The 72089-nt window shown below is 41.9% G+C and overlaps 4 protein-coding genes across 18 annotated transcripts in view; 2 read left to right on the forward strand and 2 right to left on the reverse strand.

The window, feature by feature from the left end:
• The first annotated feature begins 7265 nt into the window (after nt 1-7265).
• Nucleotides 7266-8956, forward strand: LOC148031735 (uncharacterized). 2 transcript variants are annotated; one of them, XM_087685372.1, is made up of 3 exons: nt 7267-7571; nt 8236-8310; nt 8449-8956. In XM_087685372.1, the coding sequence occupies exons 2-3, from the start codon at nt 8307-8309 to the stop codon at nt 8820-8822; spliced, it is 378 nt and encodes a 125-aa protein (XP_087541498.1). In that variant the 5' UTR covers nt 7267-7571; nt 8236-8306; the 3' UTR covers nt 8823-8956. The 2 variants fall into 2 exon arrangements, with proteins under 2 accessions (XP_087541499.1, XP_087541498.1); XM_087685373.1 differs by having other exon boundaries at nt 7266-8310.
• Nucleotides 8957-10196: 1240 nt separating this feature from the next.
• On the forward strand, nt 10197-41599 carry LOC148031736 (VAN3-binding protein-like). The gene is made up of 3 exons (XM_087685375.1): nt 10197-10207; nt 12666-12723; nt 40991-41599. Exon 3 carries the CDS (start codon nt 41005-41007, stop codon nt 41191-41193), a length of 189 nt encoding a protein of 62 aa, XP_087541501.1. The 5' UTR covers nt 10197-10207; nt 12666-12723; nt 40991-41004; the 3' UTR covers nt 41194-41599.
• Nucleotides 18775-19413, reverse strand: LOC148031737 (uncharacterized). The gene is made up of 2 exons (XM_087685800.1): nt 19228-19413; nt 18775-19140 (listed from the first exon to the last, which is right to left on the reverse strand). Exons 1-2 carry the CDS (start codon nt 19411-19413, stop codon nt 18775-18777), a joined length of 552 nt encoding a protein of 183 aa, XP_087541926.1.
• Nucleotides 41600-62720: 21121 nt separating the features above from the next.
• LOC148031738 (uncharacterized) overlaps nt 62721-72089 on the reverse strand; it is a 12748-nt gene continuing 3379 nt past the window's right edge. For 6 of the 14 annotated variants that reach the window (XM_087685362.1, XM_087685363.1, XM_087685359.1 and 3 more), the window contains one exon: nt 71109-71903. In XM_087685362.1, coding sequence (XP_087541488.1) covers nt 71271-71903 — 633 coding nt within the window. In that variant the 3' untranslated portion in view covers nt 71109-71270. Of the gene's footprint in view, nt 64078-71108; nt 71904-72089 lie in introns of those variants that run through there. The other 8 variants (XM_087685370.1, XM_087685369.1, XM_087685357.1 and 5 more) reach the window with 5 other exon arrangements.

The raw sequence follows: 72089 nt of genomic DNA on the forward strand, positions 1-72089 counted from the left end.
CCGGCCTAGCAGTTTCTTCCAGTCCTTGACTCTATTTGGAGGAAGTTGACCTACTGGAGTACTGCTTGCCTTTCCTTAGGGGGCTGAGCCCTGGTGGTCAACCACGTCCTCCTAGTGATGGCTTGGTACATCGCCTCATGTTGGTGCTTCTCCTCATCTTGAGTAGATCAGCTTTGCCGCCTAGTGCGGAATTTCCGCTGGGCCGGGTCGGATGGTTCCAAGGACTCTTGGGCCAAGGTGGCATGGGTGGCCATCATCCAACATTGGTTAGAGTGAGGGCTTGGGATCATTGAACCAAAGCATTAGAGTATGGCCCTTTTGGGCAACCTTGTAGTCCACGGTCTCACACTAGGAGGGCAGACGTGGAAGGTCCTATTGCATGAGGGTCTCCAGGAGTGTAGACCAAGACTTGGCAGGGATTAGAGACCCTGTCCTTGAGATGGATCTTCATGATGGCCCAGATCACGCTCCCTAGATTCCCCTTCCTACGTAGCCTACTTCGTGTGTGGTAGGGCTTGCGTAAGGCCCTAATTCAGAGCCCCCCAGATTGCCAGGAGGAGATAGATTGCCAGCCGGTAATCTAAAATCCCCAAGTTAGAGATTAGGAGGGGGTATAGATCGGCGAGCACCACTACATCCAGTGGGCTGGTTGGGAGGCCGGCCCGGCTCGCACCATCAGGACCTGGTAGGATGTATACAGGTTGGTGGACGAGGAGGTGTTGCAACGGGTATCAGGTTGCCAGAGAGGAGTCGAGTTGAGGAGAAGGGAGATTGGTAAAACAATACCTTAGTAGTGGCTTGACTCCTCGGTACGAGAGCTAGTAGAGCTCGGGGAGGTATGGGCCGCTAAGTTTTCACCGACAGGTATCCCCCTACAGGTGGCAGGTAGAGTGGGCGGCTCCCTACATGGGACTTTGTCCACCGTACAGGAGGGGGGGTGTGTGGCCCTTGATAGAGAGCAGTAGGATGAGGGGATAGCTATCCTTTCGTGGAGGAGGATTTGGGTGGTTGGCCTTCAGGGGAAGACATGGCGTTTGGACCCCTATGTTTTCTGGAAGGAGCTTTGGGAGTGGCACCTTTGGATTTGGGAGGGTAGGCCACTTGATGAGCTGGAGTGGGATTCAAGAGAGTGGCTATAGCTGGCCAACCACTGCGGTCTCCAAGAATCCACCAAGGTTCTTGGAGTACATAGTTAGGATTGACAGGCACGTGCTGATGCAGGAGGACATGGATTGGGCACTGTCATGTAGCAGGTATTGGGCAGAGCACAGCATCATGGATGCTTTCCGACGGACTTTCTGGTGCTGCCTATGGGACAACTCGAGATAGAGGAGGGTATCATATTTCGTATAGTTGGTGGCATATGGAGGCCTGGCGGTTGGGAGTAGGTTAGCCTATATGTAGAAGGATGGAGGACGTAAATGCTGCCTACAACAGTTTCTGGAAACTCCAAAGCACTGACTTTGGTCGTGTGAGGCGGCATAGCTAGTGTGGAGAGGAGCATGCCGCATCCTCCGCCGCATAGCACCCAGCCTTGGATGTATCTCATGGGGAGCTTTTTGTTGGCGGCAGTTAGCCAGGGTTGTCACCTTCTGTATGAGGCTGGGATGCAGTACACGATCTTCCTTATTGAGGTTGGGTCGTGTGTAGTAGCCGGCTTGGAGGCGCTACCCATCCGCCAAGTACTGGAGCGCACAATAGACTGCTCTAAGGTATGGGAGATCGTAGGGAGTTTCATTGGATGGCACATCTAGAAGGCACGGTGTTACTTTGCAGCCGATGGGACCAAGTGCAAGGTGAGTCTCGAGCTCGTTAGGAGCTCCATTTTCACTTCATGCACACTTGGGGCTGCCAGGACTTGTTTTTTGTGATGCAAGCAGGTAGCCCCAAATGGCGATACACCCCCCGTCCATGGTTTCTTGCCCCCATCCCCCCTAGACCGCCCTGAGAGGCCTATATATTTGATATATCTGTGACTCTACATCAGCTCCAGCTAGTCTGTTAAGCATGAGTACTTCTTTGTATTCAGCGTTTTTTCGGGAGTAATATAATTAGCCACACTTTATTTGCAAAAAAAAAAACCTTTAAGATTCAAGCACAAACAAGGCATTCGGCCCTAATATCATCTTTCAGAAAACATTCCTTTATCCCCATGGCAACTTGTCATCACAGACCCCTGCCATGAATTTACCATAAATCACAAGCACTTGGAATAATCATCCAAACAACAATTTCAATAAATAGCTGAATGTAAAGGCACGTTTGAACAACCAATGAAACCAATTGTATTTTTTCAACAATGCAAGAATAGACGCAATAACATTTTCATCGCATATTCACTCTTCCCCTTGGGATCTAAGAGTGATACCATGCAAAATTTTACTTAACACTTTGGCTAAGGCATAAGTTATGCTCTCATACAACTATACAAGATGCAAGTTTTATTGACTGTCAACCCAACATTCTTCCCAACAAGTATAAAAGTATCGGTCTTTCCTTTGGCTTAGGGTTTCCTAATCCTTGAGCTCTCTACTTCTTTGAGGCCTGGAATTGTTGTTTGCATCTAGCCCAACCCCGAATAGGATTGATAAACATAGTAGCTATCGGACGGATCTAAAGGCATCCTAGTTTTAATCCTTATGATCATTGTTTGTACTAACTATGCACATCCTCAAGATCCCAATCTATTAAATATGAGTTATCAGTTCATGTTATTAGCGAGAGCTTAGGCAAAGATCTTAAAGTTTTGAGGATGAATTTATTTTAGACTAGGCTACTTGCCTTGCAATCCATCAGGTGTGCAAGTTGCAATATATACCTTCAAAGTGATGAAAACACACCTACGATTGCGAGGACAGAAAGACGCCAATGCTTGAAGCCTTATATGCTATTTATGAATTTATCGCATAGCATCTAAATGCAATTAACTTCTCTTGATACATGCATTTGGGAAACTCAATCCTTCGAATAATCAAGACGAAGCTTATCTTTTTCAACGAACTATTCTCATGTGGTAAAGTTCGGAACCTAGCGTATCGCATGCAGGAATCAAGCAAGAATCTATCAATTTGGAGATTTATTACTTATGAGAGTTGCTGTAGTTGGATTGATAGTGATACCCTCGCTCGAAGCTTCGTTGCATTGGTTGTAGGACCCCCCCACTCGACATTCTTTGCTTGGGGGTCATTCTCGATCTTTCTTGCTTTAAATGCGATCCCCACAATACTTCAGCCGCCTCTTTCTCAAATAGCAAGGGCCAATTGGAGGGAAATTAGGCTTGCGGACAACCTCGTAGGAGAAGGTGGGGGGAGCAAGTGCGTGTGATCACCCTCTAAGGAGGGGAAAAGAAGGAGGAACCTTCTAGAAGGTTCTCTCTCTCTCTCTCTCTCTCTCTATGCGTGCAGACGGCAACACACATCTTTATCACTTGGGGTCACAAGATTCTTGGTTGTCTTAGGTAGGATTTTTCCCCTTAGACCAAATTGCCCTAGGATCCTTGTAGCATACCAAAGTGGTCCTTTATCTCGAAAACTCTGTTTCCGAATTGTCCTCTTTTTAGATCTAGACTGAGATCCATGGATGATCGGCTTTGCTTGTAATACTAAGGCATACTCCCAAGCTTTGACATTCTGGTAAGACCCAATCTATATTAGCTGAGAAGAAACAACTTAAGAGAAATTCATTGCAAGTTATAACTGTCATTCCTTGCTAAAGTATCTATAATCACTCATAAGTTCTAAGCTCAAAATTAATGCAACTCATATTACTCGGGTTATCTGTAGTTACAAGAGTAAGGTTTATTCCAATACATGTATTACATGTTGCTAAAATTTTTCTAGGATCCTAATCAACCTAAAGAGGTGTAGTGGGTTCTAGGTCTTCGTCTTCATCTGATTCCTCTATATATCCATAGACTGCACCTGTGTAGCTTCATTTCCTTGGAGGTTCAATGTCTTCCGTACTTAAGTCAAGGTAGTTTGCTTGGACATGCCCTAGCTCATTGTAGTGGAAGTATCGACAGTCGGGACATCTCCTACAAATGTGTCCTATCTCTCCGCATGTGTGGCATTTCTTGTCCTGATCTTGGGAATCATCTTTGTCACAATTGCCCGATTTAAGCTCTTGGATGATTGGCTTTGCCCGAAGTAATGCATCTTGCAAGTCCATTGGACGCATTGCTTCAAGATGGTGGTTCAAAGGAGTGTTCAGGCCATGGCAAAACTTGGATACTTACTGCGCAATATCCATAGGTGGTGCGTATTTTAGTAGGGTTACAAACTTTGAGTAGTAGGCTTTCAAGGTTAAGTTCAGCTGCTTTAGCTCGAAGAATTCATTCATCCTTAAAGTCTGGTAGGTTGGCAGAGGTATCGTCCGCGTACAACATTTTTCAGCTGGAGTCCAAGTGACAGTGGCTTAAAAAATACCTTGATCTTTGCACCATTGCTTTCACCATATCCGAGCCTGGTCAACTAACTTAAGTTTGCCTATCATTGCTTGATTGGTAGAAGCAGTCCCCGCAACGGAGAAATAATCATTCATCGACTCAATCCATATCTCCGCCTCTGCTACGATGTCTATTCCTTTTTCACCAAACTCGGATGCCTTAATTTGCTTGAGAATGAATTTCTTGATCTCTTGCATGTCAGCGTTCGTGGGTGCAGAAGGTGCTTGACAATTAAGCCATACCACTTAGGTTATTCTGTTTAGGATATGCCTATGAACCATATATTAATCAATGACACCTCATTACGAAGTTTCGCTCTGATACCAACTGTAACGTACCCGCCTATTGGTTGTCTAGGCACGTTTTTAGCAGTCCATCGAGAGACAAATCTAAGCGATGTCGCTCAGCACTCCCATGGAATGTTACAGGGTTTGTCGCTTGGGGTTTCTCGAGTCCACCTTGCAACGGAACGTTCACGGCCGAACCCACTGCGATCGACCTGAAATCCAGGTTCCTAGTGGTTAAGGTCTCCTGACAGCATTCTAGTGTTGGGTCTTGGATATCCTACCTTACGAAGAGATACCCAAGTCGAAGCAGATCCATGTTGCACTTGGTTCAAAGAGAATGGGAAATGAGAGGGATGCGCCGCTTGACCTCTCTACCCGTAGGGCATAGTCCCATTCCGGTCCCCTAAAACGATATGAATCGATGTTCTAACCTAACAATTTCTAAGGGTTGGACGTTGATAAAACCTTATGAGAAGCCTCCTAGTTCTTTGAGACCACCTTGCCATAGGACGGACCCATCGGGGGTTCCACCCACCCGCTTCCCTTAGTAAGCGTTCTTTAGTTATTTAATTAGGTCCTATCACATTTATGAGTGACATTTAAAATCAGCTTCCTTAATTAAGCATTTTAGGGAACATGGTTTGTTCACGTATCTTATACCACGGACACGAAAACAGAGCAGGCAATCCTTTTTACAAATAAGTTCCTTAACTTATCTTCAAGTTAATCTTTGTCTCCTTCCCATATAAGAGAAATTATATATCCCTTCTGCCCTGCAGATGTACTTGGTCCAAATCACATGGCACCATAATTTCCATCCTTTGTCTAGAATAGGATCTTCCAATGCCACAGACATTGGAGCTACGGCAGTCTTCAACTCCGTTCTGGACTTGGCAAGAGGTGTCCAGAGTTCCACCTGACCCACAAGCTGCCTAGGAGTGAAACACCATTTCCATGGTTGACCCTTTCACCACTTGACCTTCGGCCCATGAATTGAGCAGTGCCCTTCTCGGGTTGATCCACAGTGCGATCTTGGAGGTGATCCACCCATGCAAAATATCATTTCCTTAATTAAATCATTTAAGATTCAAGCATAAACAAGGCATTCAACCCTAATATCATCTTGCAGAAAACATTCCTTTATCCCCATGGCAACTTGTCATCACAGACCCTTGCCATGAATTTATCATAAATCACAAGCACTTGGAATAATCATCCAAATGACAATTTCAACAATCAGCTGAATGTAAAAGCATGTTTGAACAACCAACGAAACCAATTGTATTTTTCCAACAATGCAAGAATAGACGCGATAACATTTCCATTGCATATTCGCTCTTCCCCTTGGGATCTAAGAGCGATACCTTGCAAAATTTTACTTAACACTTCAGTTAAGGCATAAGTTAGACTCTCATACAACTATACAAGATCCAAGTTTTATTGACTGCCAACCCAACATTCTTCCCAACAAATATAAAAGTATCGGTCTTTCCTTTGGCTTAGGGTTTCCTAATCCTTGAGCTCTCTACTTGCCTTTGAGACTTAGAGTTGTTGTTTACCTCTAGCCCAACCCTGAATAGGATTGATAAACATAGTAGCTATTGGATGGATCTCAAGGCATCTTAGTTTTAATCCTTATGATCGTTGTTTGTGCTAACTATGCACATCCTCAAGATCCCAATCTATTAAATATGAGTTATCAGTTCATGTTATTAGCAAGAGCTTGGGCAAATATCTTAGAGTTTCGAGAATGAATTTCTTTTAGACTAGGCTACTTGCCTTGCAATCCATTAGGCGTGCAATTTGCAACATATACCTTCAAAGTGATGAAAACACACCTACGATTGCGAGGACGGGAAGACGACAATGCTTGGAAGCCTTATATGCTGTTTATGAATTTATCGCATAGCATCTAAATGCAATTAACTTCTCTTGATACATGCATCTAGGAAACTCAATCCTTCGAATAATCGAGATGAAGCTTATCTTTTTCAACTAACTATTCTCACGTGGTAAAGTTCGGACCCTAACATATCGCAAGTGGGAATCAAGCAAGCATCTATCAATTTGAGATTTATTACTTATGACCGTTACCATAGTTGGATTGATAGTGATACCCTCACCTGAAGCTTCGTTGGATCCTCCCCCCTCCCCCCTCGCACTCGAAATTCTTTACTTGGGGGCCCTTCTCGATGTTCCTCACTTTAAATGCGATCCCCACAAGACTTCAACCGCCTCTTTCTCAAATAGCGGGGGCCAATTTGGTGGAAATTAGGCTTGTGAACAACCTCGAGGGAAAAGGGGGGGAAGAACAAGTACGTGTGGTCACCCTCTAAGGAGGGGAAAAGGAGGAACCTTCTAGAAGGTTCTCTCTCTCTCTCTCTCTGTGTGATGTGCCCAATGACATCCCATTCCTCTCCTTTATTGGCACCGGGGGGGGGGGGGGGGGGGTGTGGAGTGGTGGTGGTGGTGCCGTCTGCATGGCGGTGCTACAGCGGACTGGTTGAGAAGGTTAGGGAGGGGTGATAGGCCATGTGGCCTCCCCATCCATTGTCATTATCATCCTCTTCATCGTCTTCTCCATCGTCCACGTTGCCATGTGCCTCCTCCCTCCTCCACGTCGCCTCCTTTTCTCCTCCCCCCCGCCACCTGTTCGGTGACAACGGGGGGGGGGGGGGGGTTTCCTATGGGGGCCAGGGATATTACAAGAACAATAGCAATAGAGCTGTCAATATGAGTGAATTGTTGGGTGGTACTTATCTCTCAGCTGGGGTTTGAGGTGCGATGGTGGTGGCAGTCCATCCTCCAAAGCAAGCACCATCGGGGACCTACACACAAGGGTATCCACCCCATGCATATGAAGCCCCAAAGATTACTCAGATGGCCATACAATTTGCCCAAATGCCTATGCCTAATGGGCTATGCACCCTCTGTCATGCTTTACCACCTTCGATGGGTCAACCACCACAAGTGACCATGCCAAGCACCTTGGTGCTACATATAGTACCGGGCCTGTCTACCCAACACAACCCACACATCCAACACATCATTCCTCCTTCCATTCTTCTGCCATAGCCAAGAATGCATTTAGTGACAACACTTGCTTCAATGGGTCAAATTTCATCACTTGGTCAAATCTTATGTGGCATATTTTGGACTTGCAAGATTTGTAGGACCTTGTTGGCGGGTTGAACTACCCCTGTTGGTCCTCTTATAGGGTTGGCTGCTCTTGGAAGAGTAGAGTGCCACTGCCAAGGTTCCTTGGATTTCAAATGTATCTACCCTAAAAAAAGTTTTATATTTTTTACTCTACCTAGGAAACATGATAGTTCCTTGAATTTCAGGTGTATTTATTTTCGTCTCACAAGCTCATTTCGCCTCTCCTAGAGGTTAAAAATAACTTTCTTTCTCTCTCAACACAATTACACATCCAAACACATTTCTTTTCTAACAATTTGAAGTGCTGATTGGCTAATAATTGTTCATGGTAAACTTGACACTCAGACTTGGCTGTGGATGAGACAAGAACAACCATTTGTTTTCATGAAAGCGGGTAGTTGCTTCCATCTAAAATCATGGGTGAGTATACAAGCTCTCTTTGCTTGTGGGATCAGCTTTATCCACATGCTGGTATATACTACAAAGTGACTCATCCTCTTCATTCTATTCTTTAAAAGAAATATTGACAGCAATCACAAGTTGTTCTTGATTCTGCAGTTGGAGAAGCATTTGGAGTGCCTGAGAAATCTGGTCAAAACTGCATCATTCAAAAACTGGTTCAAAGGCCGAAGAAACAGAAATTCATAACACAAAATGCTCGATTGCAAGCAGCCTTGTCTGTTGCAAGTGTAGCTGCAGCGATAGCTGCTGTTACAGCTGGAACAGCAGCTTCAGCATCAAATGAAAGAGATGCAAAGCTAGGCTTAGCTTTGGCCTCAGCTGCTGCATTAGTTGCAGCCCAGTGTGCTGATTTTGCAGAGGATGTTGGTTCTGATCATCATGCTGTTACTGAATCTATGAGATCTGCTGGACAAATAAAGTTTGCTGAAGATATCATAAATCTGACTGCTTCTGCTGCCTCCTGCAAGTAGATGCATCTACACCATGTCAAGCCTAAAATCAACGTTTCAGATCTCTCAATCATTCATATCCTCTCGGAAAGCTTTAAAATTAGGTATATGTGATAGCGGCAATCATATAATATGTCTGTTACCAATGGTCAGTCCAGGAGAGGGACTTGAATCTAGCCCAAGGAACCGTAAACTATATCCCCAAAAGTGCCTGTAATCTGAATCTTGATAATGAGACAAAAACCAGGTAAGTACCTCAAAACACGGCTCTCCATTAGGTGGTCCATAAGGAGCTCCCAGTATTAGTGGAGAAGCAGAAGATAAGTACGTATGAGTGTAGTCTCAAAATCTTCTGATAAGTTCATGATCAAAGGGAGCTGGTTCATGTCACAGTTTATCCAAGTCCTTTCATATTGTTTCTTTATAATTTTTGACCTGGAAGAATTTATTTCTTGGTGTTGAATCCAGACAGGGAGTAACTAGGTGGCCAAACATGGGTTATAGAAGTTCTCCCTTGGCAGCAGATGTGCTACTGAAATCAAGTTGTATGTCGGAGACATTAAAAACATGGATGAATGAAATCAAGTTGTATGTGGCAGATGTTACTGACATGGATGCATGAAACACCATGGAGGGATGCAGACAGCATAGTTTGTGCGCATGCAGTTCACATGTCACATGTTCTTCACTAGCACACCATAGAATAGGATAAGGATGGATCAGGTTGCAAGCATGCGATATGTCTGCTTCTTTATTACCACAAGCCTACAACAGTTCCAATTAAGAGCATTCATGATAATTTACTCAACGTATCCATCTTTTCTTCCGAAAATGTAAATATAGTAACTCTGTGTGACCAATCCAAACTATCTGTTATACATTTTTAAAGCATGGCATGGCATGAAATTTATAATCATCAGAACTTTGGAATGTTATCTTAGTTATTGAAAGCCAGATATATCATCACTAGTTTACACCTCTTCAAGGCCAAAACTTTGCTGTTTGTGAGATAAGAAAGTTGCATTAGAGATCATGAATTCAAAAGACCTGTAATGGTGTTGCAGACTCGCAAACAGTGAGACACGCCTCAAAGCTGCAAAGTGAAGCATGCATACATGCAGCTGTTTCACCCTGTGAGAGACAGAATAGTCCATTTGGTTGTAGCTCTGCTTTTGATGATAGCGAGGCTGAATGCCACTACAGTTATGAAGTTCTTGCTAGGGGCTCTTACTTTTTTGTGCGGTACAATAAAAGTAAGTGCAGGTATAGATTGCAATGGGAGTTAATAAAGATAAAGCTTCAGTTAGTCAGTTCAGTATTGATGCTGTCTACTATCTCCCATTTTTGTGACTGTAGGTGAGCTGCACTGGAGATTCGTACGTATGCTGCTTGATCGACATAAACAAGTAACTGATTGTACTTGTTTCTGATAGTCTTTTAATATTGAAAGGTTTGAAATATGGTAAGCTCCTTAAGGTTCATACCCTGATGTTTCTTGTCTTGGTCTTGGATAATCCGTAGTAGTCTTTACAATGACAATAAAGGAAAACCACAAAGGAGGATGCTACTAGATTTTAGGCCTTTCCTTAAGATAGGAGTTTCAGGCTCTAGTAGTTGATGCTGCTTCGATATTCCATGCTGCTCCTTTCTGGCTAGAATGGTCTCATCCAGCAGCTATGTCAGCTTCTGAGACAGGATGGCATGCAGCCCTCTTATTATCATTAAGAACAAATCTGGATTTGCAGCAGATGGAACACCACATATGACAGACATGTTTGGCTGTACAAGTCAATACATATTAATAAGTATTGACTGTAACAAACTGTGCTCTGGGTCAAGAGCCTAGGATAATCTGTGAACCTTAGTAGTCTAACTAGTCCACAAAACCCAGCATGTAGTTCATGGAAATGAATATTATTGGAAATATAGTCTGGCACTGTATCTACCAGTAACTTCAGGAAAAAGATTGTCTGCTATGGGGTACCTCCATAATATCAATCTTGTCTGCTATGGGGTACCTCCATATATATCAATCTTGCTGTTGCAAATGGGGCTTTCTAACATTTCCCAAGAGCGAGAATTCGCACCAGGACTTCAACAGAAGAACTCCTTGATTATGAGAGCTTTTCATTGATCAAACACTGTTTTAAGAATTTAAGTTTAAGATTCTCTCTCTGATTTGCAAAGAAGCAGAAAGCAACATTGAAAAGCACTTAGCAGCACATAACTCCAAGAGTGGCCCTTTTGGTATCATCATTGTTTTAAGTATCTAATATTTCGGTCTATTAGGGTGCTTAGGTGTCAAAAGAGCATGAAAGTCATGTTAAAGCCAGGGACTTAAAAATGCCTCACTCTGATTATGTTTTGGCCTAAAGGCCAAATCTTATACGAGCTTCCTACCAACAAAACATCTAGCATTAACACCTACAAAATCCCCCTTAAAAGATGCAGATATGTAAGGAACAGCAGGTCATTTTTGCATTTTTGGCACTTTTCTTCACTAGCCTCTATTCCAACTGGTGGTTACCGCACTTAGAATCCGCCTGACAATACTCCAGCAAGCATGATCACATTTGCTACTCCTATGATGGAAATTGTGCTTGTGCTTCAAATGAAGCTCTCTTTGTTTCACTTTGGGCCTACTGGTGGCCTAAGTGAATATCTTTTCTTCAATGTAGTGATGTTGCACACAGTCAAATTGTCCTAGCCAGAGGGGTAAGTGTGAGGGTGGAGTAAGTGTTTTCGTGGACTTGATGGTTGTCACAGCTAGTTCAGCTTTGTCAACTTAAACCAAATTCAAGGACAAAAGTTACAAAAGTTTTTCTGTAAAAGGACTTTGAGCATTGTTCTTGATTTGGAGCAGTAATGTGCAACGAGCTCCATGGCACTGATGCTAGGGTGTAACCCATTACCTCTCCCTATCCCCAGCTTGGAAGCTTTTTCTGGAGTTGAAATGGCTTTACACAGTATCAACCAGAGGAACAGTGATACAATGCTCTCAAATCTGTAATATCACTGGCACACATTCCAGCAAAAAGCCATCTCCTAACGAGCTTACTGATCAAGGTTATAGTGTTGGTTTAACAGTTGTGAAAGCAGAGGAGAGGCCAATTATCATCTAACTCAAAGATTTGAGAATTCTCTTATTAAAGTCCAGATGGGTTTCATTATCCTGCTTCCTTATTCTCTCCTTAATCAGGAGAAGATGTTCCTGTTTAGATTGTCCTGTTCCTTGATTCTGAAGTCGTGTTTCCGATTTTGTTATTAAAACCCAAAGATAAATATAAAGTTAAATACCTTTCTCAAAGAACTTGTTACCTGCAACCAGTTGGTTTTTATCCACCATTCAGTTGTTAATGTAGTTGTAAGCACATACCGTGTACTCTCGGGTTGGATACCTAAGATTAGGTAACGAATGTGTAACAATAAAGACCAGTTTTCATATGCTTTGAGCCTTCAACTTAGTTAGAGTTCATCTCTGATCCTTGCCACAATACTAACACCTTAAGATTTTTTCAATCCTCTATTTGACCACCTTTGGGGCCACAGAACAAGCCATTCCCCTCAAATCCACACTACAATGTCTCTTTTGAGCTCTTTGTGAAGAGGGTTATGTGTCCCAACTGTCACAATGAACTCTTTCACTGTCAGTAAAAGAGTTCACTGAAGGAAGCATGTGTACTGAAACTATCAGACATGATGACGTAACTGTGTCTAATATTTCATGTCCAACTTCCACCTGCTTAGTGTTAAATATGAAAATTTATGGTTCTCTGACTCATTGAGACACTGGTAGCTAAGCACTAATCTCTTAATTACTAATAGGATATGTTTCACCTTGATGTCATAAAGAATTGTATGCAGGTGATTTTGAAGCTCAGAAGTAAGCAATTGGCTGGCACCATTTCAAGAACAGAAAAAAGTTTCTCTGTGTGTGTGTGTGTGTGTGTGTGTGTAAAGGATCTGAAATTAAAGAATAATCATATGTACAAGAGGTTGTCTAGCTAGCATGGAAAACCCCATGTTCACCATTGCTTAAAAACATAACCCACAAAAGTCAGAAGTGTGATAGCAGGAAAGAGAAAACTTGCTGAAGTGCTTGAATAGTAAGAGATTCTCTCTCTCTCTCTCTCTCTCTCTCTCTCTCTCTCTCTCTCTCTGTGTAATGAGTAATTTGTATTAATTACATGAAAAATACAAGAGTCACGGCAGAGAGGAAGAAGAAACTACTGAATGCCAACCTCTTTTTTTTTCTGTAAAAGATATTTGTATTAATTACGAAAAAAATACAAGATTACATGATTACAAAATGCAGCATGGCTCTAGGCCATCGTGCATAGTATGATGAATGTACAAAGGAAGCAGAGTGGCTAAAGGGAGGTAGAAGAAACTGTAGTGTGCCAATCTCTCTCTCTCTCTCTCTCTCTCTCTCTCTCTCTCTCGCGCGCATGCACATGTGCAGATATACACAATTTGGTTTCTAATATTTTCTATATATGAAGGGATGAAAATACATAGACATTCACATCTACAAGAAAAGGTTGTAAATACTTCAAGGAAAGATTTGCCATTGGATGACCCTATTGAGCCATCATTTAAAATAAGAATATACTCATTATTCTTTGATAACTAAAATGCATAAACATATAATAACCCTAAGACATTGCACATACTTTTTAGGAAGGATATCATGTAGACAAGAAAGCTTCCACCAAAACTGTAGGAAAACCAAAAGATGAAATGCTAAGAAATCAAAAAGCGGGTCGAAATTGGTGCTAATTGTTGAGCCACGAAATTTAGGGTTTTCATTAACCCATAATTAAGTCATTCCTCTCAATGGCTTTGAACTCTTGGACTGTGTGCTCAAGGTTGATATGTTGAGCACAATCTTGCACCGCATAGCAATTGACTAGATGTACCCAAAATATTTGATGCTAGATGAAATTGCTCAAGTTGTGAGTGAAACTCAAGGATAAGACGTCGCATGAGCTTGCAATGCTATGGCTTTTTTGCTCTTTCAAAACTGGACTACCTCATATGAGAAATATTGGGGGTCAAGTTGGGGTTTTGACCCTTGAATAAGGTCCTACAAGCTTTGTGAATCCAAGACATGTCACATCAAATTTATTGAAGTTGTAAAGTTAGACCTATTGAAATGAGTCTTATCACTAAACACATTCTTGGTCGATACAAATGTATGGATGGTTGTGTGAGGATTCGGATAAATGGGTGGCATAGAATAAACATATGGGTGATTGGTGCTTTATGCAGCATTGAAGTGTGTAACATATGATGATTCTAGGTGTTTGCCCAAAGGAGGTGACTGACCAATTGGCCACCTATGAGAAGGAAGGGATGTGAGGGGCTTGATACCCATGGGTGGGATAACTTGCATGTAGGTTCCCATCAGGGCTTGGTTTAGGAGTGGAACTCCCACAATTGTAGCATTGACACGAGGGCTTGATATGCGTGAGTGGGAAACCCTAAGTGTAGGTCCCTATCAGGGCTTGGTTGGGGAGTGGAACTCCCACAATTCTAGCATTGACACCCCCCAACTGAGGGATAGGAATATGACCTATGAGTTACGTGCCCGATGGTGTGGTACCCCAATGTGGTGAATTGTGGATGTCTCAGTTGGTGTATGCAGCAGAAGCAAACAGATTTGTGACATGGGTGGGACAGGTGGAAATTAAATTGTAAAGAGTGAGTTTGATTGAATGAAGATGAAGCATCAAAAGTAATAATTAATTGGAATAAGCATGTGATGTAAAGGCATTACTTGACCTCTTTCTTCTGTAATCACCTCTTCTTTCATTTACATACTGGTATGGGTTTGGACCCTTATGATACCTTTCACCCATGATTTGAGGTTTAGAGGGGGGAATGAAAGAACTTGTAAAAGTTGTATCGTATGTACCGTGCACTATGTTTGGTGAAAGGATTGACATGGACAGCTCATGTTTTACAAATTGCTTTGTCCTCTTTTAGTAGGGGGTTCGTAATCTGCACCAACGTGGATCTGTAGTTGATGTGCAAGATCCTCCACGTTGTAAGTTTGCTCAGTCACTACAACACAATGCTGCCATACACGCGTCCATTACACGCGAAAAGTTACAGGCGCGTGTATGGTCGTTTATACTTACAGCAATATCGGGCGCGTGTATACATGCATGTAACAGCGCGTGTATAATTGCATGTGAGGGCGCGTGTATTTGCGCGTAAAAACTGTCATAATACACGCTCTGTTACACGCGACACAGAGCCTAACTACAGAAATCCATTTCTTTTCAAAACAGAAAACCATTAAGTTTTAAAAATGTCATTGTGCATTGCAGTGTTTACAAACCATTACAAAATCCCACTACATGCACTTACAACAACGTAATATATTGAAAAATATATCTTCATATGGTTATTGAAAGACAAAGTATACAATAGAAATGTCATGAATTTGGAACAATACAGTGATGGATTGGTTAGGGTTCGATCTCATCTTCAATAAGATCCATCCTTGCCAAACGATCAACATCAATATCCATTTGATCAATTTGTAAGGCTACGATTAAATTTATTCTACTATCGCTATTTTGCCCATTGATAATGGTACCGATGCCTTGATCATTCTCATCATCATCACCATCATCCTCAATGGAAGGGTCATCCTCATGATCGTGAGAAATGGCACGCTCATCCTCATTATCATGATCATCTACATTGGCATGTTCGACATCATCTTCTTCGCGGCTTGCCACATCCTCCATATGCTCCATATCAGTGAATGTATTATACATTACTTTGGAACGTGGTGCAATAGGGATGACATACCACCATTTACTGTCATGCACCATTGGCAGATAGATAACCTGCTCAAATACACATAATTCATTAATTAATTAGCATATCAAAAGTCAAGGGGTGCGCGAGCTTAGATATATATGTACATGAAACACATTTGTAAAAAAATGCATACCTGCTCACATTGTTGTGGCAATACGAGCCTATCTTTCTTTGTTTGCCAAAACTTTGTAGAGTCAATAGTTACATAGCCACTTGCATGGCGTTTTATCGTTGCGTTAGGCCCTTTTTCCACCACGTTCATTTGCCATTTGACATCCAAAACATACACAAAGAAGCGGCGAAAGTCAAGTCTGTATATGTCTTGGATTGTGCCACAATAATCATCAATTTTTCCATTGGCTCCCTCAAAGCTACTAATGACACCGCAATCTTGTGTATTCCTCTTTTCATCTATTCTTTGTGTTCGAAAATGCTTGCCTTCACACCATATAGCATTGAACATAGTGCACTGGACCAAAATATAAGCAATATCTATGTAAGCAATTAATGTGAATAAATATGAAAAGCCAATCACTTACAAAGAATGCAAATTTACATTTGTTCTATGTACCTTTAACATGCATCCTCGTGCATACTCCCATTCTTCCGCCGTGATATGCAGCCCCTCATCTCTCTCTGCTCTCTCCATTTCCTCATGCAACCAATCAACATGAATATCATTCGGAAGTGTTGCTAGATGCTTAGGGTACGCCTTACGAGAGCCATGTTGCCTCCGAAAGAGAGCTCTGTCTGCTTGCCTTTTTGTCTTTGCATCCTCGTATCTTGTAACCCATCTGCTCATCACATCACTATTAAGGATGCAAGTGAAATTAAGATCATCAATCAATGTTCTCTCAATTACTTTGCTCTGTCCTTTTCCTTGAGGCACAATAGACGTCATCCTCAAGTCCTCTTCATTGCTCCATAGTCGCGGCAAAGAGCTATCCACCTGATCAAGAAATTCTGATATATATACAAGAGACTCTTGTATCAACCAACCCTCAGCCATGCTTCCTTCGGGCCTTGCACTTTGCCTCACAAAGTCTTTTAAGGTCTTCATGAAGCGCTCTAGGAAGAACATCCAACGGGCATGCACAGTGCCACATAAAGCAATTTCATCCACTAAATGCACAATGAGATGTAGTTGACTTGTGAGAATGGTTCGCGGAAAAGTCTCCTCTACCATACAAACCACCTCCACTGCCATAACACGCGCATCATCCAATGTGGCTGGATCAATTGCTTTGGAACTAACATATCTGAAAAATAAATGCACAGTACGTTATACCTCATGCACATTCATTTTGCAAGGTATAATGAAGGGTGATCTTACATGGGATTTACATACCTCACAAGCTCGCCCATCTTATAAATACATCTTTTCAAACTCCTGTCTGCACAGTGGTCGATGCTAGTAGGTAGTATGAACTGTGCACATAAGAGCACATGTATATTTGAATTAGGGCATTACAAAATTTAATTTCAACCTACAATAATTGAAAAACACTTACTTGGAGCATCTTGTGCCAATCGTGGGACTTCAACCCATGTAGTTGCTCAACCCCTCTTTTCTTAGTGGTTGTAAACGCTCCCTTCAACGATCTCATGCATCTAGTGGGAGTACGCAAAGTGGTGATGGCTTGCTTTACCTGCTTCTCCTCCTTCTTTGATATAATCCAGGGAGCAGGCGGAAGACGAACGTGCCCACCCTCCTCTCGTGGCCAAGCTTGACGCATACGTCCTGCGACCTGCAAGTCCTCCCGTACGCTAACATTGTCTCTTTTACCAATAACATGTTCCCAAATACTAGATCCCACATTCTTGAAGATGTGCATGGGATCAAGAAGATGGTTGATCTTGAGATGGGTCCAATATGGTAGCCGGAAAAAAATGGAGTACCTACACAAGGGATTGCAGACTGTCATCTTTATTCCAACTTTAGAGACTACACAAAACAAGATTGGAAACAATGGAGATGTACCTGTTCATGCCATCTGGAGGAAGAACATTTGAAGACTCCCAAATACGCTTCCAATCTTTTGCACGAAGTGTCTGTGGATGAATGTTCCTCTTACTAGGAGCATATTTAGGGTGATCTGATGGGAGAAATCGATGATGATTATCGAATATGGTCTTACACAAACCATCAGCATACTCATGTACCAATGAAGGGCCACATATAGGACATGCATGTTTACCCGATGTCCTCAAACCTGTTAAAATAAAAAAAAAGTTAGAATAATAAAGTCAATAGTTATAATTGATATAGCTAGTAGTATTAGAGTCGGGAGGTAGTTAGAATTCTTACCAGAACAATCGCTGTATCCTGGAAAGTCATGCATTGTCCACATCAACACTGCTTTTAAGTCGAAGTGTCGAGAGGAGGGAGGCCTACTAATGTCCACTACCGCAACACCTCTCCATAGTTCCTCCAACTCATCAATCAACGGTTCAAGATAAACATCCATATGCTTGACTTTATGTTTCCCTGGAATCAGAAGGGATAACATAAGATGTCCCTTCTTGATCGCCATTGATGGTGGAAGGTTGTAATTCACCAACACAACCGGCCACACGCTGTATGCGGTGCTCTTGAAACCAAACGGATTCACTCCATCCATACCTAGGCCAAGTCTCAAGTTTCTGGGCTCTGTTTTAAAGCTGGGCCACTCATCTTCAATATGCTTCCAAGCAGGAGTGTCTGCAGGAATTCTCCACATGCCATCATCCGATCGATGCGAGGAATGCCATGACATGAGCTCTGCTATGGATTTGCACTTGAACATGTGTTTGATGCGAGGAATTATAGGAAAGTGTCGCAAGACTTTACGAGGTACATCAAAACTCTTCACATCTGTTCTATACCTTGCTTCACCACAAGTGGGACACTGTCGAGCCTCCTTATGCGTCCCACGAAAGAGAATGCAATCATTGATGCATGCATGTATGCGATCATAATCCAATCCTCCAAGAGATGTCACATAGCGCCTCGCTTTGTCTCTTGAGGTGGGTAGTCTATTCCCCTTTGGAAGCATGTTTGATAATAGCCTGCATCCAATATCATCAATTAGCCCATAACCCTAAACCCTATACTGTAAACCAAAAACCACTAACTCAAATTTGCAAGTTACAATGCTTACTTCAATAATGCGTCAAGACTTGCATTGCTCCATCCATAAACTGTTTGTATATTGAGCAGTTCAAGTGAAGCACGTAAAATAGAGAATGTGCACCCTTCAAAAACCGGTGTCGATGAAGCGTTGTAGAGATGCTCTTGTTCCATATCATTGTCGTCCACACCTTTGCGATCATCCCTAAAAAGATTCCGTACCATGTCATCAAACACTTCCTCTTCCACAACTTCGTGGGGTGCAGGGCTATTGTCATCCCTTTCCCACTCATCTCCGACAAGAGATCCTGAAGCTCCAGCATCATCTCGTCGACGCTTTGCATGCTCTCGCCGTGCGTATGGCACCATGTTAGGGTGTGGTACTGCATCCTGCTTCAATCACAGTATATATATTACAACGCGCTCCATTAATTTGCACACCATGAGTTATTTTAATACTTTCAATTCACATCTTCTCACATCTAAACCTGTTTGAATCCATTCTCCATACATCGAGATGTGATTCAATGTAATTCGACGCGCTCGTACAATGCACCCTTGACATCGATTACACGTACACTTGATCCTTTGTGCCAGCCACACGTCGCGATCACGATGACGCATTGTCTCATCCTCATCAGAACTGCTTGAAGAGGATGATGACATGCTATGTCCAAAATAACCAATACAGAAGTAGGATCAGTTTTTAGTGAAATCATACACATCCTATGCACAAAACAATGGATACACAAGAATAATCAGTTTTAAAAAAAAGTATAAACAGTCTCTGTGTCGCGTGTACAGGCGCGTCTACAATGTGTTCTGCTGCGCTTTTACACGCGCTTTTACACGCGTGCTTTTCGCATTTACCTGCCGCGCGCGTCGCTTTCTTTCTTTTAAAAGCGCGCCCTCTTTCAAAACACTTCTTCTTTCTGCGCCTGCTTTCTTTCTTTCAAAAGCCCTTCTTTTAAAACCGAACCTGCCTCTTCCAACCAGCCTTCTCCCTCTTGGACTACCCAAAAGAAGCAAAGGGTGCAGACAACATAGAAAGGGAGAGAGAAGCAAGAATCAACGAACTCACTTTTCAAAGACTTTTCAAAGAGGTTGGTTGTCGTTTGTTTGTTTTGGCAAATCTGTCGCTTTCTTTCTTTCCACCCGTGCTATGTGTACTTGAAAGTGACAGAGGATAGAATTGTAAGAGATATTGTAAGAGATATGTTTATTTTCTAGAATGGTAGATATATGTTGTAGGTTATATATTGTAGGAGATATATTGAGGAGATATATTGTAGGAGATATGTTTATTTTTTATATGCATGTTTTGCTTGGTTCATTGAGGCGGAATTTCGACGCTTTGCAGATTCTTCATGGATCCAGGCTCTTCCTCCGATCCGTTGGCATACGCCACTTGGATGATGGAGATGATAAACCATTTTGGGCGCCATCCTAATCCAGTGGAGCTGACAGAGTATATGTATGCCCATCCTCCTCCTAGACTCCCAGGTCACACCGCGCCCCCAAGTACACAAGCCTCTCCACTGCCGTCTACGCCTGCGAGTCCGGCGAGACGTACCCCTGCGCATACACGCTCACCGAGGAGACACACCCCTGCACGGACACACTCACGCACACCCTCCTCTGTACCGTCACGTGAGGGCTCACGGCCACCATCACGTGCTCCCTCACAGTCACAGTCACGTGCAGCCACCCCTAGTCATGGCTACTCCCGCAGTACAGATGAGAGCCGACGCCGCAGTAGGGAGAGCGGGAGTGGAGGATTATGCGGCGGGTGCTTTGGTGGGGGGGGGTAGTAGGGCACGCGGTGAGAGAGGGCATGGAGGGAGGCATGTACGAGGAGACAGTGAGGAGTCGGAGGAGGCGAGAGAGGTGGAGGGAGAGATTTTCTACGATGTTACGGATAGGGGCGGGGTAGTCATGGATGCGAGAGGGAAAGAGGTGATGGAGTATATGCGGGGGGTAGTTTCAAACATGTATAGAAACTGTTTTGTAAAATTTAAAGATCAGGAGAGCCGGTTAGTTAGGGAGGTCCTAGATAGTGTACATAGTCGGTACCCCAATCCCCCACGAGCGACATTCTCGGATGTATGGGGAAGGACGCGAATAAGGGAGATCTTAAGTAATAAAAGATCTCACCTTAAGAAACTCGCGTACGATGATGGGGTGAATGTAGCTGCGGGTGGCTATCCTTGTGAGAAACCTGCCACTGCCCACAAACGCGAGTGGAAGGAGGCAAAGAAGCGCACAGAGGGAGGCGTGAAGAGCATGCAGCATGTGGAGGCACGACGGATCCAGATGGAGACCATTGGATCGTCGCATTTCGGATCTGGCGGCGTCGAGTCGTGGGAGGCAGAGTTCGTAAGTAACTTGCCTCTTTATTTGATTGTTTGCCAAATTCATTGATTCTATGATTGTTTTGATCTTACAAACTATCTTGATTATGTTACAGCGACGGGTTATGGGGAGGAGGCCCACAGCCCACGAGACTGGGTATGCTCACCGCAATAGCAGACGTGACATGTGGGCCATCTTCAGAAACGAGGGACGTATTACGGATGCGCAGTTTGACGCGGCCATGAGACCATACGGTCGACAGGTACTTGAAAACTCTAAATGAATGATTTCGGTTTATTTAATTGCATATATATGTATACTTACATACGGTATATTTCTTGAACAGGCACAAGCTGTTGATGCTCCTGCCCTTGATGATCCAGCCGCCACTGCTGATGTTCGTGCCACTGCTCCTGGTGGAGGCGAGCACCACTCATCGGAATATACCGATGCGAGCTCCTCTGATCATGGAGAGAGCACAGGGTCCTCATCATCCTCTGATTAGCTTTCAGAATACTGTAGGATGTGGTTGTACAAAAAAATTTTGTAACTGAAGCCATGGGATTTTTTGCACCTAGCTCCCTATTTGACTTTGTATATATTTGTTCCTAATTAAAGCCATGGGCTATTTTGACATATGGACTCCCTTGTACACAAATGTATCATGTATTGACAATGTATTGAATCGTGAGTCTTGAGTCGTGTATTAAGTTTTAGATAGTAATATTGAATCGTGTATTCATAGAGAGTGAGTCTCGTGTCTTGAAATCTAAATCGCTCTTTTTTTGTGGTGCAATGCACCAAAAAAAAATCCAGAGAGTGCCTTTGGGTGCCCTCTGGATTTTTTTTTTCCCTCTGTGATCGCGTGTATAAGCGCGTGTCATCTGTCAAAATCGCGTATATTTACGCGGATAGTCTGTTAGATTCGCGTGTAAATTCGCAGCAAAACTGTCCAGAACGCGTGTATGGGGTCGTGTATTTGCGCGACTGGCTGTCACTGTACACGCGCTTTTACACGCATGTCTCTGGCCGCGATGATACACGCGCTATTACACGGGGCCGACACTTTTTTTCCCAAGTCATTTTGTGCGGCTAGGAGCGCGGGTATGAGCCCAATCCCTTGTAGTGAGTGGACTCGTATTTTGAAGGCATTGCATGAGGTGGATCAAGAGTGTAGGAGCTCACTCCAAGTTGATCTTGCCCAATTTGTGCCTCAGGACCAGCTCGTATTCCTCACAAGTAAGCATATATATTTTGGATCAAGAGTATCAACAATCCTTTAGAGCCGATGTCATCGGCTCTAAGGAAGTCAATTGAGAATACCAATCTCTTTCATCCATGGTCTAGGCTCTGAGGGAGAATGCTTTGGTGACAATGCGGAAGACATCTAAGAAGGTGTTCTTGCATTCTGGAAGGCCAAGCTTTGCTCTTCAAGATGGGTAAGGATCTTTAGCTTTTAGAGCACCTTTACTCTGATACCATGTAATGAAATTGTGTGGCAAGCAAAAAATGCAAAGTGTATGACAACACAGAGAACACAATCTATAGAATGCTGAATGAGAATGCATGAATGATAATACATGATGCAATCAGAGGGGCTCCAACCTCTGTGTCCCTAGGACCAGGATAGAGGTGGCTGAAGCAGTGGACATCACAGTGTGTCATACTTGAATGGATCCTGAACCCAGCTAGATGGACGATGATGTCAGCTGATCAGTACAGCTCTAATGATTGGGTGGCATTAAGGTGGTGTGTTTGGCAGCATAAACAGATGAATATGTGTTGAATGATGACATCAGCAACTCGAAGTCACATTAGCAGAGCAGGTGACCAGCAGGGTGGCCTTTCTTGGCAGCAAATGCAGTAGTACCAGCTCTAGAAAGCGCACCAACAGCAAAACACAGATGAAGGAAGCAGCTGTAGAGGATGTATTGGATGCTTGGTGGTAGGGTGCAGCAGCTGAATAGTGTCCAAGACCAGCAAGGCACAGCTGTAGACTGAAACACAGGTGTAGTATGGCTGAAAATTAGGTTGCTCAGTTGTGTAGGGGCTGTGACTCCAAGAATCTCCATGAACCGCTCCAGGTAGTGGTGTTGACAGCAATAGGTGATCAGAGGGCTGAAAGATAGCTGGCCACAATAATGGGATTGGGGATGCACAAACACAAACTCCTATTTATAGAGGATTGGGGAGTACATTTGTCCTACTATCAAAATAAGCCAATTATTTTTGGTAAGTTTGTATTAATTGCCTCTTGGGGGCTATTTTAAGGAGACTCAATCCAAGCCTAATGCAGCACAAGCTTCTTTTCTGTGCCACTTGTGATGGCCCAGAGACCCTTCTTCATTAGGATAAGCTTGATGCGGGTTTGCTAGGCGTGAAACCCGACCCCCTTAAAGCGAACTGTTGGAGAGTCCTTGCCCATGTTGGAGTTGCAGGAACAACAGCAAATCAGCTCCAAAATTCTCAGATTTCAGCAACAGAAGAAATGATCTTGAATGTGCTTGTTAGAATTTGCCGATTCTATGGGCAGTGCCCAATGTAATTTGTGTGGTGTGGACACTTATTAAAGTGTCAATGTAAGGTGTGCACACCTAGTGTCTTAGAAACTTAAAGTAGTGACACTAGGCTCTAGAGTAAAATAAACCTAACTCTAGTTAGTTGGTATGGAAGGCTGGTTAGGTCAATCCTTGACCTAAACATAAGTTGTACTTTCACTCTATCTTTCATTCTAGCAAGAACACTCTTCTCTTTTTGCTTCAACTCACTCTCTTGATGTCATTGTCTCTCCTCTCTCTCTCTCCATAGCTGGCTGCCATTTTCCAACATTTGGTATCAGAGCAACTCGTACGCGCGGACTACATTCACCCACTGTCAGCTGGTGCCATCCCGCCCAAGGTTCTATTGCTGCCAGCTTGGTTCTTAGATCAAGGAAGAGTTTTCAGCTGCTGTGAGGTGCTACTGAAGTGGAGGAGGAGCTGTAGCTGAGCCGTCTCTTGTCTACTCCATATCTGTCCATCTGCTCTAGATCTGTCCAGTTCAGCCATCAGCTCCAAATTTGTCCATTTGCTCCAGATCTGTCCAACTTAGTCATCTGCTCCATATCTGCTATTTTCAGCTTGTGCGCAGCCCTGCACACAGTCCAATGCGTAGTCCCACACGCAGCCCTGCATGCAGCCCAAGGAGCTATTGTTTTGGAAGAGATGCTGCTGTTTTCAGCTCTGCCCACCATTTTCTCAGCTCTGCCTGCCATTTTCTCAGTCCTGCCTACCAATTTCTGCAAACCCTAAAAAGTGCAAAAACCTTAATTTTCAGATTTGGGGTTTTCTCAAAATTTTTGGAATTGCGAGTCTATTTCAGCCATCTCTTCTCGAATCTCAGCTCGTGCTATCCAAAAATTTAGGGCTTTTGCTAATTCTTGTTCCCGGAGCTCAAATTGACAACCAATTTAAAGAAATTTCTCAATTTCTTGGACTTTCCCACAAAAAATTTGGGGCTTTTGCCCGATTGGAGGCCCTTTGCGCAAATTGTTACCAAACTCATAGATATTGCACAATTTCTTCCACATTGGCTCAAGAAAATTTGGGGCTTTTCAAAATTTTGGATCCGGCACACATCACGAGGCAGATTTCAACTGCTGTTCACTATTGACACACATCCCAAGGCGGCATTTTTGCAGAAATTCCAATTGTAAGGTACAAATTTATTCAATTTCTTTGAAATTTTAGAAAGAAATCTAGGGCTTTTGCCCGATACGCACTCTAAGGCAAGCAAGAAGCAGTATAGTAGCATTTAATTGCTTTTACAGTTAGATTGGGCAGAGAATTCTGGAAAAATTTATTAAAATTTGGTAAGAATGAGCATTAAGTCGCTGTATTTTGTACTTTTGTAGGCACACATTTCGTGGCGGGTGTGGTACAGCAGTATAGTGCTGTAATTTATTGACTGAGTGCTGATGTGGGTGGCATTGTGCACACTTTGGCATTTGAGTGACAATTTGGTACTTATTTCTTAATCCTGTGGGTGATTTTGGTACTTTGAGGAGTATACTCTATACTTCAACATTGAAGTATTTCGTTGCAGATTTTTGTCTATCATTGACAGCATGGCACATTAGGGAAATACTGATCAGAGCAACATCCTTGGTGTCCTCACTCAGGAGGGCAAACTTGATGGCTCAAACTACCCACTGTGGAGTTTTATGGCTTGTAACCTTCTTATGGCGAAGGACTTGTGGGACTATGTTACAGTGATTTTCAGTGACCAGGAGGTCTTGCACCTCAGACATCTCAGCGTAATGCTCGAGGACAGGTTGTTGGTGCTATTGGTGGTGGTATTGGTGCTACTACTGCTGCTGCCCCTCCTCTCCCTCCTACCAAGGATTAGAGGAAATGGAACTCAAAAGATGCACAGACACTTTCTTTGATTGCCTTGTCTATGAAAAGGGCAATTATTCCACACATTTGGCCTTGTAAGACCTCAAAATCAGCATGGGATGTACTTGAGCGTATGTTTGCAGCATGCAATGAGACTAGGATATCCTATCTCCACAGAGAGTTGGCCAATGTGACCATGGATGAAGGTGATAGCATGACAGAGAACCTTACTCACATATAGGATTTGCGTGAGCAGCTACTCAATGTTGATTAGGTCATTCAGGATGCTAAATTGGTAAGCATCACACTGAACTCTCTTCCAGAGTCATATCTTGGTTTCCACACCTCTTTGATGTTGTCTTTGAGAGGGGGCCAGCAGCCCCTTACATTTGTGGAGTTGGAAGGCCTCTTGCTGCAAGAGGAACATACTCGGAAGAATGTGGTATTGTGTTCAGGTGATGTGGCTAGGCTTTCCAAGTTCAAAGGCAAAGGAAAAGTCAAGAAAAATGTAAAAATTTAGTAAAAGGGTGATGCTAGAAAGCCATCAAATAAGGTTGTCCAAGACAAAAAAAAGACTAAAAAGAAGGGGAAATGCCATTGTTGCAAGAAGCTTGGTCACTATATCGATGAATGTAGAAAGAGATTGGTCAAAGAGAAGAAAAAGAACTCTAGTTTGGTTGTCCAAGAAACATCAACCAGCAAATCTACTGATGATGATACTTTAGCCAACTTTGTAGAGGAGAACTATGCATTTCTCACATGCAGTTATGATTCTTCAATGGTTGATTCAGCATTTAATGCGGTTGAAATGCAGCAAACATCGTATTTTGACAATGGGGCGTCAAAGCACATCACTTCTAGGAAGTGTTTGTTTACCTCTTTGCATTCAGCCTCTACTGGGAAGCGTGTTACATGTGCGAACAACAGCAGTTATGATATATGTGGCATTGGTATAGTCACTATTACTGTTGCAGATGGTTGTGATTTCATGCTTCTAGATCTCTTGTTTTTCACCTAGCATTACAAAGAACTTGTTGTCTATCTTTGCTTTTAATAAGCATGGCTTTCAGATCATCTTTGAGGATGACAAATGCATTGTTAGAGACAGAGAGATGGATTATGCACTTAGGCTGTCCGGCACCCTGTATAAGGGTCTATTTTTGTTGGATACATATGACATACAATCTCTTAGAAGTTACTACTCTTTTGCCCGCTATGCGAAATGTGGAGCTATGCCACGTCCGTTATGGACACATGAGCTTTGGGAGTTTGATGACCCTTCAGAGATGTCATATGGTAGATGCATTGCCTCCAGTGGAGACTCCACCTCCTCATGCATGTGAGGGATGTATTTTGGGCAAGATGCATAGATTTGCCTTCAAAAAGGATGGTGCAATGCGTGCTGTCCGAAAAATGCAGCTTATTCACTTTGATGTTTGTGGTCCCATGAGGACATGCGCACTTGGAGGTCATCAGTACTTTGTTACATTTATTGATGACTAGTATACATGGGTGTATGGGCTGAAGGCAAAATTTTATGTGCTCATGCATTTCAAATAACTTGTTGCAAAGCTTGAAGCTGAAACTGACTCAAAAGTGCAGACACTTCGCACAGATAGAGGGGGGGAGTACATGTCTTGTGCTTTTGAGACATATTTGCTTGATCGTGGCATTATGCATCAAGCCACTGTTAGAATGACTCCTCAGAAAAATGGTGTTGCTGAAAGGAAGAATCAAACTCTTATGGAGATGACTCATTGTATGCTAAAAGGCAAGGGGTTACCTCATAAATTTTGGCTAGAAGGCCTTTAGTGTGCAATTCATGTGTTGAATCATGCACCCACTAAGGCACTGAAGACGATCACACTGTTCAAAGCTTGGCATGGCAAGAAACCCAAAGTAGACTACTTTCGAGTGTTTGGTTGCATAGCCTATGCACATGCTCTGAAAGAGCTTCATGGGAAGCTTGATGACAAGGCTGTAAAATGTATATTTATTGGCTATAGTTTGGAGAGCAAGTTCTGAAAGAGCAAGGGAAGCTTGATGACAAGGCTGTAAAATGCATATTTATCTCTCCCCCTCTCTTCCAACATGGTATCAGAGCTTAAATGCCTGAAGCTTGAAGGCTTGGCAGTGGCCATTTGACATCAAGACATCAGATCCGAATAAAACATCATCAAAGGAGACTATGCATGCAGCCCGTTTTTTTGCAGAAGCTATATCTTGCTACAAAAATGGGTTTTGGAGAAACGGCTTATCAATCCTGACTGTTTCGACATGGTCTACAACTTTGTAAAAGAAAGTTTTTTCAAATTCCTCACAAATTTTGAGATATTCAACATAGACTTGTGCAGACTGGCTGTTTATTGCAGTAAACAGCAGGTAATTCCAGGGCATTGGTGGCTTTCATCCTAACAATGTATATGTCCTTATTATCATGCATTTGAGCATGATATTGGAGTGTTAAATGCTCAGTTTTGAAGCTTATTTGCAAGCTGCAAAATAGTGATCTGGTTGCTATCGTGAATTTGGAAACAATATACCTACAAAGTTGAAGTATCTGTGATGTTTATTTGCTACTGACAAATGCTTGGATCATACCACTTGAGTGGTAGATGCTTTTTGGGATATTGTTAGTGCTGAAAGTCCAAAGTTTGGACTGATTTGTTGCTGGTTATACCAGGGTATTGACTGGTTATTGTCTGCAAGAAGGATACCTATCATCTTCAATTGACATACATATAATATATTCTGACCGGTTGGACATATATCAACTCTTGCATAGAGTAGAAACTGAATTAGATGTTTTGGGGCTGTTTTGAGGTCTGAATACTCTTGTTTTAACAGAGAAAATACTGCTGGTTATAGCAGTGGGCTGGCTGTATTTTGTACTGTTACTTGCATACAGTACAAACATTGATACGTGTATGGATATAGTTTGTTGTTGGGATGTTTTGCCACTACCATAGAATGTTTTGAACTGATTTAAGCTTTGTTTATGCTCAGTTGACTATGTTTTTTCATTGTTGGAATACAGTTTATAGCAAGTAGGTTGTCAAAAAAATTGTCCTGAATTGCAAGAAACTATCCTGAATAGCAGGAAACTCACTCAATTTGTGGGAGAAAAGCTGGACAACAAAAATTTTACTTTATGGAAGTTCCGTATGAAGAATTTTTTGGTTGGTAGAGGTTATTGGGACTTATGTACAAGTGATGAGAATGAACCTGAAATGCATAAAAGAAATCCGACAAATTATCAGAAAAGGGCTCATAAGCTATGGACTGAGAGAGCACGCAAGATGTTACATTGGTTTTCCTTATGTATATCAGATGCTATGGTTATACAAATTACTGGATACAATTCTCCAAAGGATGCATGGGACATACTCATGTAGAATTATGGAAATGTAACACATGCAAGAAAAATTCAGCTAAAGTAACTGTTCAATAACATGTCTGACAGAAGCATTCAGGTCTGCGCTAAAGAGATCAAGAACATAGCGGATCAGCTTGCTACCATTGGATCTTCAGTGTGTGAGGATGATATGATTGCAGTGACATTGAATGGACTTGGCAAAGAGTATAAAGCATTTGATACGTCTATTTCTGTGAGAGCTGAATCCCCTGATTGGGATGAGCTGATTGCTTTGCTCCTGCATGAGAAAGTTAAGCTTGGGCTGAATACAAGTTCTGGTATGTCTCAAAGCAGAGACACTATTCTTTACTCTAGCCAACGTGGTAGAGGCGGTAGAGGCTATGGCTCTTTTCGAGATCGAGGAGACACTCGAAATGCTTATAGACAACATCAGCAGAATGCGTGGCATAGCACAAATACACATGGCTAGCGTGGATCTGTGGCTTTAGAGGCAGGGGGAGATCACCTCATAGTAGAGGTGGTGAATCTGGTTCATGGCAGTCAAATGATCAGTCAAATAGAGATAAGGACTGTCATTACTGCGGTAGATATGGACACATTGCAAAGGATTGTTACAAGAAGCAAGGAGATATGAAGGCAAAGGGCAAACAACATGGGCACTATGCATTTCCTAGTGATGCTCATGATGAGCAGGTTGACAGATTGTTTGCCATGCAGCATGTGTCTAAGAATGCATCTAGGCAGAACAGAGATGAGAGATGGTACATTGATTCAGGGGCTTCAAATCATAAGACACCCCATGGAGAATGGTTTGATGAGATGGTTGTAGGTTCACATGGTTGTGTGTGTACTGGGGATGATACCCAACATGACATTCAACACACAGGAATTGTTCTGTTGTTGATGCCTGATAGTAAGAAAAAGAGCCTGCATGATGTACTACATGTACCTACAATAACCAAGAATCTTTTGTTAGTTGGACAGATGGCAGAACAGAATCTGCAGTTGAGATTTAATAGAGATGGATGCTTTGTTGAAGAATATGATAATGACTGCAAATTGATTGCTAGAGGCCGAAGAGATAGCAGAATGTTTACTCTTGATGCGTCAATTCCAAAATTGAAAGCAGCCATGTTTGCAGATGATAATGATGCTATACGGGATGTTGAGATATGACATAAGCGGATTGGCCATGTGAATGTACAAAAGCTGAAATCCATACACCAGAAGGAGATTGTACTTGGACTGCCTAACTTCAAGTATCATGACTTTGGACATGTATGTGATGCATGTCAGTTTAGAAAGCAAGCACGGTTTCCATTTATGAGACATGTACGGAATAGCTCACGACCCTTACAGTTGGTACATTCATATATATGGGGTCTGTCTCATAATGCTTCGTTTAGTGGTGCTCGTTACTATGTATCTTTTATTGATGATTTCAGCAGGTATACTTGGCTTTATATACTGAAACATAAGGATGATATGTTTGATGCATTCAAGGATTTCAATAAGCATGCTGAAAATGAGTTGAGTTAAAAATTTAATGTCTTAGATCAGATGGAGGTGGAGAATATGTCTCTAATTACTTTGACATGTATCTTGCTAAACATGGGATCAGAAGACAGTTAACTTGCAGCTATACACCGCAACAAAATGATGTAGCAGAAAGGAAAAATAGGGTACTTATGGAATCGGCAAGAGCTATGCTGAATGAGAAGAGTTTGTCAAATGATTATTGGGCTGAAGTAGTAGTGATTGCTGTCTATGTGCTGAATAGAACCCCTACAGCAATGATTCATGATGTAACTCCATATGAGAGGTTGTATGGTCATAAACCTGACATTTCACACTTGAAGGTATTTGGCAACATTGCATATGTGCATGTTCCTGATGAAAAGAGGAAAAAATTAGATCCTAAAGCTATCAAGAGTGTGTTTCTTGGTTATGCACAAGACCAGAAAGCTTACAAGTATTATGTACCATCTACACATGAGACGTTGATTAGCAGAGATGTTTTTGATGAGCTGGCATCGTGGTATGATAATCCTATTGTAGTGGCTACTGATGGATCAGCTAGCACTAGTTATGCCGAAAATACACCTACAGTGAGTATATCTATGAGTGGTCCTATAGGTGATGGGTTACCTACAGTAAGTCCTTGGTCAGAACGCTTGCAGAGTCGTACTCCTATGTCCATTGACACGGATATGTCTGTGAGAGGAAGATTGGATAAGGGAAAAGAAAATATGTTAGAGGATGTGACAGGTCCACTTACAGCAGGTTATGAGTCGTCTAGTAGTGATAGCTTGGATAGTGAGTTGGGCATTCCATCTGTTATGACGCTTGAAGCAAGGCAGAGTCGTTATGTACCGCCTCATGAGAGGCAAGCTCAGAGTGAGCCACAGTTACAGAGATCTGAGAGAGTCAGAAAACTAGTTGACAGGTTTATATACACTGGTTATTCAACTCGCCATTATGCATATATGGCTACTGTGACAAGTTACAAAGAACCTACAAAGTTTGATGATGCAGTTACAGATGATAACTGGTGTACTACCATGGATGAGGAGTATGTATTCCTGGCTAAAAATGAGACATGGGAATTGGTTGAGTTGCTTGAAGGCAAAGTCCCCATTGGCTGCAAATGGGTGTATAAGGTTAAGTGCAAGTCAGATGGTTCGTTAGAACGCTATAAGGCCAAGCTGGTTGCGAAAGGGTATGCACAACAATATGGCTATGGCCTTGACTATGAGGAGACTTTCAGTTTGGTGGCTAAAATGGCAACAGTCAGAATTGTCATTGCTTTGGCAACATGCAAAATGGAAATTATGGCAAATGAACGTCAAGAATGCTTTCTTGAATAGTGATTTGGTTGAGAAAGTATATATGGAGCAGTCTGAAGGCTATGTTCACCCGGACTTTCCTACACATGTATGTAAGCTAAAAAATGTTTTATATGGATTGAAACAAGCACCTAGAGCATGGAATGCTCGGATCAGCAATTATTTATAGCAACATGGATTTAGATTGGGTGATGTAGATCACAGTTTGTTCACGAAGAAGACAAATCATGGATATGTGTTTCTAGTGGTTTATGTAGATGATCTTATCATCACTGGAGATGATGAAGAGGGCATTGTTGAAATTAAATCATGTTTACAAGCTGAATTCAGAGTCAAAGACCTTGGTGAAATAAAGTATTTTCTTGGGATTGAGGTAGTCTCTACACCTCAAGGTATATGGCTGCTACAAAAGCAGTATGCTCATGACATGTTACAGAAGTATAGTAACAAAAGTAGTATGCTCATGACATGTTACAGAAGTATAGTATGGCTGAATGCAAGCCTATGGAGACACCTCTTGATCAGAATGTCAAGCTGCAGATTGATGTTGGGAATGGCATAGAGAATGTGACCATATATCGACAGATGGTGGGCGGCTTGATATAATTGACTATTACTCGTCCTGACTTATGTTATGTAGTGGGGCTGATTAGTCTGTTCATGCAGAAGCCTCGCAAACTACATTTAGATGCAGTTAGAAGGATCATGAGATATGTAAAGGGTACTACAAATTATGGGCTGTTTTATGCATATGGAAAATCCCTTGACTTAATAGGGTTTACTGATGCTGATTGGGCTAGTTGTGCTTATGACAGGAGGCCAACCAGTGGTTATGCATTTGGATTGGGCAACAGTATGATTAGTTGGTAGAGTAAAAAATAGCCTACTGTTGCATTGTCTAGTACAGAAGCTGAGTACAGAGGAGCTGCCTTAGCGGCTTGCGAAGCAGTTTGATTGATGAAACTGTTGAAAGACTTGGGAATACAGCTGGAAAGCAGAGTGAGATTGCATTGTGATAACCTCAGTAGTGTTATGTTGGCTAGCAATCATGTCTACCATGCTAGGTCCAAACATATTGAGGTTCACTATCATTTCATCAGAGAAATGCTTATTACAGGGCAGATTAACTTGATTCATGTGAAGACTGAAGACTAGGTAGTAGACATATTTACCAAGTCTCTTGGTAAAGAAAAGTTCATATCCTTCAGACAGCTACTTGGAGTTTATTAGATGGTTTGAGCTTGAGGGGGAGTGTTAGAATATCAAGCTCCCGCTACTCTTCAGTCAGTCTATCTTTATGTGTGTGACCGGCATTAGCTGGATACAACTATACACATGTGTGACATTCAATAGGTCGGTGTAGTCAGCGACTTAACCATAGTTAGTCTTGGTTAGTCATACCTATGTGTGTAAGTCTCTTTTAGTTTGTATGATGGAAGAATAATGGAAGAACAACAACAATGAGCTGAGGCTCATCTTCCGCTCCACTCTGCCTTTCTCCCTCTCTTCCAATAGGTATCAGAGCTCAGATTCAACTCAATCTCTCACATTTCTCAGCCTTGTACCAGCAACACTTGGATTTGCAGACCTTTTGCCCAACTCTAGCTCCAACTTGGTCAGCTATTTCCTTCGCCTGCAAGACAGCCCGTGCTAGGTCCACCACCAGTGCCATATTATAGCACCTCCTCCAACTTGTCTGGCCGCCTATGCATATAGTGCCACCAGCCAACAATGCTGTCACAGCTCCCAACTTGCGCCTGCGACTCCTAGTTGCTAGCACTCTCTGTGCCCTATCCTGAGCCGTCACCACCAGCTTGGTCCACCCGCTAACTTGCTTAAGCGCCGCATATCTCTGCTCTAACTCCAACTCTCCAGCATCTCACCACCAAGCTAGTTAGCTCAAAGCCAACATTAGAGGTAAAAGGAGACATTTATCCATTTTTAAAAAATTCAAAATTTGAATTTCATACATGGATTTTTACCCGGGTAGTCTATTTCTACTCCTAGACATGTCTGTAACACATTTATTGCAGAAATTTGTTGAAATTCAGGCAAAAAATTTGGGACTTTTTGGTTTACTGCAGATATTGGCATATGTACATCAGGTTCAATTTGAAATAGATTGAAATTGTGCATTTTGGACAACAAAATTTTGGGGCTTTTGCATTTTTTGTATTGCCAAGCACTGTTTGTGCATTGGACAGGGTGTACATTGTACAATTTTGACAGTGTGATAAGATTTGTTAATTATAGCGTGGTGCCTACTGTAATTTCTGGAAATTCTCCGATTTCTAGGTTGGTCCAGCTTTAGGTCTTGCTCTTGTGCTCTTTGAAAAGGTGACATTTACGATGGGAAATCAGGGATAGAGTGACATATTCACATATGTATCCGAGGATAGATTGGATGGCAACAACTGTTCTCTATGGTCTTTCATGATGAAAAACATGCTAATTGCGAAAAATCTTTAGGATTATGTTAGTGGTGAAGAAGTTCGTCCTGGAGTTGTGGCTCTCTTGCAACGCCTCCTCCAGGAGGACCTGGTCAAAGGCCTACTCTAGCTCAGCCACTTTCCCAAAGATCAGCAATACAAAAGGCTTGGGACACATGGGATGCTCAAGCATTGTAACTTATTGCATTGGCAGTTTAGCGGTCTATAATTCCGCATATAGGGTTTGCAACTTCTTCACGAGAAGCATGGTTGACACTTGAGTAGATATTTGCTGGAAAAAATGAGACACGCATCTCTTTCTTGAAGAAAGAGCTTGAGAATGTGAAGATGGATGAATGTGATTCCATGTAGGATCATCTTAACAAAATCCAGGACTTGTGTGAGCAGCTAATGAATGTAGAAAAGTATTATTCAGATGCACAATTGATCTCTACTATGAATTCATTGCTGCCCTCTTATTTGGCATTTGATACGGCCCTAAATGTCACCATGAGAATTTCTCCACAGCCACTTACTTTCCTTCAGTTGGTTAGTTTGCTCCTAGAAGAAGAGCAAACAAGAAAGAACAGTGGGGTGGATGCAATAGCCTTTGAACATGCTTTTATAGTGAGGCAGAAGGGCAAGGGCAGCAAGTCTAAAAATGCTCTGTAGAGTTCTAGAAGTTCAAGTACTTCATAGAGCAGCAAGAAATAGGGGGCACGCAAGCTAAGAAGAGAAAGTGCCATTATTGCAAGAAGCCAGGTCATTACATCATGGAATGTAAGAAGCGCATAGGCAAGGAGGAGGAGTTAGAAATGTCTTTTTTGATGCACCTTCTACTGCTACTGAGTCCACGTCTTTTGTTGTAGATCGTGACTATTGTTTTTACACTTGCAATTATGACTCTTCTTGGACTAATAGAGCATTTAGCTCTACTGAGAATGCTAGCACTTGGTTCTTTGACAGTGGTGCTTCTAGGCATATTACATCCCGCAGGCACTTCTTTTCCTCTGTTATTACAGCTTCTGTTGGCAAGTCTATGCAGTGTGCCAACAATGCATCTTACCCTGTTAGAGGTATTGGGGAGATTGTTTTGACAGTCATTGATGGCTCTACTCTCCGTTTACAGGATGCATTATATGTACCAGGCATAAAGAAGAATTTGTTGTCCATTTCTTCTTAGGCAAAGTGTGGTATGTAGGTTACATTTGATGATGACAAATGTATGGTCAGGGATAAAGAATTCTTGACTTTGGTTTTGACTGGCACATTATGTCATGGATTCTATGAGTTACATGCTTATTCGGTTGATCTATCGGTCTATTTAGCATCTACTCTTACTCCTACTATGTCACATGCAAAGTTATGGCATGCTTGCATGGGGCAAGTCAACTATGGCAGTTTGATGCTTATGCAGCATACACAAATACTAGATGGCTTACCTCTCTTGGAGAGACCTCCTGAGCATATTTGTGAGGGATGCATTTTGGAGAAAATGCATCGATTCTTGTTTCCTCGTGATGTTGCTTTAAGGCAACTGCCCAATTACAGATTGTGCATCCGGATGTATGTGGACCTATGCAGACAAAGTCGTTGGATGGCTGTTATTATTTCATCACCTTCATTGATGACTTTACTCATTTTTGTTGGGTCTACTCATCGGTGAAAAATTCAAAGGTGTATGATGCATTTTTGGATTTTGTTGTACTTGCTGAAAAACAATCTAGCTGCAAGATTAAGACTCTCCATTCGGACCAGGGGGAGAATACACGTTTTCCATGCTGAATAAATTTTTGAAGGAGAAAGGCATTGTCCATCAGTATACTATTGCATATACTCCACAACAAAATGGGGTTGTAGAGAGGAAGAATCTATCACTCATGGAGATGGCCAGATGTATGCTGAAAGCTAAGAGTCTGTCACATGGTTTTTGGATGGAAGCAGTTTTGTGTGGTTGCTATGTTTTGAACAGGTGCGTGCCCTATCGAGGCATTAAAGAATGGTATGCCTTTTGAGGCTTGGAACAGTCAGAAACCTTTAGTTGGCCATTTTTGTACTTTGGGGTGTCTTGCGTATGCTCATATTCCAAAAGTACTAAGAAAGAACTTGGACAACAAGGTTGTTAAATGTATTTTTGTAGGGTACAACAGTGAGAGCAAAGGATATAGATTATATTATCATGTTTCCAAGAAAGCATTTGTCAGTAGGGATGTGGTTTTTGATGAAAAATCAAAAATATCCCTTGCTGGTTTTGATACATATCAAGCTGCCAATGATGTGTTTGAAAGGGCTGCTGCCCATTTCTTTTAGAGATGTTAGACTTAGGGCCTTTAGAGTTCAGACACTTATCGTATTTTACATCTTTGGAGTGTGAACGCATATTGACAACCCTAAGGTTTAAGGATTGTACTTTGTACTTGCACAGTACTCTTTGATTATTGCATTGGGAGTTGTGTCTTCAATTTCACACTCTCTTCACTATCAATACTCTCAGCTGAACTTCAATTTGTTCCATCTCTCACATGCAATAGTGGATGCTGAATAAGTGACGATAGATGGGCAATAGATAGAGAGAAAACAACAAACATAGCCTCATGAGATGACATGGCAGTTGGCTGAAGGGAGAGAACATCAAAATGCAGCCCAAGGAGACTTCGGAAAGACTAGACGGCAGCTAATCGGTGTGAACACAATAGTCTGAGTGTTGAACAAGGTTGGGTGGCAATAGAAGACAGCAAATGCAGCAATTTGGTAGTCACCTACAGATAGTGATAGCTTATCTAGGCTAAACACAAAGTTGGCAGGAGAAACTCAAGCTCTAGATGATGTGCAACAATCCATTGATTATTAGCAAGAAGTAGATTGCTGGAAACAGTTCGAATATGTGTAGAAGGCTGAGAAACAAGCACCACCGAATGGACAGCAGACTTGGACAACTCCGGCTGAGACATTCTCTGCAAACAAGGTGTGGAGAGCGAAGCTTCAGCACTTGCAATCTACAAAAATAAGATTGAGTGAATGGGAGGGCAACCTGTCTATTTATTTAAAGTTTGAGGCCTTCCAAATTAGGGTTTACATGTGGGACATAGGAACTCTCTAGGATCACGTTAATTTGAGTTTTGGGGTTGTTTAAATAAAGCTAATGTATTTTTAGCTCAACGCCCTCTCTCAGGTCCAAAATTGGAACAAGAGAGAGATTGTAAACAAGCCCAAGCCCTTTTGCTTTTCTTTTTCCCAAGGCGTTCCATCCCAAAGCAGCTACGGCATTAGGCAAAGGGTGCACGTCGGCTGCCCATTGACCTATCAAGACTATAGAGACGACGGTAATCTTGCCAAGGGAGCCCAAGGATTCACCCTAGAGAGACCAAAGCATAGAACAAAATGGTGCATGTCAACTACCCAGCGGCCTACTAAGTCTTGCAAAGGTAGTTGGAAACACAACGGACTATCTTTCTTTTTTTCTAGTGGGCCGAGGGCTTTTGTTTTGTTTTTCAAAAGGTTTGTCATTATGTGAGGGTTTTCAATGAGTTTTTGGTCTATTGAGTAACTATGCCCTAAAGAGATAAAGCGATGGTCAACCCCAAGACCTTCACAAAACAAACAAGGCTATCCCTACCACTACTAGTGTTGATGATGAAGAATAGTGGAATGTGGGGCTACTAAGTCTTGCAAAGGTGGACGGAAACACAATGGACTATCTTTCTTTTTTTCTAGTGGGTCGAGGGCTTTTGTTTTGTTTTTCAAAATGGTCAATCCCAAGACCTTCACAAAACAAACAAGGTTGTCCCTACCGCTACTAGGTGTCGATGATGAAGAATAGTGGAATGTGGGGAGTATGTGGTAGAGGCAAAAAAAGAATAGGCATGAACAAGTAGAGAAAGCAAAGCAAGTAAGGAAGACTGCCATATGCAATACCGTGAATATGGTAGATCTAGAGTCGACCACTCCTAAAATTGAAAAGGAATAAATGCATAGAAATACATGTTTACAAGAATAGAATGCTAATGCACTTGAGTTATGCAAGAGGCATAGCACTCTAGTTGTAGCAATAGATAACAATTGGAGCAATAGAAGGGAACTGAAGCGCCACCAGTAAGCTCCTTAGATAAATGGCCTCCATAGTCGTAAAGAGCTCTATACTCAGCCTTGGCCATGGAAGCTGCCACCATCTCTTGCTTACAGGTTGACCAAGAGATAGGAGTTGCGTCCAAGGAAAAGACATAGCTGCCATGGGAATGCTGAGTATCGAGATTTCCTGCCCAATCAGAATCAATGTAAATCTACAAACCATGACCAAAAGTCAAGCCATAAAGTTAGGTACATTGAAGATATCTCAAAATACGCAAATAAGTAGTCCAATGTGACATCCTAAGTGTTGTGAAATACTAAGGAAACTAATTGAGTATGCTAAACTTGGCCTAGTGTGAATCAACCAAAGAAACTTCCCTACAACAAACCTATAGGCTATAGGTACACTCATCAAAGGGCTAACCGAGAGTATCCTTAGATAAGTGGACAATGGGATCAAGAGGCATGGCCATAGGCCGTGTCTAATCAATGCAATACTGTTCCACTGACTGAAGAGTGTACTTTTGCTATGACACAAAAATGCGACCCTTGGAATGAGCAACCTTCGTCTTGAAAAAGTAAGATAATTGATCGAGGTCGGTCATCTTAAATGTGGAACTAAGTTGGGCCTTAGTATCCGCTAAGGTAGCTGAATCTAAGCCAGTGAAAAGTAAGTCATCAATGTACAACAAGATGTAGTTGACCTTCTCTAAAGTGATATTGACATATAAGTTCAGGTCATAAGGGGTAGAATGGTATTCGTGAATCCTAAGGAACTCATTTATGCTCTGAATCAAGACCACAGTGCTTGCATTAGCTTATAGAGAGCTTTTTGCAAATGAAAGACCTTGTCTTTCTAGTTAGTAGAAGAAAAGCAAGGTGGCTACTCCACATAGACTTCATCCTCCAAATAACCATTCAGAAAGGTACTTTTGACATCCATCTAGTAGATCAGCCAACCGTGGTAAGTAGCTAGCTGACCAAAAGATGGAATGATGTCAATAGCTTAGTAGGGAAAAAGGTCTTCTTATAGTCAATATATTGCTTCCGTCAAAACCCTTGCACTACAAGGTGAGCCTTGTATTTGTCTAAAGTCCCATCAGCATTTAGCTTGGTATTGAAAATCCACTTAGTCTCGATGACTTTCTTATTACTCGGACAAACCACCAAGGTCCAAGTCTCATTCCAATCAATACTCTCTTGCTCCTTTTCCATGGCCTCTCACCAGTGGGGGTGGTGAAGAGCCTTACGATAACTTTTTGGCTTGGAATACACTATATAGCCTACTGTAAATAGTGTTTTACTTGTAGTAATAAGATAACATCAGACATGGATGTACTTTAGTTTTGTCTCATAGGTCACATTGGCCTTTTATGGACATTAATCTGTGTGTGTGTGTGTGTGTGTGCGTGTGCGTGTGCGTGTGCGTGCACTTCTTTGCCTCAATGGCATGGTCACCATGCTTGTTCTCCCCAACTTACTTGCTGCCCACAAGTCGGATGGTCCCGCTACTCCCTTTGGAATCTATAAAGCACACACGGTGTGCTTCTTAGACTTTGGTGAAGTTTGGTAGCCTCTTTGGGGTTCATACTCTCTCTCTTACAGTCTTGTGATGGAGCAAGTGTGCGGACTTTGTTGGTTGTTGATTCGAAGTGTTCTCCAAAATGTTACTTAACATGATGATTTATCATTTGCAAAAAGAACTACATCCACTATAGTTTCCCTCCTTGCATGTGGATTGCAAAATGGCACCATGCAACATCGATAGCTTCACATATCTCTAATCCCAATGCATGAACTACATTAATCACCATTTCTTGGAAAAGCATGTACGTGACTACAAGCACTTTTTTTTTTGGTAGATACACTAAATCATCCTTTGAGAGGTTATACAAGCTTGTCTAAATGGAGTTAGATGGTTGCATTGAGCAACCTATCCACAGGTCACATTTGACAAGATCCATGAAAACTGTCTTTAACATTTAGCCAACAATGCAATCTAGCATATTTGGAAAAGCAATACAAGTGGAAGTACAGCCCCTTTTGTCACAGGTTGTGATTTCCATTGAGGGCCTTCATCAAGGCAAAATGCTGTCCACAATGCATTTAGAGCAAAAATCATGTTTCTTCATGACACCTTTCCTATACAACGATGGCTTTTTTAAATTAAAAAACATGCACACATTGTGGCAAATGACCAAACTTTCTAGAAATTGAAACAAAATATCTCATTTCAAGGATTCCCCATTGGATGCGTGGTTTGTATGTGGTTACAGAATTACTGGCACATGCTTGGGTGCATGTGTATGCATTGTGATTGGTATGTGCTACTAGAAGAGACCACTTTGTAAAAGTAATTGACAATTGTAGGTCAGACCTAGTCTTTCATAGACCATATTTGTGTGGAGCAAATTTTTAACTGACCTACAAGAGCCTACTTCATTGATGGTGGTATGCTAGAATCATCCACACAGAGGGTGTTTAAAGCTCTAATCCTATGGGGGCCAATAGCCAATTTTTCATACGGAAGTATACACAATGTGAAAAGCAATGAACTAAATGAAGTAATTGCAGAGTATCTATATGAGAAACACAGTTTCAAGTTCTACTCAACTGTCTGATGCAAGGAGTGGCCAAGACATGGTCAAATGTAAAATGAAATTGAAGCATGAAAGGGTAAAAGTGAAACTTTGATTTTCAGAAGCCTGATGCTGAGTATGGAAAATTCAAGCAGATCGTCTTGATGGTCACTCTTCAAAACAAAAGAATTAACCAGTCTTTTTGTGTCTGTGACAGGGTTGGTGGTTGACATGTTGCTGAATGTTCCTGCCTGGCCAGGTAGAAGCTTGCTTTACAATGGGAAAGAGAGAGATTACTTTGGTCTTGTTACATCAAATGAAACCATAGAGTTTGAATGCAAAAGTGCATTTGATCACCAATTATGGACAGATGGGATCTCTCACTTACTAATGATGACCAAGCAACAGGGAAAGAAGTGAAAGTCAATTTCAAATCCCAAGATACATCCAACCTCTTCCACCACAAAAGCTACCCAAACCTTATGTGTATAATTTCACAGAAAATGGTACCAAAACCAGAAATAGCACCCAAAAGCAGGCACACATTGTACAGATAATGCAATTCTAACATCGAAGACTCGAGTGTTGTCACAAAAATATTTATCGCAGGGGGATTACATGTTGTATAGTGGAAAATTTTAAGCACACAAACCTTGAGACCGGTTCCATTACAGCTGTGCTGGGAAATAAATCTGGACCAACTCCCCAGGCAAAAAAATAGAAAAACAAGTCTTTAAAAAAATCTGCAAGTCACAAAGTCCAGGCTTCAAACGCTTTGTATTTCTGTCACGTTTGATCGATGCATGCGCAACTTTTTTTCGGTTTTGACCTTCTGAAGTCGCTTAGATCGGCTTTTGACACCATGATGATGCCATCGACTTTCTTACATGTTCCATCATTGCTCTTAGGCGCTTTTTCTGTCACTGTAGTCTTGTCTCTCTTTATAATATGGTTGAATTGCCTTCTCGTGGTTTTTATTAGTTCTGCTCTACTGTATCAGTCCATGCTTAAGACAAGCAAGCTCGATTCAACTTGGAATATTTACAGGTTTTTTCCCTTAAAGTATCGGTTAATTTTGCGATCTTCTACAAATCCCTGACATGTGTATTGAATCAATAAATTCGAAAGACAGAAAGCTCTTAAGGCCATACCCTCGAACGATCATATCGTCCATCTGCATCTGTCGGTTCATCTATGCTAGTTGCCAATCCAGCGGCATCCTGTTCTCAAGCTAGAAGCGCAACACATTCATCCTCAGGCTAGATGCAAGCGAATTGCAGAAATGTCCTCTCAAAGAAAGAGAGACAGTTATAATGCGATAATCACATCGATAGGCGTAGTCTCTGGAAGTCTCCCGAGCCGGTATTGCAGCCAGTCCTGGCAATGCGATAATCACATCGATAGGCATAGTCTCTGGAAGTCCCCCGAGCCTGTATTGCAGCCAGGTCCAGGGCTTTAGCGTCAAACCTTGAATAGCATTCCTTTCTCCAAGATCGTGAAGGCAAACTTTGGACAATAAACCTCGCAATGGCGGGAAGGAATTGTGATACACACATACAAACGCACACGCACTAGAGTTCTACGACCCCCATTGCTGGGTCGACTGCAAACATACATGTATGCTCTAGCATGGCATTACACTGGCATTAAAAGCCCAAAAAGAGAACTTGGAGAGTGCTATGGGGATCTTAAGTATCTATGAGCAGGCAGCAGGCTTTACTATCAACTTAAGCAAATCCGAACTATTTAGTTTATCAGAAGTGGACATATGTAACCTCTAATGGAAAGGAATTCAACATTAATAGGAAATTAATAGAGAGAAGATAAGTCTAGTTACAATTTATGTGAATTTTTAAGTTTGATAATATAATTTAACTAAAAATGTCTAAAAATACAATAATAAACCCACGTAGTATTGTTGGGTGTATTTTCAGCATTAGACTAGTGGGGAGGGGCAATCCTTTTAGATACCTAAGAATACCTCTAGGGGTGGATACCTAGGAATCAAGCAGATCCTCTTGGGTTCTTAACAAAGTAAGGGAGAAAGTTAGCAGCTAGGTATCAACCAACTGGCCATTTCAGATTAGGCTAAAAATATTGCACCACTTCATCTGGCCAATGTTGTGATTTTGTTTGCCATTAGATTGGGAGAACCAACTGGCAACAAGCATTGAAGAGCTCAATTGGGGTGCTATTTCCAAGTTTGTCCAACTCACAGAGACTGGATGATCTAGTAGAGTGGTTGTCTACAGGTTACTTCCACCAAGGAAGCCATTTTCTCCTACCTTAGTATGGGGGGAAGGACCTTTCCAAGTCCCTCAACACAAGGGTCATCAAGGCTCAGATTCACAAGGTCGAAAGTAGATCGAGCAATAGGCTAGCCGAGGTTTGGGGCATACAATTGACGATGGATAAGGTCAGAGAATGCTTTGGTAACATTTTGAAGGTTCCCATTGAAAGATAGAATCTTCCTCAGGAAAGTGATGTCAGGTGATTTGTTCTATTGATCCAAGTCAAAGAAATGGGTAATATCCAATGGTCTACGTACTTGTGGAATGGAGGAAACCATACAACTTGTATTCTGGAATGGATGTTTAGCTGAAGGAGTGTGCTCACCAGTAATTTAGTCACTTTTCCGGGGTCAAAGAGGAGGAGAAAAGCTTGCCAACTTGGGTGTTCGGGTCTTTGACCTCACCAATAAGCACCGATATCTTGTTGCTTAGTGAATCAAGCTTGTGGTTTTATACTTGATCTGGCATGCCAAAAACCGGGCGATCTTTCAAGGCATAAGTACCATGCCATGCTGAATAGAGATAACCTCCAAGGCTAGCTGTCTATGGAAACTTGTTAGCAAGTTTAAGGTTGCCATGATTTTGTCCTTTGAGAGGTCATAAGTCCCATGTAACTGAAGGCTTTCTTTATTATTAATAGCGGTACGTTGTTGAAATCCTTTGTCAACCTGATACTCGCCCTATCCAAAAACTGCAAGCTGATGACCATACTTGTCTCCCGCTTCCTCCCAAGTGTTCCTCTCTTACGAAGCTATACTACTGGTAAGTACGACTTACACCTGTAACTACACCACCACCTATTGTAAATAGTTTTAGAAAATCTTATAGCAGTTGCCCTCCTTCAAAGGATGTATTGGCGAATACCTTATTACTCTCGTTTAGCTCTTCAAGCGATATCTAGCCTATCGTTTTGATAAAGAAAATTGGAAGAGAGAAGGGTGCTCTCCAACGATCTTGCCATAGCAAAGAGAGAGCAGGAGAGAGCGTGAGAGAGACGTATTCTTGTAAGCAAGCGTAGGCAGAGAGAGAATTGGTTTGAAGAATTGAAAGACATACAATTGAAGAATCTCCCTCTTTACTCTACAAGGAGAGCTCCAACTTATGCATAAAGAGAGAGAAAGGGGCCCATTCTAAAGGATTTGATCTTTCGATGAGAACATCATCATGTTGGTCTCACACATGTCAATAGGGCCATAAGTGATCGTCCCGTTTGCATGAACTTGTTAACCTCAAGGAAGTGATTAAGGTAGAAATAGATCGGGCCTCCTCCTCCTCGCTATTCGACTCCTGAGCTTGATGGTTATGCCAATCCCACCTAGATGATAACGAATGGATGGGGTGGCAGCATCAACATCGTTGCAGAAAACTCTTCTTGAGAGAGAGGCGATGAACCATAGGGTAAAAGGGGCCAATAGATTGTCATCTAACAATCCTCCATTATAAAGTTTTTTTCCAAGTGAGTTGCATAAATGTTTTTTAATGGTCAAACTATTTATATTATATAGAGCTCAAAGAAAAAATATTAGGACATTTTGATATTTTTATCAAGTAGCCTTAGTTACAAATGAAAGGTTCATAAAAGAGGGACAGTGAGGGGCCAATAGAGTGACACTCGAGGATGGATTGCTTTAGGGTTTTACAAAATCTAAGATATAAAAAAATTTACATGGCTCAATTGTTTGACTTAAGCTCATTTTGTAATTTTAAAAAATTCATATTATATTGTTAAGTGGCTAAAAAAGCCACATTTTTCTTGTAACGTTGCCACTCAATTGGGATGGGGTGTGTTTTCCTTTTGGAGGGCGCTACTTTATTGGCCCCTTTACCCTACATGATACGCCTTCTTTTGCCAGCAGTGAGGACTGGTCCCTTTGCTAATAGGTTTGTAAATGGCCACACACACACACACACACACACACACACACACACACACACAGAGTTTCGTAGAGAGTTTCTCATTTTCAAAAGCAAATTGAGGACACATAAGGAGTTTTTGAAAACACTCCACTCTATAGAAAATATTAAAAGATACTTTTTTCACTATGGTGGAGGTGGACCTTGAAGCCTTCTCCTAAAAATGGGAAAGGAAATATCTTGTGGGGGGATTTCTCAATAGCAAGGGGAGGTTTTTCCAGAAAACTAGAAACTTCCCCATGTAACCTTGGGGGCTTTTTGGTTTTTTGAAAAAACTTTTTGAAAACCCGTCTGAAGAACAACTCCACAGGAAGGGATGGTTAAACTGTGGGGTTGCAAGCACCATAAATGGTTGCATGTTGCATAGGAGAGGGAGAAGAGTGAGTGAGACATCTCTTGGTAGACTCTTTTTGAGCACTACAAATTGCATCATATTTATATCCCTTGCAGTTTTCTTAAAAGTGAAGGTGTTTTTTAAAAAGGTTTTTTTAAAAGGGTGTCATGTAGGTTCGGGTGCAATTTGAAGGTTCATAGTTCTACCTTCTCATTCATAATCTCGCATTGCGTGGTTTGTGAACTTGCAAAGCTCATGAGGCTTTGTCTCATTCACTTTTGCATTTTTGTGAGGAAAGGAAAGCGGCCGCTTCCCTTTGCTCACAAAAGAAGAAATCACGTGCTTTGCATGCAAAATACGGGGCACTTTGCACCTAATGTGTGAAATGTCAAGAATTCTTTTCTTTGATGGAAAAATATGAAGGGATGGGCCTCAGATTGTGCTTCACATACATACTTCGACCTATGTGTGCAAAGCAATTGTGTGTGTGTGTGTGTGTGTGTGTGTGTGTGTGTGTGTGTGTGTGTGTGTGTGTGTGTGTGTGTGTGTGTGTGTGTGTGATATGTAGAGAACAAACCATCGTTGTCCATGAATAAACTTTGCCCAATACAACTAACGGAGAGGAGAGCTAATGACATGTCTAAGTGGACACACACATATGCAAACAAACACACAAACACACACATCATATTTATATACGATAAAAAATAACTAATCGTTTGACTAAGATGCCCATCACATTCTATGGCCATCCTTGTGAGAATTTATTGGGCATGGATATGCCGAATACTTATATAAGATGCTCATGTTGTGCTATTGCTATCCTTGTGAAACATCTTAGATACTTGATTGGTATATGTTTCCTAATTTTAAACTTTGCTTCCTCTACTGTAATGTTGTTTTCTTAGCTTCTTCCTCCCCCACATATAGGTGTTACATATGTTAGGACTTTTTCTCATGTGTGTGTGTGTGTGTGTGTGTGTGTGTGTGTGTGTGTGTGTGTGTGTGTGTGTGTGTGTGTGTGTGTGTGTGTGTGTGTGTGTGTGTGTGTGTGTGTGTGTGTGTGTGTGTGTGTGTGTGTGTGTGTGTGTGTGTGTGTGTGTGTGTGTGTGTGTGTGTGTGTGTGTGTGTGTGTGTGTGTGTGTGTGTGTGTGTGTGTGTGTGTGTGTGTGTTTCTCTCTCTCTCTCTCTCTCTCTCTCTCTATTTTCTTTATCTTTTTCTCTCATTTTTTTCTATGCATGCGTGTGTGCATGCATCCCTTTCCCCTTTCTTTTACTCTCTCTCTCTCTCTCTCTCTCTCTCTCTCTCTCTCTCTCTCTCTCTCTCTCTCTCTCTCTCTCTCTCTCTCTCTCTCTCTCTCTCTCTCTCTCTCTCTCTCTCTCTCAACCTACAACTACATGAGGGACACTAACTGATTAAGTGCTCCAACTTTGTAGATCCAAATATTCTAAACCCCCACACATGGTTCCAACATACACATATGAGGATACATGAGATCATTGCACATGCTACAACCAAACCCCATGTACTTCCATGATATTACCACTCTTGATCCATATACATTAGGCTTTACTACTCATGAGATAATTCTATCATCACACAAATGATTGTAACTCATGGTCTCATATGCCACTTTGTCCTTTTGCATATGTTAATCAAAATTTTTATTTCATCTCTCTTTCTCTCCCCCCTTTATTTTTCACTCTCCTCTCTCTCTCTCTCTCTCTAAGCACAATCAAACATCCATTTATCATAAGTTGAAGGCCAAGTTGTTGTAAACCATGCTTCGTAGTAGATGAGCTCACCCTCTTTTACTTAGCAAGGTTGTGAAGACGTATGCATATATGGTGACCAAGCACATGTTGCAAGCTAGAAGGAGGCCAAGAAAGGCATGTACTCTAATTTCTTGGACCACATTAAGCATAAGCTATGCCAAACATGGCCTCACTATCTTACTTTCTAAGATTGTACTTCTCCATTTCTTGCCCTCCAACAGAGCTTAAAACTTATGCCTATATTCCCTCCCTTTGTAAGTGTGCACCATTTCATTTGCATGACAAACCCTCTTTCTCAAAAAATTGAACTACACCATAGTTTGCATCTTCTAGTACCCAATAGAGAAACTCACCTACTATAATCTCAAAGCATCACAATACTTGGTGTTTATGAATGGGAGACTAATCTTGTTTACCCAAGAGTGGAACCAATGAAAGGACTTTCTCCAAAACATGACCATATTAGTGTAGCAACATATATTGGAGGTCATAGTCACCAAAGAAGTGGATACACTATTTATTTATATGTTTTGCCTATATTATTCACTACTATAATTGATTGCAAGCCTTATATGCAAAGCACATTGGCATGTGTGACGATTGCTAGAAAGATAATGGGCACCTTATCCATTCTTGGAACATTTTGTAACTAAATGTGATCATATGTAAATTCCTCAATGTGGTCGCATAAATGGACAAGTTTCCAATGTGGTAGCATAAGCATATATGGTTAAGTGTGATCATACATAAGGTCTCCAATGTGGAATCATGGATAGAATTTGAGGAGATAGTTTGGGAGATTTTGAGGTATTTTACTGATTGCAAGAGTGATGAGTGCCAAAGCAATAATGTAAGTTTGCTTACATATGTTCTTATTTTTAATTTTATATTTCTTTACTTTCCCTCACACAAATATATACTTGTTTTTAACAAATTCCCCTCTACAATTGCAACCTAAGTATTTCAAAATCCAATGGCCTTGGGCTCAATGTTTAGAATATATATATCGAGCATCAAAATGTGTGTGTGTGCACGTGGGCATGCATGCACATATGTTGATATACACATGCATTCACATGCCCATTAACATGTTTCAATTTAATGAATAGTTTTTGCCAAAATATCATGGAGTACCATTACCAAAGTAAAATTGTGGATTTCTAACTCTTGTAACTAAACACATCCCATAATAGTGGAACAATGGCTAACTTGAGTTAACATTATCCAACAGTAAGTATTATGTTATAGATTGAGGTTATTTTAAAAGCACAAACTTGTCAATGTGCAATGAAAATGCAACACTACACTAATTCATTTTTCAATAACGAATTCTAACCAATACACTTGATTATGAGAAAAATATTATAATTAATCCTCTTTAACTAAATACACATGATAAACATTTCAATGCTTTTAAGTTTAAGTGAAGTAGGTAGCAATAACGATATACATAGATTTCAACATTGCAAGGACACTTCATGCAAAGAGGACACATGCATGCATTATCACATAATTAGTACTCTAGTTAAAGAAAAATACAAAGACATCAAGTAGCTCTATTCATAGTCAATGCCTTGCCACTCATGGCATGCATGGTAACCTTGCCCTCATGCTGGGCCACAAGATATGGAAAGCTCTAGTGCTCTTTCGAGGTTCCATGTGCACATTGCCCTATGCCATCCATCATTAGAGAAATGAGTAGCCTCTGCCAACATCATGACTAGGATACACATAGAGAAGTGAAACAAGCAACCTTTGCTCTTGCTGATGCACCACTGTTGATCACATTCAAAGGTAGGAAGTAGGGAGAAGGGATGTTGTGCGTACACAAAGAAGTAATGCTTGGTCCTATACATAGGATTGGTTCATCTGTCAATCTTGTTGAAGCCATACTAGCTAAAAGTAAAGACTCACATAGCCATAGGCTTTGGCATAAGAACTCTAACAAGGGTAGCTTCACACCAGGTGGCCAAGCACCCAATGTGTGTGTGTGTGTGTGTGTGTGTGTGTGTGTGTGTGTGTGTGTGTGTGTGTGTGTGTGCGTGCGTGTGTGCGTGTGTGCGTGCGTGCGTGCGTGCGTGAGTGCGTGCGTGCGTGCATGCGTGCGTGCGTGTGTGTGTGTGTGTGTGTGATGCTACAATTTTAAGTGTCTTTGGATGTAATGATGAAGAGTAGCATTGCTAGATGGGATGATGAAGACTAGTGAAGGTATGGTTGCATTTCCTCAATTGCAAAAAGCACAATCATGGATGTGAAGTAGTGATCGCAATAGCCATGGCATACATCGTAGACAAAACCAAAAGATCAAATTATATAAAAGACACAAGACACATAGTAAAATAAGCATCAAGCAATATATCTAACTATGGAGAAAAACATATGTTTGAAAAGTTACTTGTATGGGCATGATTACAAATGGAATAAATATAAGTGCTTGAAGCAAGGTTGAGATGGCTGTGAGAGAAACAGAAAAGAGAAGCTTCAAGCCATCAAAGGTTTTGCTAGAGTTTGCATATGAGTAGAGAGTATCCATTGAAGGCTTCGGTCATGTGTCTAGAATCTCTTTTTTAAATAAAATATTTCTAATTTTGTTCTGCATTGAATTTGCAAGTTTCAATCGAGAGAGAGAAACATTTAAGAGAGAGCGCACCTTTACAAACCTTTTTTAAGTAACAAATTGAAAATTTGTCATGTAGACTCTTTTTACTAAGAATTTTCTTTCATGATTAAAAAAATCATAAATTTGGGAGGTCAGGAGTCAGTTTGCGAACTACCATGTAGGATAGGAAGTAGGTGAGGTATTTGTTTCAATTCTAAAGTAGTATGGAAGTATAGATAAAGCAGTATAGATGCATGTATGCATGTGTGTGTGTGTGTGTGTGTGTGTGTGTGTGTGTGTGTGTGTGTGTGTGTGTGTGTGTGTGTGTGTGTGTGTGTGTGTGTGTGTGTGTGTGTGTGTGTGTGTGTGTGTGTGTGTGTGTGTGTGTGTGCATATGTATATATATATATATATATGGAGGTTCATTGGAGCCAAAGTGAGGACTTTTGACCATCTGAGCACATAAACCCACTAGATTGTTAGACCTTGTAGAGCTTATGTGGTAGAAAAATCAAATATGTGGGGTCGATTCGTTGATAGCCCACTCAAAGCCTCTCTGTGCACACTGTTTTGGATGTAGTAGGCTCCTTTTTTGTAGAAGGGATCTTGTGTGAAAAGAAGGGATCATTTGCTTCAGTTGATGCACATACATTTTTAAAATTGAACATAATCATATGAACTAGTAAAACACATGCAATAAAATTTAGGTTAGTATACCTATATTTTTAAAATTCAACATAATCCTACAAACTAGTAAGATATGCGTAATCAAGTTTGGTTAGTATTAGCCAAGTTTAGTTGGTGGCATTCTTTATGTATAGGCTCGAGTGCTTATTCTCAAATATTTCACTAGATTTCACTTTATGTTAGAGTGCTTCAAAATAGTTGGACCACATAAAATTCATGTACTTTAAGGCATGCATAATGTAAAAAATGCTTACAATCAAATGAAGCAATAGCTTTTGAGCATATGCATCTTTCTCATAACCAATGTTGTCCTCTTAGTGAATAATGCTTTATAAAAGATGAAACAAACAAACAAAGAAGTTGCTCGAATTCTTCAAGATAATATCTTTAATATTTTATTGTTTTTACACAACAATAACATGATAACTTTGCAAAACTATAGTAGTATATATAAGCACACAACCATACTCTCAAAATAGCATGGTGAAGAGTTGGCAAAAATCTTTGCTTTTTCATTTTTATGGGAAAAAGTGTGATTTCCTTGTATGCATTTGAAAATAATATGTGATTTTGTATTAAAAATATAGTTTTAAAAATAGTTTATAAGGCTCTAATAAAGATAATTATTTTGAAGATTGGGTTTGTCCTTTGATACTGGCTAGCCTGTGTATATGGCAACTAACCTTTAGCAAAGATCAATATTTTGAAGATTGGGTTTGCCCTTTGGTAGTGTCTACCTGTGTATATGACAACCAACCAACCTATCACACTACAAAGATATGAGGGTATCGCGATGGCCACTTGTGACGAGAAATAGCGGCATCGCTATGGTACCTAGATGAAAAAAATGCAGGCCGAAACCTGAGCGCGTCATTTTGCGCACATTCACGAAAGAGAGAGCGAAAGGAAGAGCGATATTGCATTTGGGAGGGAGAGAAAAAGGGAGAAAGAAAGCTTCTCGCCGCCGACGCCGCCATTCGCGAAGAAGAGAAGGAGGTGTACGGAGGGCGAAGAGAAGCCGCCATCGCAAAGAGGAGCCACCAAACCCTTCTTCGAGCCTTTACACTGAATGCATTGTCCATTCTTGCTTTGCTTTTGTGTTTTCTCTCTCTTTTACTTGTTTTTGGTATAATTCGTGTGTATCGAGAGAGGGAGAGAAAATGAGAGAGAAAGAGAGGGAGAGGGAGAGGAAGAGAGGGAAATATTAAACATAATAGGGAAAGAGAGAAAGAGAGGGGAAGGGAGAGGAAATGAGAGAGGGAGAGGGAGAAGGAGAGGGAGACATTAAACATATTAGGGAAATGAGAGAGGGAGAGGGAGAGGGAGAGGGAGAGGGAGGGAAACATTAAACATAATAGGGAAAGAGAGAAAGAGAGGGAGAGGAAGAGGGAGGGAGAGAGAAAGAGAGGGGGAGGGAGAGGATTTGAGAGAGGGAGAGGAAGAGAGAAAAAACATTACACGTGATAGGGAAAGGGAGAAAGAGAGGGAGAGGGAGAGGGAGGGAGAGGAAAGAGAGGAAAAGAGGAAAAAACATTAAACATAATAGGGAAAGAGAGAAAGGGAGGGAGAGGAAATGAGAGAGGAAGAGGAAATGAGAGAGGAAGAGGAAGGAAAAAACATTAAACATACTAGGGAAAGAGAGAAAGAGAGGGAGAGGAAATGAGAGAGGAAGAGGAAGAGAGAAGGAAATGAGAGAGGGAGAGGAGAGAGAAAAAACATTAAACATAATAGGGAAAGAGAGAAAGAGAGGGTGAGGGTGAGGGAGGGAGAGGAAATGAGAGAGGGAGAGAAAGTGAGAAAAGGAAATGAGAGAGGGAGAGGAGAGAGAAAAAGAGAGAAAAAACATTAAACTTAATAGGGAAAGAGAGAAAGAGAGGGAGGGAGAGGAAATGAGAGAGGAAGAGGAAGAGAGAAAAGGAAATGAGAGAGAGAGAGATGAGAGAGAAAAAACATTAAACATAATAGGGAAAGAGAGAAAGAGAGGGAGAGGGTGAGGGAGGGAGAGGAAATGAGAGAGGGAAAGAAAGATAGAAAAGGAAAAGAGAGATGGAGAGGAGAGAGAAAAAGAGAGAAAAAACATTAAACCTGATAGGGAAAGAGAGAAAGAGAGGGAGAGGGTGAGGAAGGGAGAGGAAACGAGAGAGGGAGAGAAAGGGTGAGGGAGGGAGAGGAGAGAGAAAAAATGAGAGAGGGAGAGGAGAGAGAAAAAAGAGAAAAAACATTAAATCTAATAGGGAAAGAGAGAAAAAGAGGGAAAGGGCAAGGGAGGGAGAGGAAACAAGAGAGGGAGAGAAAAAGATAAAAGGAAATGAGAGAGGGGGAGGAGAGAGAGAAAATGAGAGAGAGAGAGAGGAGAGAGAAAAAACATTAAACCTAATAGGGAAAGAGAGAAAGAGAGGGTGAGGGTGAGGCAAGGAGAGAAAATGAGAGAGGGAGAGGAAGAGAGAAAAGGAAATGAGAGAGGGAGAGGAGAGAGAAAAAACATTAAACATAATAGGGAAAGAGAGAAAGAGAGGGTGAGGGAGGGAGAGGAAATGAGAGAGGGAGAGAAAGAGAGAAAAGGAAATGAGAGAGGGAGAGGAGAGAGAAAAAGAGAGAAAAAACATTAAACGTGATAGGGAAAGAGAGAAAGAGAGGAAGAGGGTGAGGGAGGGAGAGGAAATGAGAGAGGGAGAGGAAGAGAGAAAAGGAAATTAATTGTTCTTTGTAGTAGTAGTAGTTTTTTTTTCTTTTCTTTTTTATTGTTGTTTAGTTTTCTTGTTTTTTTTTGTAGTAGTAGTAGTAGTAGTTTTTTCTTCTTTTCTTGTTTATTATTGTAGTAGTAGTAGTTGTTGTTTTTTTTTTCCTTCTTTTCTTGTTTATTATAGTGGTCGTAGTCGTGGTAGTGGTAGTGGTAGTGGTAATAGTCGTGGTAGTGGTAGTCGTGGTCGTGGTCGTGGTTGTGGTTGCAGTTGTGGTCATGGTCGTGGCTGTGGTAGTAGTCGTGGTCGTCGTAGTCATAGTCGTCGTCGTGATCGTGGTCATGGTCCTGGTCGTAGTCGTAGTCATAGTCGTAGTCGTAGTCGTGGTCGTGGTCTTCGTCGTAGTCGTAGTCATGATCGTTAAAGAAAATGAGAGAGGGGGAGGAAGAGAAAAAAGAAGAAGGAACGAGAGAAAGGGAATAAACATACAACATAATAAAGAAAGAGAAAAAGAGAGAGAGAGATGGAAGGAGAGGAGATAATAAATGGATAAAAAACAAAGAGAGAGTGGTGGCGAGGTCCGGTGCAACACCACGAGACGGGAAACACTTTGACATATATATGTTAATCTGTGGGTGGGTGGGTGGAGACTTTACATACATTAATTTTTGCTGAGTTACAAGAGAAGAAATTCCTTTTTAAACAATTTAAGAAAGAAAAAAAGAATGATAAAAAAAACAAATTGTTTGTCATACCATAGGCAAAATGGAAAACGATGAAGGTCTTGTTGTTCAAGATCGTGAGGCGTATCTTAATCAGCGTGTCCCATGTCCCTGCTCTCAATACAAGCTAGCAATTAGACAAAAATGTCGATTGTCTATAGAACACATACGACACTTCGGCGAGCTTCAATCTGAGATCATTGATCAGGCGATCTTGGATTTTCAGCAAACGGTAAGAAAAGTTAATATCAATCATGCATTGTACTTGCAAGCTAATTGAATACCATATACAAGAAGATTGGGTGTGGTTGGCAAGTTTTCTATCTAGGGAGGTGACGTCTCGTCCCAAGGAGGAGTGCACCCTTTGCGGCCAATTAGAAGAGTTCGTGGGCATGCGATAGATGGAGTGCTTGAGCTAATCCACCACTTGGAAGGTACTACCCAATCTATACCGTTAATACCAGAGGAGACAGACAGCCTTTCAGACCTACCTACAATCTTGGAGCTTGAGATGGAGGCAATGATCGATGCATTGATTTCCATGGATGTCGAGACTTCTGATCTGCTTAGAGAGGAAGCATCCATACTTCTAGAGTTCGATTTCTCCTTGGTAGTACAAAAGGGAAAACAGCATTACATGGCTGATCACATGTCACGCATCCCCACGGGAGAAGCCGTTGGACAAGGTATCGTTGATGAATTACCCGATGCCCATCTATTTAACCTGTCTAGCGAGAGAAAGTTATTTAAGATTGATCTAATGCCATATTGGGTGGATGACATAGTCCAAGTGCTTGAGTACGGACTACCTGAGCGACCAATAGAAAGAGCCCAACTTAGGCAATTAATCCTTGAGATCCAGCCCTATCAGCTGATTGCAGGCCAACTCTATAGGCTGGGGCAAGATGGATTGCTGCGTAGATGCGTATGCGAGAACGAGATGCACGATCTGCTCTCGGAGGCACACAGCGGCATTGCGGGAGGACACTTTAGCGGAGACACGACAGCACAAAAGGTGCTACAGTCTCAACTGTGGTGGCCCACGCTTTTCCACGACGCAGCACGATTCGTCAAGCATTGTGACGAGTACCAACGGACAAAAGTCCCGATTCGCAAGGATCAGATAGAGTTGACCCCAGTTATTGCTCGACAACCATTCGAAAAATGGGGCATCGACTTCATAGGACCCATCAGTCCTGCGGCGCAATACTCACGAGCCAAGTACATCATTGTGGCTACGGATTACCTCACAAAATGGGCAGAGGCAAGAGCCACACGTAAAAACGATGCTAGGACGACTGCCAAGTTCTTATGGGAGCAAGTGATCTCGCGATTCGGCAGCCCCATCGAACTGGTTAGTGACCAAGGTACGCACTTCATCAACGAAGTGATAGCGCATCTCCTGTCCACCTTTCTCATTATCCATCGCAAATCATCACCATACTACCCTCAGGCGAACGGTTAGGCAGAATCCACGAATAAGATTCTCGTCAATGTCCTAACCAAAGTAGTCTCAGCCTCACGCAACGACTGGGACAACAAGCTTATGGCAGCTTTGTGGGCTTACCGCACAGCTTATAAGATGGCTGTCGGCCAAACCCCGTTCAGGCCGACCTATGGAATAGAAGCAATCCTACCCTTAGAATTCTTTGTTTCAAGCCTGAGAATAGCCCTTCAAGAATGATGGGAAGGGAAGGAGGCATGGACGCAATGCTTGGTCGAGCTCGAACGCCTATCAGAGACCCGTCTTCTAGCCACCCATGCACTTATATGTGAGAAGGCCCGTCGCAAGAGTTGGTTTGACAAGCATGTCAAGCAGCGCAACTTTGAACAGGGCGACTTAGTGCTCCTCTACTCCGTTAAGGGACATAAACAGAAAATGAAATTTTGAGGCCTTGGACCCTTCAAGGTTCGTGCGATCAGCCACACAGGCAATGTCGAACTCGAAACCTTAGATGGTGAGGGAATAGGCTTCTTCAATGGCAGTAGTGTCAAGAAGTACTACCCTCCCACCCATTCTTTGCACGAGCCCCCGATGTTAGAACCGCTTGTCAAAGTATGAGTGGCCACAATCATGGAGATTGATGATGAGGATGAGGAAGCCGTAGAGCCTGCATACCTCCATATAACGGTCACTACAAAACAAACCTACGCTTTCAATGCTTTGATCGATGAGGGAGCAGACTGCAATATCCTAACTCATGATCATTGGACCAAACTTGGCAGCCCACCACTTCAGCCCATGAATGCTAAATTAAGCCCATATGGGGCCCATTCCTACGCACTCCTCGGCAAGTGCAAAGTAGCCGTTTCTATTGAGTCTGAGACTGTCGCAATGGTTTTTTACGTGTTTCCAAATGCTAAAGACGCAGGCACGAAGTCATTGCTAGGACGCACTTTCAAAAAGCAGACTCACTGCAATGTTGATTATGAGTCGCAGTGCATCCACCTCGCAATAGGCAACATTCACATTGTCACAGCTTTCAGTAAGGTTGCGCGACTTCATCACCATTTGCAAAGCCACCAATAGAATTCTCCATGACCAAATCTACGGAGGGGGGTAGTGCGTGGCCGCCACCTTCCAGAATTGAGGAATCACAGCCCACAATAGCAAAACATTAGGCTCAACAGCCTAGATTTCAATGGAAGCCCAAACAGCCGCAACCGCGGCCTAGGAGTCGACACTCCTATCCTCGTAGGACCAAAAACTCTAGCCCTAGGAGGCCAAGACGCAGTAACAAAAAGCGCCGCATGATCAAGCAAAGATGGGTCCCTAAAGCCCTCTTACATGCGTAAGGCTACTACAAGGGAAATACCTGGCTGTGGATCCCTAAGGCCCACACGCCCAAAGGCACCATTCATACACCGCCGTCAAGCTTGATCAAACCGCATTCCATAAACCCTCAAAACCGCAAGCCATAGTGCTCTCCTAAACCACAACCATCCGCCTCATACATGCCTAGACCCAAGGGAGTCCCATAAATCTACCCGCCCAAACCGCAGGCTCCATCATAAGAGTCATCACCCGCCGAAGTCAATCCACCATCCCAACTCCAACCTGAATGCAGCAGCTCATCCGTCATGGCTGCTCCCAATCCATTCAACATCCAAACGGCCCAACCACAAACTCACGAACCCTCCCAACCGCCCATCTTCGTTGTTAAAAGTTCTTGTTCTGTCAAACCTCAACCACCTGTCGGCCTTACTCCCTCCTATGAACGAAAATCCTTTCTAGCGCTAGCCGCTGACCTCGCTGAGGACACCAGGGATGACGTGGTGGAATGCATTAAACGATTCGATGCCACCTTCCTATCGCTAGCCCTCAGCTCTACGACCGCTTGGACTTAGGTCTATTAGAAGAACCATTTGCAACGGAAGTGCGCAATATGCCTTGCTCTTGGGAGACCTTTGAATTCGCATTTGCAAAAGCTTCTCGCTTTGCTGTTGCTGCTAAGTTGCTCAACAGCGAGATCTCCAAAGAGCAAGCCATTAAACAACGTCTCATCACATCCTACGATCATCGAATCACTTCTATTATCACTGATCAGGAAATCACAGAGTTATCCAAGCTCGCTGATACTGACTCCATGTTTTTGAAGCATTGGTACACTCTTAGACTACAGTGGGAAGTTGAGGGGTGCCGCATAATGACCAACGCTGAGTAGCGCCGTGCAACCAAAACAGCAGAGTACGATCCCACTTACGTCGTGCCAACCTCGTATCGAGTATTAACCACTCTTCGTGGCCGACCCATGGAAGAGCACATCAAGGAGCACCCCTACCTTGACCGCCTCTTAACAGAGGAAGAACTTCACATTGCTAGTCGTGTCGATTCTGGTGATCTCCTAACCAATGTTATGACATACATCACACACGTGGGTATCCGTCCATTCAATTTAGACTGTGAAGCTCAGCTAGAGTACAACCCCAACTTCTATGCTTGGCTCTTGCACAAATAGGCCGATGCTCTGTATGCTGAATGCCCTTGTCCTCTCAACCTCCAATCCTGGGATGGATTCTTCTCGTTCCAAAGGGGAAGGGGGTAAGGTGGAATTTAAAAAGTGAACCAAGTATGAAATGTCAATAAAAGTTGAAATGCAATGGTAAAATGTAATGGTAAAAGTCTGAAAATAAAAGTTAAGGCTATACTCAAAATATTTTAGATCAATAAAATCTGCTACACTTTTCTTCTTTCAGCAAGTTGTCAAAAAGCACTAATAGTGGAAATGGCTGAACTTGCAGGCATCTATCATGGCAAGCCAGGACAAGGCTGGCAAGCTCCCCTTCTCGGAGGAGGAGCAAGTGAAGTACGGGCTCACGGTGGAGACTAGAGCCTTTAGCCAGTTGAAGCTCCGTCACATCTTCAACCTTGAAGATGTGGCCATCGAAGAGCCGGCAGTGCGCCAGATTATAGACAAGTGCCATCTGTAGAAATACCTAGAAGCAGTGGGTGAGAGGGTGGACTACACCCAATGCACCGACTTTTTGCGCACCTTTAACAGAAACAGAGGCACCATCACGGTGCACGAGAATGAAGCCACCCGGCAAGTACAGCTTGAACTGACCCCAGAATTGGTGGAGAGGGCACTAGGACTGCCAAATAAAGTGGAAAGAAAGACAAAGAGGGACGTCTACACCATGTTGGGAATGGACAAGGTGAAGGTCCATACCAACGATGGGATTAGCTTGGCAGACATCCCAAACCCAGATATCCAGCTGCAAGCAAAAATGGTGCACACTTTGTTCTTGAGCCAGACGTACAACACCATAATGAGCCGGATCAACGTGTCTCTGCTCAATAGCATTGCGGCACAATCACTGGACGAAGTAAACCTGAATGGGTTTGTGAGCAGAACCATAGAGGCTTTAGCTAAGGCTCTAGCAATGGGAGGAAGAGCCGCTGGAGGAGAATCCCCAACCATAGGGTTTGGAGGCGTCCTTACTGCCATAATCTGAGAAGCACTAGGGCAAGGACGGGAAGAAGAAGATAAGAAGGGAGACGAAGAAGGAAGTGACGAGTCACCGTCACAACCCCTACCTCACACAGAAGAACAGCACAGGTCTTTAGATGAAATAGAGACTGACAAAGATAAAGAGGGAGAGTCCTAGGGCAGCCCACAGAGGCACACAGAACAAAGAATGAAAGCCCTGCATGGAAAGAGGGAAGAAGAGCGCAAGAAAAAAGAAAAAGAAGATCTGGAGAGGGTTCGGAGGGAGTCACTCAGGGATGAGGAGGAGAGAAAAAAGAAGGAGCAAGAGGAGGCAAGATTAGCTGAGATGGAATCAAAGAAGGTAGAGGAGGAGAGGAAGAAGATTGAAGAGGAGTTGAGAAGAAAGGAAGAGGAAGAAATAGCGTTGGCCACCCGTCGCTCCATTGAGGAGCAGCACAAAAGAGATGAGGAGGGCGCAAAGAGCCCACACAGAACAGAAGCACCTGGTCCCAGTACTAGTGTGTTGAAAATCACACCCTTGCCCCCAGCAGAAGGAAAAGGCAAAGAACCAATGGCGCCAATTCCCCCCTCTTTGTACCTACCACACCAGCCACCCTCATCACGACAACGCCCACTACCACCGCCACCCAAGGCTCCACTCCCAAGGTCGATCTCAGCAATATCTTGGAGTGGGTGCATTTTTTGGTTGACAAGCAGATGGGCCAAGGAGGAGGAGAGGTCACGCCCTTTGCACCTGGAACTAAGAGACCTATAGCTACTGATGCAGAATCACAAAGGGACCCAAAGAGACAAAAAACAAAAACTTCCACCACCTTCGTCCCCACAACAGGCATGCCAGCACAAGAATATGATGAATACATGAAGCAGCTGCTAGCTCAGTTGGAAAAGGCGAAGGAAGAGAAGAAAGTAGCGTCTGCTAAGCTGGAAGCTGAGAAAGAGGCTAGAGCTACCTTCCAGCTGGAAACAACAAGGCAACTAGCCGCAGCTCAGAGAGAACTACATGAGCTGAAAGGACAGCTCCAGGAAAAGGAGGATGCGGAAGCCGGGTATGAGACTAAGGCCAGTGAAGACGCCGAGGTCATGGCATCTTTAAGGCGGCGAAATGATGAACTTACAGGATTTTGCGAAAATATGTAGGCCCAGGGGGAGAAGATCCAGAAGGCTGCGAATGACTTGGAGGTGGTACGAGAAGAGAGGGCTCGTAGGTATGAGTAAGAGATAGAAAAGTTAAAACAGGAGCTGAGTGCAGAGCAAGAGAAACAAGTACAGCTGAAGAAGGACATACAAGACCAAGAGCAGCGACTGACAGTGTTGGCTCAAAGGCAATGCGAGAGTCTAGAGGATATGAGAAAGAGGGCCGAGGAGTGGGCCGCTCACAATGAAAGGCAGGTGAAGACTCTCGCCCAACGCCTAGGACAGTTGGAGAAAGATAAACTGATGGCGAAAAACAGGGCAAGTGCCGTCTTCATGAGCTTCAATGCTCAACAACGTGCTGACCACCCTGCTGGACGTAACAGTGCCAGAAGACAACAAGACCCTAGAAACAGCCTGCAAGAAACTAGGCATGGCACGTAGAGCACTAAAAGCAGGACTACAACTGCCGGCTCGAATGACAAGAGCCAACCCAAGCCTGGAAGAACAACGTAATTCACTACTAGAGGCAAGGCTATCTCCCCAGGAGATAGACTCATTGGGCTTCATAGCAGAGGCAGTGCAGCAAGAGCAACGGCAAGAGGGGGATGAGACTGACTTCAATTTCGAAATGGGGCCTCAAGAGGACGAGTTTGTCCATCCACCCCCTAAACCACCACCAGAAGACCAGCCGCCCCCACTGACCCATCTACAAAGAGAGCAGCCACTCAAGAAGAAAGCCAAAGGAAGCTTATTGAAGAGGTCAGGGCTAGACAGAGGGCTCGGCCAGTGATAGCGGCCGTAGTGCCAATTTTTCTCACCCTAGAAGAGCGCCCTGCGTGCTTCCAAGCAGACATCACCGCCTGGGAGCAGCAAGAGCTGAATAGACAACCCTATGACTTCGCTTTCAGCTTCCCCACGAACTTAAGAAGAGTTTTACCCATTAAAGTGGTGGACGAAGTCATAGGTGTCGCTGGAAGGCTAAGAGATAGGTGGTTGCTGGAAAGAGAGCAGCATCCGACTGCATGGAGCAATGTAGACAGCGAATACTGGCAGAATAAGGTATTCAGACCGCCAAGATCTGTGCTAGGATTTGAAAGCCAGCCTCTGTGGAGGAGAAGGCTATGTTTGATGAATATGGACACTTGGATGACATTTTGCAATGCACTCCCCTCCGAGCGTAATAATCCCACTCACATGTCGTACCCTCGGAGGATTGGAGTCGATTTTGACCCAAGTGCCCATGGACGGTATGATTTCCCAATCATCTACACCCCTAATTGTACAAATTATGAGGATGCTCTTACCTTCACCCCTAGCGATCTATGTAATGCCATTGTACACTTCCTAGACACATTCTCCTATTGCCCTGACCCAGCATTGATCACCACTTGTAATTACCTTTGCCTACTTAGAATTCTCCTTAGGATAGATCCCACTCCGCAAGAGCGCAACTTACCCCCTCTCTTCTTCGATCCTAACATAATTGATAGCTGTTCCATGGCCCGTCTCATAATGCGAGCCACGCTCCTACCCTCGTTTTTCCTAGCCCTTTTAGAGGATATGAGCGAGAGCCTATTTTCGACTTGTAGTCATCCCTTCCTCTCCACCACTACACTCCAAACCCGCCTCGATCTACGTAGGTATCTGCAAAGCTGACCCTTCCTTAATAGATCCCGCAAACCCCAACCTCCTTTCCAACATGATCAGAGTGAGCAACAGTAGCCATATCCTCCTCTGTAACTTCTTCCCTTATTAACAACCTAAAAAAAAAGAGAAGAAAAGAAAAGAAAAGAAAAGAAAAGAAAAGAAAAGCAAAGAACGTACAAAAAGAGAAAAGCTAAGAAAGAAAGGCAAAGCAGAAAGCGTGACAACACAAGCACTCACTTGTAGAAGCACTCAATCACCACATAAGCACTATCACTGCACCTAGGGGTTCTCAAGTTAGGCATGCCCAGTGGCTTCGGTCGGCCGGCTCTGCTCCTAAACCCCTAGCCCCTTTTGCTCCCCCACTTCACCCTTAGGGCACCTCAAGGGCAAGACATACCTAGGGAGCTAACACTCGCCTATGGTTAGACATGTCACCCTAAGCCACTTGCACCGCACCTCCCTTAACACAAATGGGGTCCTCAAGTGTGGGACATCACCCAGGCTTGCCTGCGGTTAGACCTACCTCCCCATTCCACTAGCATGAGCACAGTACACTAACACAGTACGGTAGACACTCCCCTTAGGTAGAGCACAACATCTTCTCCTGTCAGGCATCACAGAAAGCAATAAACCACCAACTTCGGAGGCCTCGTCAACCACTCGCTATCCATTTAACTTCTCCAACAACCATCCTTCCTCAGCTTCCATGAGCATCCCCTTTACATCATCATTTGCCCAACTGCCTACCGCTCTGCAACAACACAGAAGTGCCATGGGACTGGCACCCGTCTAGGAGGGGGTAATGTTAACCCCGAGTCAAGATGGCGGAAAATGAAGGAAAAAGTGGAAAAAGCATGGAAGAAGAGAAAAGACACGCAAGCGACCTCTAAAAGCTAAGCCGAGACCAAAGGCACAATTTTAAATGAAAGGCGCCTCAAAAAACTTGGAAAACTCTTGTAAAAGAGTGCCAGGCTCCCTCCTGTGCCAATTGTAAAATATTAGACGGGCATAGGGTAGAGGCATAAGGATAGAAGAGGGAAATGGAAAAGGACCTTGCCACAATGGCCGGTCATGTAAAAAAGGGGATGGGTGCCCATGGGATTTTAGGGTTTGTATTATAGGGTTTGTATATAAACTCATTCTTTGGTGTGTGGCTAACAAAAGCTCTCTTCTTCTTCCCTTCTTCTCTCCTTCTTGCTTGTTTGTGCTCTTGAGAGAGGGAGTGTGAGAGTGTGAGGGAGTGAGTGTGTGGGAGTGAGGGATCAAGTGGGTGAAGCTCTTCGCCATCTCCTCTTCTCTTCTTCTCTTCTCTTCTCTTGTCTACTCTCGCGTGCGCGACTATGGAGGATGGAGCTTGGAGATGGAGGAGGATTGAGGATGCTTGAGCTAGCATCGAGAATCGTGGAGCTATCGAGGTGTGCGAGGGAGGAGGCTACTCACATCGGCATCAAGGTAAGCTCACTACACTCGTAGGATCAACGATGCGTCGGCTAGGTGAGAGATAGCCATTAGAGCTCGCTTGAAATGCTTGAAGCAATAAGCGGTCCATGGGTCTTGGCAGTTGAGCGAAAGCTCCCACACAATTGCTATCAGATTTTCCTTTTTGTTGTGATTTGCCTCTAGTATGCAAAGCATTAGAAGACTTACTGGATGCATTAATTTGTCTATTTATTTCTTCCATGAATAGAGCACTCTCCACATCAGTATACAAAATCACAGCATTAGAATTGCTCATAGCAGTCGTGAAGGTATCCCAACTCTCTTGCAAAGTGCAAAGCAAGAGCGTAGCTTTGAACTCATCATCAATATTGAACTTCAAAGTGGCAAGCTAGCTGAAAATGGAGTTAAACTCACTAGGGTGAGTAGACATTGCAATAGCCTCTTTCATACACAAATCCATGAGTTTCTTTAGCCAGTAGACTTTCCTTGCAGCACTCTTCTGGGCATACAATTCTTCCATTTGATTCCAAATGTCATAAGTAGAATCCAACCCTTCAATGTTAAACATCAAGGCATCAGAAATCAATAGCTCAATGGTCAAGCGTGCAAGCTCATTTAGCTCATCCCAGTCGTCCTACTCTACATCAGCTGGTTTTGATTCCTTCACTTTGATTGGCTTTGCTTGCTTCTTTTGCAACAAGATATTATAGCACTGCTTTTGCCAAACTGCAAAGTTGTGTGCTCCTTCAAGCTTCTTGATATGCATAAGATGATTGTCACTGCTGCTAGCCATGATTCACAGCCAAATAACTATATGATAATAAATGATAGCTAATGCCAAGCAATGGAAGCTCCAAAATCTACTCAATAGTATGTTAAAAAAATCTCCAAGTATGTAGTAGCAAGAACATACATCGGTTCATTGACAAAATGCCTCAAAAGTATTCAATGACAATAAACATACCAATTTCCTGACAAAAACAGAGTGCAGTCTTGAAATTCCTGACAATACAGGTGGTTGTCCTGCAATTCAAGAGTGCAATCCTGAAATTATTGACAATATAGGTGGTTGTCTCTTGCAATTCAGGAGTGCAGTCTTGAAATTCCTAACAATACAGGTGGTTGTCCTGCAATTCAGGAAACTATTGTGAATGTACAACAGTAGACTTGTAGGTAAAGCCAATCCAAAAATGAGCTTTAATCACTGCTCAAACGCATTCCAGAATCAAATCCAAGCATGTAACATCAACCATAAGCATGAATATATAGTTTAGAATGCCCGAGACCAAGTCTAGAAGAAGACATAATGCATATGCAGTCAAAATGTCATTCAGCCCTGTTATTCCAACAGCCAAATATCTATCAAAGCCAAGAAAAATGATGACTCTAATCACCCCAAATAGTTGATGCCCTTTTTCCAACCACAAATATGTCTGCAAAATGAGCCAAATCCTTGCCAACATTAGCTCAAAATGGCCTCAAGACAATGCCACATGGTTCCTAAAGGATCTGGCATCAAGATACATTTAAATAGCTATCATATGAGCATCAATCTCAAGAGAGTAGGTATTGTCCTGTTTATTATAAATCTAAATACTTTGCATTTCAGACCTAAAGTTGAATGTATATTAGCACCAAGTGTAATACTACACTTCAATGCTCAATGTTAAGCATTAGATACAAAGTCTAGAGCACAACCATGATGGAAAATGAAGAGGAGCAGTTGTTGTAGGTCCTGAGCATGCTGAAAAATAGATCAGCATACCCACGCTGATGATGCCTTCAGCCCTAAAGAGATTGGACTACTGATCCAAGTGTTGGAGATGATGGGGAGGGTTTCCAATTGGCCAATGATGGCTGCCAACAAGCTCAAATGAAGAGGGAAGCTTCAAGCTTCAAGAAGAAGCTTCAAGCTTCAAGAAGAAGCTTCAAGCTTCAAGAAGAAGCTTCAAACCTTAATGCTCTACATGTAGACTCTTTACAGTGAACTCTTCTTCAACCTCAAGCTTCTGCATCTAAAGAAATGCCAAGCTCCTGATTGCCTAAACTAAGCTTTGATACCAATTTGTTGATTTTGTTGAACCAAGACACAGTATTTGTGGTATTGAAGAGTGTACCTCAATAATGATTTTAGATAGGTATATGTACTATGTACAACTTGGCCCTTACGGGTAGACACGGGCACTGCCCTTTATCCCAACAAGTAGTAGGGTCTTCCTTGCTTGTTATCCATTGTCCATTAATTCTCATAGGAGATTTTAACATGGTAAAAGGCATCAAAGATGGATTCGAAAATAAAGGACAAGTCATATCAATAATTGGAAAAGATTCTTGGGTTGACTATAAATATTCCATGGACTTGTCGATATCACCTAGGAGACACGATTCTCTTTGTCCAATAACAATAAAGGAGATGTGGTAAAGAAAGGCCAAGCTTGATAGGCATTATATGGGTTAGAATTTTTTCTCTCACCCTTTGTGAGTGTCACTTGTAGAGCACATAAAAATGTGGATTTGCATAATCATTACTCCATTGAAGTTAATCTCTTAAATAGGCGGAACGTTATATAGTTAGGTGGTTCCACATTGACCCAAGAATATTTAAAAATGTAAATTTTAGATCTAATAGTCATTCAAATAATAGAGGGAGAATTGAGTCAGGCAATTGATAACTTGGCCATAGGTAAGAACCTTGGTTGGCCTCCCTAGTGAACTTTGTAGAGAGTTTAATGACCTCTTAATTCATCTAATGATGTTGGTATGGAAGCAATCCATGAGATTTGGAACTTTGCCAAGAGGGATTAATGAAGGGGTTATCAAGCTCATTCACAAGAGGGATGAAAAAGGCAACCTATCATATTGAAGACCAATAACTTGCCTTACCTCAATGTATACTTGTTAAAACTTTCGCAAGTAGCCTACTTGGATGGGTTGATAAGAAAACATAAAAAAGTATGTATCAAAGGTAGATTCATCCTTGACTCCATAATTGGCTTATGGGACTGATTTGAATATGCTAAAAAAACCATTAAGGACTTTCTCTTTTTAAGATAGACTTTGATAAGGCATATGATAGACTAGACTAGGGCTCATTTTTATAGTCCCCACATGACTTAGGACTAGTGAAATGATTAATTAAATATATTAGTATCATTTTTGGAAATGCAAGTGCAAGAGTAGCAATAAATGGGGAGATTTTAGAACCCTTCCTCTTAAGAGATCCATTAGAAAAGGATGCCCATTTGTCCATCTTCTATTTTTCATATCAATTGATGCACTAGGGTGGCTAATAGTTGGTGAAGTAAACAAGAAAGGGAGGCTCCAAAGGATCAAACTACCTAACAATAATAAAGTGATGATTCTAAATCAATTTTTTGGTGACACCAATGGTACATTTCATAATGATCCCATGCCTATCAACTCCTTCTGGGAATGTCTTTAGACTCAACTATTAGCTTGACCAAAATAGGGATCAAGGTTTTGATTCAAACCATCACCAAGTTGGCTTCTAGAACATGGTTTTGAAGTAACCATGAAACAAAGATATCATATTGGGTTCTAGCTAAAGTTATAAAGAAGATTGAATACTAGAATGAACTTTAGTAAACTGACAATCTAGGACAATAGTCTTGCCTAATCAGATATTCAACATTTATTATAGGACTTAAAATATTAGAGAGCTTGGCAAGGAACTTCCTTTCATTTGGAGATGGTGACATACTTAGGACTTGAAAGGTGGTTTGGCAAGATTTTACCCTACCGAAAAATGAAGGAAGTTTAGAATTATTGAACTTAGAGACTTTGCTACCAAATTAGCAGAAAACTAGTTAAAACTTTATTTCATGAAATAGAGGATTGGGAAATATTGTTGCATAATAATTGCAAGAACTTCCATGAAAAAGAGATATCTAGGTTAGAAGCACTTGGTGCCATCATAGTTGCATTTGGACAAGTCAATGTCCTTGTCAAAGAGCTCTCAATTCTGCCAAAATCTTATGGTATGCTTGGCTATCATATAAGCAATTAAGAGTCTTATCCCCCCCCATTGAGAATTTTACCCTACCTTGGTGCTCCTAGAACTATATCTACTTCAATTTCTTTTAGAAATCCCTAGATGTAGCGAACTGAAACAAAGCATGATAAATGTTCAAGAATGGAAACATAGCATGGAGGGATTTGTGGGAGTTTAACCACAAAGATTGAGCTCAGATAGACCAACACAAAATAGCAGACCGCCTCTCTAAGTAGGATCTTTAGGTCATTTAAGAAGAAAGGTAGAGATGTTGGAGACCTTGCACTAGGAAAATTTAAAGAGCAAACTTTAATCCCAATCTATAACTTTTAAAAATTGTGTAAAATTCCTCCCTCCTTCTCGCTCTAATTGTCGAGACATTGATAGAGCTGGCATGTTGCACGTTGATGCATGGACGGATATATGAATTAGCTCCCTATATTCCATGTTGCTACAAATGCTCGCAATCACAAGATCTATGGTGCTCTTGATAAAATATAGGGCCTATGGATTGTCTTGAGGTGATTGAGCTTCTAGAGGCCATGAAATTTTCTTCCTTCTCCTATCCAGGCTAAACAACATGCCTCTATATGTGAAATGGAGCATCCATCTACTACATGAAGACTTTCTCTATGCCAATATCAAAATGCCCCAAAGTTCTTTTTTATCTCCATATGATATTTATAATTTTCCTATTTAAAAAACTTATAAGTTATACAAAACAAGAGATTTATAATGAGGGACTCTTAGACTACACTCTATTGGCCCACATGTCGCCCTTGATCCTTTCATTATCACACACACACACACACACACACACACACACACACACACACACACACACACACACACACACACACACACACACACACACACACACACACACACACACACACACACACACACACACACACACACACACACACACACACACACACACACACACACACACAAACACACACACACACACACACACAGAGCTCTCTTCAACATTAGAGAGCGATAGCATGTACGAGCTTGGCCTCCAGGAGCTAGTGTTCATCTCTCTCTTTGTGCATCTAGAGGTGGCAATAGATGTGAGATGTGGGAAGTGCAACCAAGATAAAGATTTGGTGTAGGCATTACTCTTTTCTTTTTTGTGACAATTGGACAACTATCTAAGTTAGACTGATGCTCACAATGGGGTTTGTTGGCTTCATAGTAGTTTACAAGTTGATTCGAACAATCATTAATTATGCATATACAAAGTAGAATGGTGGATTGGGTTCCAACTGATGAGTGAGGCCCCCACACCATATAAAAGTCTATTTTCTTTTGGGGTTTTGACCCAAGGTTCTGCCATGTTAGGAAATGATATTATTTCAATAGGTATGAATGTGGGTGTTGTAGATTTACCTTTAATCACTTTATGAATACCATATTAGAGAATTTGGGAATCTCGCAAGTTCCACTTTCAAATAAGGAGTAAATATTTGACCAAGTGGCTAAATCTTAACCCCATATTGGAGAGTGGGACTTGGGGGAATTGCTTACATAGGATCCATGGAAAATTTCACTCCCCCTCAAGCTCAGCGTGAGCTTGTGAAATCCAAGTGTAGTGGTGGTGCTATGAATCCATCTGGCTTGATATTGATATCTCGGGTAAGTTACTCATGAATATATGTGTGCATCAAGTGTATTTTTAAAATACCATCCATATATATATATACTACATACAGAAGGGTATAATATAAAGAGGTTATTTACAGATTGAATAGAAAAGGGTTATGTTTTATTTAGAAAGAATTCATAGATAAGGATATTTATAAATAGGCCTTGAATGCACGTGATGTAGAGGATATACATATAGTAACTTCCTCGAGATTGATATCAAGAAGAATAGTTGTTAAAATGAATTCCATTTTACTAGCACATAGCAAATTTGGTAGGAAATAAGACTCTTGGTCTACCACTTCCTACCTTTAAATGACATCAATGGTGGGTACCTTTGGCGAGTGTAAGATTTTTTTGTTATAGTGCTAAATGAAGAGAAGTTTAGATGGAGAGATAGAGGGACAAGTAGCAACATCTTGATTTTAGCAAGTTTATTAGCCAAAACCAAACATTGAGCAAACTAGGGTAGAAAAACAACCACCAAGATGCATATAAACAACATATTAATGCACAAATGGGAAAATAAGACGTTAAAAGCTTTCTTGGAGACTTCAAGGTTGTAAAGCAGTGTAGCAAGTAGAAGGCATTAGCATTAGGTTGTCTCCAGCAAGTTGAATAGTTTCTAGGTTGAGTCTGATGACTCAACATAATAGTATTTGGTTGCTAATAAACCAAGAGATCCATAAATCTTTGAAGAACTTTTTGAAGAAAGCTTGAAGAAGGATAGTAGATAGGCATGGATAAGACCTATCTGGGCTTCTTGATTGGAAATTTGTCAAGTTAAGAAAACACTAAGTGAAGGTATTTCAATACATGCTAGTACATTTTTGTTCATTACAAATTGGATTCTGGAATGACCTTTTCTCTATTTCAACTATAATTCGAAGAAAGATAGAATGGAGGGAAAATAGTCTATGGGATGGGCAGAAGCTTGATAGGAGAAGACAACTAGGATCTACCATGGGGTGGGGAAATATCCTTGAAACACTTGCAAGGAGCACATGGAGGAAGAGACTACATTTTGGTGAAGACAGGCTCTTGGAGTGGGTAGAGGCCTATATTGAGCTATGATTGGATGTCAATTGGCCCTATTGGATGAAGGCAACTCGTTAGATAGATGAAACAAGTGTTGAAAAGGCTAGGATAGCTTGTGATTTTGATGAGGAATGCCTAATATAAGCTACATTTTTGTATGATAACTTATTTTGTAGGTTGAAAATGAATTGTAAAATGATGAAAACAACCTGTTGGATGATGGAGTTTCAAGGCGGCTATTGTTTTAATTTTGGATGGATGATTTTTATTTTTGGCTCCTTCCATGGGTCTCCGAGCTTCATCTAGACAAGAGGTGGTCATTCAAGAAACATCAATACCAATGGGTAACCGTAATGGTGCTTTTAGCAAGGTCTAATAGGAGGGATTTGAGAGCTCTTTGGACTTGATTCAGGGCTAATTTTTAGACATGGGTAGATCTATTTAATAGGACATTGCAAGTCTTAAATAAATCCAAGAAAATTGCAGTTGGAATCACAAACATGATGGTAGTCTCACGGGACTTGGATCCAAGCTTTTTCTTGAAGCTTTTGTGTTGAAGCTTTCTGAAAGGATTTATGTTTTGATACATCTTGACTGTAGTTGGAGAAAAGTCTAAAGGGATCCATGTTTGTGATGGAGAAGACAAGAGGGATGGCAACAAAAAAATGCAAACATTGAGGTGGTAGATGATGATGGTTTAGTAGGAAAAAAAGGGCAGTGGAAAGGAGAAGGGCATGGTGAGATTAAAAGATAGTATATGTCATCTTGAAGGGGGGGATGCTTTTCCTTCTATTCAAAGTCTTGGTTATGTTGTTGATTGTGCTACATTAACAAACATGTTCAAGGGAAAGCTTTAGAATTAGGATGGATCCTTCTTTATGATACATGAGAAAGGTGAATTTGCACTCACTTTTGTTCAAGAATTGGGTGATGGATCCGTCCTTATGATACATGAGAAAGGGGAATTTGTACTTAGTTTTATTCAAGAATCAAAGTGGACTCGTACTTGATTGATTGAGATGGTTTGACATCACAAAGAACAAAGAACAAATAAGAACACTACAAAGAACCATCATTTCCAAGTTTTACATTTCTCTCTCTCTCTCTGTTGAACCTCATTAAGGATTTTGTATTAGGATGGATATACCTTGCATTAGGGCCATCACTTTCAGGTTTTACACTTCCTATCAATCTCTGAAGATTGGGATTTGATAACTTTTTATTTCGTGATTTACCTTACTTTGGTCATACTGTTTTCTTTCTATTAACACGGTTGAATTATTTTTCAAATAGTCTAAAAATAACATCTTTAAAGTTTTATATCTTTTTGAGTCTCATTGGAAGTATCCACCAAACTGATTATAAGATCTCTTTTATTTAGACAAAATGTGGCCTCACTTTCTAGAGTCTTAATTAGAAATTTAGTCACATATTCTATAACACAAAATTATAGGTGGGTCCTTAAAGGGATCCTTGGTTCACATTAATAAACCTTTTTGCTACAAATAATAGATAGCGTGCTAGAATTTATTCTCAACCATGGTTCAAATTACATGTAACTACAAAATATTAAGCTCTACATGAAAGGAGTCCTCAGCTCAAATAATGTCATGCATATTATCATTTGATACTAAAGGTTTTGAGTGTTGTAGCTGATTTGGATGCATTCCCTCCTGCATTATCAAAGAAATTGATCTCCTTCATTACAGCAGTACGAAAAAGAGAGAGTGCCTCACTCCAATCATACAATTGGTATTGTTGGTCCCATTCATCCATTTGAGCAGCTTGTCTTCGAGCACTAGAGCCACTACCATGATTCTCATATACCCAAATAGCGTAGGGATTGCTAGTTGAGTTTTCTACAATGGGATACAAATCTCCAGTCAAATTGTTCCATAGCTTGAGACAAGCATAGGTAGCAATCAACATGTTGGGGGGGTAAGCTAGCATGGTATCTTCTATGAAAGTCACATACTCCATAACAGGTTCCCTCACAATAACACCATAACCATCGGCTCCATCATCTTTTACATTCCATGCATCAAACAAGGCAATTGAACATTCTTGAAATCCTGAGTCTGAATTGTTTGCATATTCCCTTACTTTCTCATCAACACTAGCATTATTTGCAAGTTGCACCCATAGTTGTGCTACTATGCGACAATAGATAGCATCTTGCAATATGTAATTTCCATAAAAGTTAGGATTCATGTCTCCATTGGCAACCCTTGAAATAAAGGTTGTATTCCATGCCTAATACATATAAAAAAAGGTTTACATTAGTGGATATCAAAAACATTTGTTTAGGAAGAGCTACATCACATGTCTACACATTGTGCACTTACTATAGAAATCTATTCTATCACCTCACAAATTATGCACATATAATCTCATGATTTGAGTCATCATATGTAAAAAGACATAAAGTGCACTTATTAG

Source organism: Lygodium microphyllum, chromosome 9 (genome assembly GCF_053477565.2).
Source record: "Lygodium microphyllum isolate KBCC chromosome 9, Lygodium_microphyllum_v1.1.10, whole genome shotgun sequence".
In the NCBI taxonomy this organism is placed as follows: domain Eukaryota; kingdom Viridiplantae; phylum Streptophyta; class Polypodiopsida; order Schizaeales; family Lygodiaceae; genus Lygodium; species Lygodium microphyllum.

Coding starts and splice junctions, on each gene's coding strand:
- LOC148031737 (XM_087685800.1), bottom strand. CDS start 19,413: ATGTCATCATCCTCTTCAAGCAGTTCTGATGAGGATGAGACAATGCGT. Junction 19,141..19,227: donor GGATTCAAACAGGTTTAGAT/GTGAGAAGATGT, acceptor CTGTGATTGAAG/CAGGATGCAGTACCACACCC.
- LOC148031736 (XM_087685375.1), top strand. CDS start 41,005: ATGTTGCTGAATGTTCCTGCCTGGCCAGGTAGAAGCTTGCTTTACAAT.